The sequence below is a fragment of the Pinus tabuliformis genome, chromosome 5_2 (assembly GCF_031772625.1).
Source record: "Pinus tabuliformis cultivar Carrire ecotype Pingquan chromosome 5_2, CPIR1, whole genome shotgun sequence".
NCBI lineage: Eukaryota > Viridiplantae > Streptophyta > Pinopsida > Pinales > Pinaceae > Pinus > Pinus tabuliformis.
This window is the reverse complement of record NC_142306.1, coordinates 154,288,466-154,360,554: the sequence shown is the minus strand read 5'-3', so window position 1 is coordinate 154,360,554 and position 72,089 is coordinate 154,288,466. Positions and strand designations below refer to the sequence as shown.

The window sequence follows — 72,089 nt, the reverse complement described above, 5'->3', positions numbered from 1 at the left end:
CACCCTAGTAGACATATGACTCAACAAATTGAAACATCCAAGTAATCTATCTAAAAATGCTTACCGAATATACAACCAACAGACCAGATGTCTACAGGTGTAGAGTAGTGAGTAGGCCCCAGAAGAACTTCAGGGGCCCTGTACCAAAGAGTGACAATCTACAGCACGATCCCACTAGTTTGTCAAAGGAGAAAGAACCTTGTCATGATAATGATAAGAAAGATTTCTCCACCCTCAACCCTTTTTTATTCCTTTGTAATATAGAAAGCTATGAAGGTAAGTTTTATGAAGAGGATATATAAAGTTACAAGCAATAACCCACTCAGCACTGTAACTCCCGAAATTGAATCCAAACTTGTTATTGCATTAAATTTTATGTTGTTTGATCGAGAGGTCTAACAAGCTCTGTAAAGGGTTGCTTCTGAAAGGCCAAGCAAAGGGTCAAACCTGGTCTTACGTCCCCACTCTAGAAAGAAAAGGGTTACAAATACGATGTGAATCCTCAGCCTATGACAGTAATCCTATATGTCCAAAAACCCTAAACCTCTTCCCTTATACCTGGAAGTTAAATGGTATACACTATGAAACCTAAACGACCAAAATCAGGAACGACCAAATTTCCTGCTAAACCCAGAAGCAAATGTGGACTATTCCCAAAATATGAATACAGAAAATGTGAGTCTGACATGCTCTGCAAAGGGTTGATCCTAAAAGGCCAAATCGTCCAACAAGAAGTTGAACACCCGAAACCTCTAACCTTAGTGCTAAAAATTAGATATTATTCACCAAGAAACCAGAACCAAACCGTCTCTAAAATCAGCGAGGACAAAATTTCTACAAAAACTAGTAGCAAATGTGGAAAATGCAGTTAAAGCACTCACCTCATGTGTATATTTCTTAATAGGAATTGTAAATGCTCTTCCGAGGCCAAGATCTAATATTTTTACTACACCTCTTTGCTTATCCACCAGGAGATTGTGAGGCTTCAGGTCCCTGCCATATTATAGGCTGCCTTTCAATATTGGAGCGTGAACAGAGAATGTTTTAATGACATCCTATTCCTCCTTGGATATCCTTTGCATTTATGGGAATTTTCTTGTGTAACCAAATTCCTCCATGATAGGTTTGCAATAGTAACAACCTTACACTCTTTATCATCATCAAAGAGTTTCCAAAACATGGGATAGGCAAGAGGATGGTAATACTGGATTTGAATAAGCGATTGAATGACATGAAAATCTTGGTCTTCACATCCTTCAATTTAAGTGCTTCGGATTTTGAGTTTAGATGTGCCCAAAGAGATTATTTTATGTTCGAACTCATGTAATTTGACAAATCTGGCCCTATTGACTTATCTTTTATTGTTTCAACTGCCTTTCGAGCTTCTGTACCATTCCATATAATTTATTAGTGCTTGCAGTAGCTTGGGTTAGGTTCCTAAAGACTATCTCCCATGTCTGCCTATGCCATTCAATTTTGTCTATCACATGCATTTTGTTCGTTTCCTTGGAACAATTCTTAGCTCAATTATTTTAGAACTATATATGACTACATATTTGATTATATTAAAATCAGATTTGTTGGATTTATTTACTTATTTATGGTTGAGAATTTATTTGCAGCTCTGTGTCTTATTATCTCAGTGTTTCAAGTTTTATTCAGCAAATTTAAATAATAATTACTTCAAAAATGAAGAAAATGACTTCAAAGAGTCCACTAGTTCCAATTGTAACTCTTTATGATCTTTGTGGAGTACATATGTTGTGTAGGCTTTAAGTTTAGTTCAGTTTTGAGGGTGCATGCATGGTCCGTTTTTCAAATAGCGTACATCCTTAGGCTGTCCAAGGTGCTTTTATGGGAGTTGTCTATTTCTGGATGAGAGCTTAGTTCTATAGGAGGCACCAGCAGATTTGCCTGATGTGTAGTTATCCATGGAGCTAGGGTGTACTAGGTGTTCTGAGTAGGGTTAGGGTTTGACACAGTGAAACCAAGTTCTTATTGCACGTGTTTAGAGACATTATTTTACCTTATTCTGTTATCTGAGAAAGGAAATGTAGGGTGCGCCACTGTGTTGGTTAGTGAGTTTTGGTTTTGAGCTATTGTTGTGTATTAACTTCTTTCGGTATTCAATAGAAGATGGATGTGTTTGAGATTTAAGATATTTTACAGAAGTATGTGCTTATAGGTAAGCTTACTTAGATCTAGGTTATTCTTTCAAAGTTGAAAAACTGCTTACAGTGGCCTGCTTTCTATGATCCTTGTTGACTACAATGAATAATTAGATCTGAAGCATATTGCTACTGTGACTTAATAAATACCATGAGACAATAATAATAAGCCCAAGACCATTGCACATTGACCATAAGAAGCTAATAAAGTCATATGTTTTTCTGTTGGTGACTTTCCAAGTGCTTTTCTAAGGTCTGGTATATGTTTTCTGATATCTGAAATATGCTTTTCGAGATCTTGTGTACTTGTTTCAGTAAGAAGAAATCAATTTGCTAAGGTTTAATATCCATAAGAAATCACTTATCAGTCTTGGGAGCATCATTTTGAAGCTAATGGTGAAGTATTAAGTGATTTATTTTGTGAAATATTATTCATCTTTGCAGTGGAAAAAGATGCCCCAAGACATAATATGAATTGACATAACAATTTCAAAAGGGGAATAAGTATCTAAGTTATCATTGTAGCATCTTTTGTGGACTGATATCATTTGTGCTTAGCTCGCAAATAAAACTGCTTTACAACCAACCAAGCTGTTGTTGGCTTTTCAATGTAGTGAATGCATAGAACCATAATGTTGTTAGCATTTCAAAGCAATAAAACAACCTAGGTTGTAAGCCAGAATGTTTCTGTGACAAGAAAAAGACACAATCCATCCAAAATCCACATCATAATGTGGTTACAACCAAAAACATATGACACCCTTATTCTTTATGGCCCTGAGAATCTTGAGTGCCAAAACTCCCCAAGTTACCTTCTTGAGCCAGGTAGGTTGGCCTACCTGTCAAGGGTTGATTAGGAAATGGTTGATTGCTGCCATATGATTGACTCCAATTTGCAGCTTCCAACCATGGAGGTATTGGGTACCCATACCTCACATTTGCACTACTGACCCCTGCATTAAGTGGAGGTGTGTAATGAGCATACATAGAATTGGCACCAACTCTGGTAGGAATAAGGCAAGTGGGTAAACCCTCAGTTTGATAGTGAGGCACTTGAATGTTTATGAGATCTTGGAATAATGGTGTATTATCTGCAATGGAGTCCAATGAGTTTGAAATAATCCTGGTTTCATTAGCTATTCTTGTATCATTGTCAACCATATTGATCATCCCTTGTTCCTTTTCAAGCATTTGTTGTGCCTTTCGTATTTCCTTTTCTTGTCTTGCCATTTGCTTTTGTTGGTCCTTAACTTGCCTTGCTTTATCTCTTTCAATCCTTTCATCTGCTCGATGTTGTGCTGCAACAATCCTTGCTGCCTTCTTCTCCTTGACTAGATCCTTCTTTTTCTGTTTTAATTCTTGCATTTCAAATTTCTTTTTTTCAAACTCAACTAACAGGTTTATATAGTCCTCTGAGGTGAGTAACTGTGAGCTTCGGCCCAGACGAAGACTACCCGGTGCACCTTTCTTTTTTTTCATTGATACTCTCTGTACTGGTAGCTTTAGGAACCGTCCAAGTGTCTTCTCCACCCCTCCCACCTGCATGTCATTTCTTGGTACTTCCCTTTCAGTATCTGTTGGAACTTATTGAACTATATCATTATCTTCATTATCTTCATTTGATGCCTCATTATGTCCTTCATCTTCTTCCATTGATCTATTGTCCACAAAAAAATGAACAATTTCACTATTCAATCCTGCTGGTTGTGAGGGCATGTTCATGCTTTCTTCATTGGTTGCTGAGACACTATGTGCATTCATATTGATCATTGCTTCTGCTAGCCATGAAGGTGGGGTTACTTGGCTTGGCAATGTCAATTGGTCATTGTCAACTGCATGTTCAACAATATCATTAACAATATCAGCAACAGGAATTTCATGTTCTTGAGTTGGTGGAACGATATCCATGTTACTGCGAATTTGTTCATTGTTATATTGTGTTTCACATACAGTTTCATCATCTTCAGCATATAAGTGTCCTTGAGACAAGGAAATCACATTACCAGCTGCAACAACATCATCTTGGTCATCTACTTCTTGCACTTCAACCCCTGTTTGGGCATTCCCTTCTTCCTGACCATCCACATGAAATGCTTGGCTACAACCAGTATCATGCATAAGAGCATCATAGTTTAGTGGCCAAATTGTTGTCCTCCTAAAGCCAGCCTTGATATTTGATGGTGTCAAAGCCCTTTTAAAAGCTTTACTTGCAAGCTCTGCTAGCTCAAACCTTTTCACCTCAACCCCTGGATTCTTTGTCATCCATGCAACGCGCTCCAACCTGAAATAGTTCTTGAAAGGGCCAAACACACTAACATCAAGGGGTTGCAATCTATGAGTGGTATGAGCTGGCAATGTCAACAGGTCGATGCCTAAATTGTTTGCTTCCTCAATTGTTTGTACAGCCATGTGGCTCCCATGGCCATCTAATATCAAAAGGTGTCTGTTATTAGGCGAGACGCCACCTGGTACCGATGCAGCAAAGTGAAAAAGCCAACTTAGAAACAGTTCTTTAGTCATCCATGCATGGGGATGTGCATCCATGCATGCACCTAGTTCACAGTTCTGTATATAGTTTTTCAGTTGATTTTTACCTTTGAATAGATAAAATCCTGGGATTGAAGTACCAATTGCATTGACACAACATAAAATAGTTATCCACTCCCTGCTCTTGGGCAAAATATTTGGCACATTTCGGCTCCCTCTCTTGGCAATTACCCGCATGCCACAATTCCTCCCTGCCTGTAAACCTGTTTCATCACAGTTCCATATATGGTCTGCTCCATAAGAATGTTTATCGTAAGCACTAGAAAGTGTGTCATAGAACTTTTGCACAACTGCAGGGCACAAATTTAATGCTCTGTCTCTGTCAAGGCCCTCAGCAATACGCAATACAAGTTCTGGATGCCTTTTTTTAAACCCAAACCACCATGATTTACCAGGAAACCCATCTTTGAATGGGTTTGGCCTCCCTTGACAGATTTTAGCAACTGTTGATTTGAGTTGTATCAACTCTAGCCCATGTCCTAGTTGGGCCATCTCTTTACACCATTCAGCCACCTCGGTCTCCTCCTCCTCAGTCATAACTGTAAGAGGCCCTCTACGTTTTGTATTAGTCAGTCCAGTTATCCAATAATGTATTGATGAGGGAGGAATACCATGTTTTTTTGCAGATGCCCGAACTGAGTATCCATGAAACTCTATGTCGTCAATTGTAACTAACATTTGTTCTTTTGTCCATCCTCTTATAGCACTGATCTTTTTAGTTGAGCTTGCCCGTTTGGATTGTTGTTAATAGTGGTTTTGTGGCTGATGGTGTGTTAACATCAGCTGTTGTCACATTGTCATCCTCAACAATGTTCCCTGGTGCATTGTTGGCATTGCCATCTGCTGGCTTGTCATTGTCAGATGATGTGCATCGCAGCTGCGCACCCCTTGTCACTCTCCTGCCACTTCTCCTTGTACGAGCAGAGTAACTTCCTTTTTCCATAGATGCAACAACTTGTAAAATTATTGCATGCATTTAGACATTAGAATATTTGTAAATTATGCTTTATTACTTCTGCAAAAATACTTTTCCTTTATTACAGGAAATTATCAACATGTATGTTACAGGAAATCGAATTGCATTACTTATGTTACAGGAAATCGAATTGCATTACTTCGTAGTCTCTCATTGCAAATTACTTCGTAGTCTCTCAATTGCCTGCCTGTTCATCAGTTTAGCAACTTTAATATGGATTCAAGTAGGATTCTATGATAGTTGTTTCAAATATCATTTTCCATTTTTTTTGTTGTTTGGCATTGCCAAAAATGTCTCAGTACTGCAACTTCTCTGTAGAGGTGGGGGAGACCAGAACGATATTGGAACCCTTGGGGATGGCTTGATACTCTGTCTATCCCATTAAGGGTTCAGTGGTGAAGTGGGATTTTGTTTTTGTAATGGAGATGAAATTGTTTTGTGTTTCTGATGTTGTTTCTTGTTGATGTGGCTTAGATTCATTTGAAATGTTGTTTTTTGCATGTATTAATAGCCTTACAATGGATCGGGGGTTTTGATACATAGCCTAAGTGTTTTTGCTTTAAACCCTTGTAAATCTATATGTGCTAGATTCCTTGAAGATTCCACTAGTTCCAATTGTAACTCTATGATCTTTGTGGAGTACATATGTTGTGTAGGCTGACAATGGCACCAAATGACCGACAATGTAACACTTGCTTATAAATTCTTATAACCCAAACCCAAAGTGATCCAAGAAATTTTGCAATTAAGCTATTTTTCCATGTATTCATCTGTTTTCATAATGAGAGTAAATGTTTCACTTTCATAGGGCAGTGTCAAAATTTTGCAAATTTCATTCCAAGTAAATCCATAGTTCATCAATTTAGCAACTTTTATATGGATTCAAGTAGGATTCTATGATAGTTGTTTCAAATATCATTTTCCATTTACTTTCAACAGCTTTATACAGCTAAACCAATGAGGTATGTAAACATGTATGAATTACGTCATTCTCCTTATACTTGTTAAAGATTAGGGAATACAGGTAATAAGAAGGGCTATTCAATATGTACTTACCCTATAGAGTAGAGTGTAATCATTACTAATGGTTGAATCAATGCCATAAGTAGAACCATGGAAATCAAAGTAATGAGGAAACAGAGCTTGTTACATTAGGATATGCATATACAGTGATTATAGTCTAACCATATGTATTGATTATGGAGAGAACGAAACTCTATATACCAATAAGAAAAAAGGTATTTATATAATAGGAATGACTAAGAGCGAGAACCCCAGGATATCATGTTGTATATTGATTAGCTTGTCACCTTTTGTTAATTTTAGGTATGCTCTATGCTAGAGCGATTTATTTAAATTTTCACAGTTAGCAATCACATCAGCATTACGATAAACTGCAGATAGAACATAAATATAATATGCAGAAGACAAGCCAAGACAAGAGGACACAAGATATGGCGCAAGCCAGGAACAAACCCCACAATGTGTGGGGAAACCCTTGATCAATTCTTCTTTTATCTTCAAAGTTCAGCAAAGAAAGAGAGAGAGAGAGAGAGTACATTTACAACAGAAGTCAACACTTTGACTTATCTAGATCTAGCATAGATCATTTCTCATAACGATGAGATCAGTTGAAGACATTCTGCTTCAACAAATACCTATCATCATGCTACATCTGGTTCTCTAGTTGCACCACTGCATACTGCACCATGCGGCTGTCCATGTCCATGATCTTATCCATCATAATGTTGCTCAAACTAATGTGCATCATCATCATGCTGCAACCCCTGCTAATGTATTATTGTACTGCCCATGCACATGATCTTATCATGTTGTTGCCCTTCATGTTTATGATCTTATAATGCTGCCTATGCCCATTACTGATCATGCTGCCCTTTACATCACCATGTAGTCTTATGTATGCAGCAATGAGTATATCAGCCTTTAGCTGCTTGCTATGGCTTGCAGCCTAGCAAAGCAGCTAGGCTGTAATTTCAGATTCCTTCCAGCAGACCCACAGTAATCTGATATTATGACAGCATATTATACCAAAACATAACCATGTTGTTACTTACAACTAGATGACTGTGCAAGGCTTCTTGCAGGACAGCAACCAACTGTTTTTCTTTAGGATACAGCCTACGTCGAACAGTGCTTCTCAACTATGGATTGAGGTCCTTAACAACTGCGTCCTAATGCATATTTAAATGTTGTTGTTTGGATGATAGTGGCACCCTTGTCTTGCTGACCAGCATTTGACTGTCCAGCATATATATAAGCCCAAGATTCCAGCGTATATGTAAGACCATGATTCCAGCGTATGTGTAAGACCATGATTCCAATTTCATATATGATTGCGATCCATATATAAATGTTGTTGCGTTCCATGAATGCAAGTTATATATAACTACGTTCATGTTCCATATATAACTGAGAGTTATATGATCCATATATAAAAGCAGCTAGGTTCCATATATATAAATGTGACAGCGTTCACATTACAACGTGTTCCTTCTGCCTTGACAACATTCCATCATGTGACTGTGTTCCATGTATACTGCCTTCATTACCTTGACAGCGTTCATAAATACATCACTGCCTTCATATGTACAGCCTTCATTACTTGACTGCGTTCATATGCGTGTTAGGGTTTACAACATCAATGTACCATAAATATATCAGCGTATACAGTTTATCAGTGTGTTAGGGTTCAGTTTGTAGATGAATACATCTCAGCGGATCCATGACTATGTTGGATAAAAATCTCCATGAACAGCATGTTAATTTCTCTCTGAACAGTGTGAGAGAACAGCATGTTAATTTCTTTCTGAACAGCGTGAGAGAACAGCGTGTTAATTTCTTTATGAAAAGCGTGTTAATTTCTTTATGAACAGCGTGTTAATTTCTTTGGACAGCATATTAATTTCTCCATGAAAAACAACGTTGAACTGTGTATAACTATGACTATGACTTGCATTCCATGAGTAGCGTATGTATCTCTGATTGAGCAGCGTATAACCAACAAGTATATATATGTGCCATCGCCTGTGGATATATATATGCCTTGCTGTGTTTTTGCCTGCATATATAATTATATTGGTATTGCGTATAAGAGTTGTGCTGTCGGATTCATTACAGCTTAGGGCATGCGTGCCTCGTATCCAACTCTGTCTGCTACTCATCCTCATATGCATGCGGCTTCCTGCGGTTAGGGCATCAACCTTGGGCAAGTGTATCTTTTGGTTCTCTCCTTCCAAAAACCCAGACGTGGAGAGGAGATCACCTCAAGAATACATGTCCAAAATGACTTCGAATCCTCACCAATTTATACTAAAAATGTAGAGTTTGAATAGACACGTCGGTTGGGCTTCTAGAGCCTACATAAGTGCTGGTCAGCTTGATAATAATTACATAAACAAGATAAATTCATATCTCCATAAATACTTATCGGAATCGGATGATCTTTGGATCAATCCTACACCTCTCGCCGAGAGGGATCCAATAATAATATCAGCTGCCATAAATAAGCCGACCCACATGGAGTTTGGCCCTAGTTGCCAATTTAACACTGCCTCTCAACTAGGGAAAACTCCATCCATTGATCCATAAGTCCGACTGTACTATCTCTGCCATCAGTGCCCTGCACTGTTCTGCCCAACTCTGCTCAGCTCTGCTGGCTCTGCTCTACTCTGCTCTACTCAGCTCTGCTGGCTCTGGTAGCCCTGCTTTGCTCAGCTCTGCTAGCTCTGCTCTGCTCAGCTCTGCTAGCTCTGCTCTGCTCAGCTCTGCTGGCTCTGGTAGCTCTGCTCTGCTCAGCTCTGCTAGCTCTGCTTTGCTCAGCTCTGCTGGCTCTGCTAGCTCTGCTCTGCTCAGCTCTGCTAGCTCTGCTCTGCTCAGCTCTGCTAGCTCTGCTCTGCTCAGCTCTGTTGGCTCTGGTAGCTCTGCTGAACTATGAAGAAGAAGAATTGATCGAGAATGAGTCATATCATTCTCCACTAACCCGAAGTTAGTCTCAGAGTGCGTACCACTAGTCCCAGACCAGTCTCAACCGACCCAAAGTCAGCGTCATAGTATGTACGACTCTCACTGGTCCCAGACCAGTACTGCACTAACACGAAGTCAGTCTCGGAGTATGTACCACTGGTCCCAGACCAGTCTCAGCCGACCCAAAGTCAGCATCATAGTATGTACAACTCCTACCACTGGTCCCAGACCAATATCATTGATCCCAGATCAATGGAGGACATCCTAGCGTAGGGAGTACGGTAGATACAACGATGCGTCCATCGGTACTACTATGGTCCCTAACTTCATTTCCCTGCTCATTGATCAGATGAGAGGTACTTCCCATGAGTCCCAGACTGCATGGGTAGGATGCCTCGACAGGAGAACTTAATCAATCCTGTCCTCACAGGAGAACACATCAATCCTGCTACAATCGCCATGGAGAACACATCAATCCAGGCTGCCATGGAGAACACATCAATCCAGGCCTCACAGGAGAACACATCAATCCTGCTACAATCGCCATGGAGAACACATCAATCCAGGCCTCACAGGAGAACACATCAATCCTGCTACACAAGAGAGCGAATCATCTTGTCCCACAAGAGAGCGAATCATCTTGTCCCACAAGAGAGCAAATCATCTTGTTTCAGTGTGCACCACCAGGGGAGGGTGAGTCACCCTGTGGTCGTATGTTGCTCCAATAGAACTGCAAGCCCCCCAAAGCTCCTAGAGCTCAATGTATGCAGCATGCAGGACCCTTTTACAAAGGTCTCTCAACGACTCCAAGTCGTTCGGGAAAATCACAAATTTGATCTTTCCTCAGGGCTCTGTCCTGTACATCATCTCAGTGTGATGGAGCCTCCTCGATCATCGACTTACCATATCCCAGATAAGGCAGTAATTGATGTCTATCTGCTGGAGCAATTGTCAAATACGGGATTCCTCAATAAACGAATCCCATCTCTGGTTGTCACAGAGAATCACAGTGGTATTCATCATGTGTACAAACAGCTCACTGAAGAGCTTCAGCAACCAGACTGCCTCACAGAAGGCCATACTATCATCAATGTATTCTGCCTTGGTGGTGCTTAGAGTCACCGACTTCTGCTTCCTGCTCATCCAGGATATCGAGGCAGATTCCAAACAGCACTGAGAAGTGCTCTAGTGATCCTCCATACTTCCTGCCCACTCATCATTCGAATAATCATGTGGTTTCATATTTCCGGCAGTGTATCTCAATTCATGAGAGATTGTGCCCTGAAGATATCTTAGAAGATTCTTGGCACCAATCTAGTGAGGCTCAACCAAATATGAGCTCACCATGCTAACTGCAACACAGATGTCCGGACGGAGGTTCTCCAAGAACATCAACGCGAATGAGTTTATGAAACTCAGAGGCATTTCCCAAATCTGGTCCGACATCATTACCATATAACTTCTGAAAGTTAAGATCCTTGAGGCAGTCACAAGCTTGCAGCTTATCTTCCCACATTCAGAATCCAACTCCCTCTGTCTCCTATAAATGAGAGGGTCTACACCTGTCAGACATAGGTGCCGGTACGAGAGGTTTATCATCCACAACCTTCGAGTGATGGTTTGGATCGGTTTCACTCCTAGTGAATCTCAGCTGCATTAGACAGCTATCAATCCTCTCATATTATGCCTGAGGTGTTTTTCTTCAAGCCATAGAGGGCTTTCTTCCACCTGTATACATGAGATTCCTTGATCATGATTCTCAAACTCCTCGGGTTGTTCCAAACCTGTGAACCTGCTGCATGAGGGGAATGGTACCCTTATAATATTTTCCTTTGGTACATTTCAGACATGTACCTTCATGCTTCCTTTTGAATTCAGGCATCCTAGACACCATCTGACTCACAGACCTCTAGAGCTGAGTCAATGGACATGGTCCCCAGTGGACTTCCTGCAACTTGATACAACCCTGAACTCAAAAACATCTTTAAAAGATCTATTTTCAAACACGTACCTTTCCATCGATAAGTGCCGCCCTGCAACCTTTGACTTCCATTTCTGAGATGGACATCAGGTTCGATCAGGTACATAAAAGAGATTTTGGGGTTCCTTGCTTTCATGGAAGAGTCGACCATTTCCTTGATGACCTGCATTACCAGTCATTCTTTTGATCATTGAAGATGTCCCAAGAATGATTGTTATCTTCATCAAGAGATGTGTCTCTGCCATTCGGACACTTATTCGCATAACGGCCGAACTTATTTCAACAAGGCATCCGCCTTTCCTTCCACCCTTAGATCCGAACTTCCTAATGAAGTGATCTTAAGATGGACCATCAAAATCTTCCGCTGCGCCATTCTGATAACATTCTTTGCTTTGAATTCACCCTAGGTGAATTATGAGGAACCCATTGATCCTTCTGTCTTGTCCCAACCGTCTTCGGTGATTGCTATTTCACTCTTGCTTGGGCATTGTCTTCACCTCAGCTCTGATACCATGTTAATTTTAGGTATGTTCTATGCTAGAGCAATTTATTTAAATTTTCACAGTTAGCAATCACATCAGCATTACGATAAACTGCAGATAGAACATAAATATAATATGCAGAAGACAAGCCAAGACAAGAGGACACAAGATATGGCGCAAGCCAGGGACAAACCCCACAATGTGTGGGGAAACCCTTGATCAATTTTTCTTTTATCTTCAAATTTCAACAAAGAAAGAGAGAGAGAGAGTACATTTACAACAGAAGTCAACACTTTGACTTATCTAGATCTAGCATAGATCATTTCTCATAACGATGAGATCAGTTGAAGACATTCTGCTTCAACTAATACCTATCATCATGCTGCATCTGGTTCTCTAGTTGCACCACTGCATACTGCACCATGCGGCTGTCCATGTCCATGATCTTATCCATCATAATGTTGCTCAAACTAATGTGCATCATCATCATGCTGCAACCCCTGCTAATGTATTATTGTACTGCCCATGCACATGATCTTATCATGTTGTTGCCCTTCATGTTTATGATCTTATAATGCTGCCTATGCCCATTACTGATCATGCTGCCCTTTACATCACCATGTAGTCTTATGTATGCAACAATGAGTATATCAGCCTTTAGCTGCTTGCTATGGCTTGCAGCTTAGCAAAGCAGCTAGGCTGTAATTTCATATTCCTTCCAACAGACCCATAGTAATCTGATATTATGACAGCATATTATACCAAAACATAACCATGTTGTTACTTACAACTAGATGACTGTGCAAGGCTTCTTGCAGGACAGCAACCAACTGTTTTTCTTCAGGATACAGCCTACGTCGAACAGTGCTTCTCAACTATGGATTGAGGTCTTTAACAACTGCGTCCTAATGCATATTTAAATGTTGTTGTTTGGATGATAGTGGCACCCTTGTCTTGCTGACCAGCATTTGACTGTCCAGCATATATATAAGCCCAAGATTCCAGCGTATATGTAAGACCATGATTCCAGCGTATGTGTAAGACCATGATTCCAATTTCATATATGATTGCGATCCATATATAAATGTCGTTGCGTTCCATGAATGCAAGTTATATATAACTGCGTTCCTGTTCCATATATAACTGAGAGTTATATGATCCATATATAAAAGCAGCTACGTTCCATATATATAAATGTGACAGCGTTCACATTACAACGTGTTCCTTCTGCCTTGACAACATTCCATCATGTGACTGCGTTCCATGTATATTGCCTTCATTACCTTGACAGTGTTCATAAATACATCACTGCCTTCATATGTACAACCTTCATTACTTGACTGCGTTCATATGCGTGTTAGGGTTTACAACATCAGTGTACCATAAATATATCAGCGTATACAGCGTATCAGTGTGTTAGGGTTCAGTTTGTAGATGAATACATCTCAGCGGATCCATGACTGTGTTGGATAAATATCTCCATGAACAGCGTGTTAATTTCTCTCTGAACAGTGTGAGAGAACAGCGTGTTAATTTCTTTCTGAACAGCGTGAGAGAACAGCGTGTTAATTTCTTTATGAACAGCGTGTTAATTTCTTTGGACAGCATATTAATTTCTCCATGAAAAACAACGTTGAACTGTGTATAACTATGACTATGACTTGCGTTCCATGAGTAGCGTATGTATCTCTGATTGAGCAGCGTATAACCAACAAGTATATATATGTGCCATCGCCTGTGGATATATATATGCCTTGCTGCGTTTTTGCCTGCATATATAATTATATTGGTATTGCGTATAAGAGTTGTGCTGTCGGATTCATTATAGATTAGGGCCTGCGTGCCTCGTATCCAACTCTGTCTGCTACTCATCCTCATATGCCTGCGGCTTCCTGCGGTTAGGGCATCAACCTTGGGCAAGTGTATCTTTTGGTTCTCTCCTTCCAAAAACCCAGACGTGGAGAGGAGATCACCTCAAGAATACATGTCCAAAATGACTTCGAATCCTCACCAATTTATACTAAAAATGTAGAGGTTGAATAGACACGTCGGTTGGGCTTCTAGAGCCTACATAAGTGATGGTCAGCTTGATAATAATTACATAAACAAAATAAATTCATATCTCCATAAATACTTATCGGAATCAGATGATCTTTGGATCAATCCTACACCTCTCGCTGAGAGGGATCCAATAAAAATATCAGCTGCCATAAATAAGCCGACCCACATGGAGTTTGGCCCTAGTTGCCAATTTAACACCTTTGTACCTTATCTAAGCTTATGACAAGCTATGGAATTAGAACACAGTAGTTACACATGACTCTTTCTAACCATGCTTGTTTACCTAATCACTTGCTTGTCTCATTCTCATTACACTCGGCATAAGTAATAGCACAGATATTTTATAAGTAACATCATCTAAAGGTTGACCTATCAGTACTAACCTAAGAAATACATGTATAGATATGATAAAGTACGTGTATCACAGGTTGGTTATCTCCCTAATAGACTGGACTCAGCTTTAATATAGATATAACATATGTAATTATATAGAGCTTTGTTCTAGCTCACTCATAGATAAGGGTGAACTAAAACCATGCTTAGATACTAATACGAGCTTTTTAGTGTATAGAGCTTACTAGTGATAAGATGAATGAGATCCATTGAATATGATACATACCTTTGTTCAATGTATTATGTTATATAGCTTATACAACTTAGCTTCATACTAGATCACGTATTGAGTAAGATACAAGAGTTTCATCAATTCCAGTACTCTGTCCATAATCATACTAGTATCCCTGTTCTAACTTATAAGTAATCTGTATAGGTATATCCCTAATTAACACTATCATAACATGTAAGAAACAAACCCTTAGTAATACATGTCCCTTATCACTAGTCTCAAGCTTCATTAGTATCACTAAACAGTTACTCAGCTTAAGCTATGATCAGAGCTTGTATCGTTTCATCATAGTTCATAAGGTAAGCATATCCATATTCAACATACAAAAAACAACACGTGTTAAGCATAAGATGTAATCAGAGCTATGACCAAGTTGGTTGATTAGATGGATACGACTGCATTCAATAGGTTCAATTCCTATAAGCTAAACAAGCTATGACTACAGTACTAACACGACATACGTAACCTCTGTGATATGTAAGCTGTAATCACTATGAAGCTGATGATCAAATAAGTGTTGCCATAATAAGCTAGAACACATACATGAACTCTGTATAAAAAAGGTTAACTGTAACCCTATGGACAGAACTGTAAGAACAACGACTTTCAAGCTATTTGTGAAACCATCCAGGTATCCTTCTAGCAGTTATGGCCAAACAGATCATGTAAAAAATCTGATAAATGAAAACAATGAAAACAGAACTGTAAGAAGAATGAGTTGTAATTCATATAACTAACTTGGATATATTGGCCACTGTTTTGTGATGTTGTCTTCAAGTTTGTTGAATAGTTTGAAAGCATAAGATGCAACTTCAACAGTGCGTGGACTTCTTTTATAGTTTTGGGGACTTGAATTTAATTGGTGGATATGGATGCACATGGATTGCAATGTCTTCATTTTGAATGTGTGGTATGGATTTAATTTGATGTGATCTAATGGTTGGGAATTGGTTATTTGTTGATCCATGTGCTTTGATCTGTTTTAATGAGAAATAGAGTGAGTTGGGTGTCATTTATTGCAGTTATTGGGTCTGAGTGTCATTTATTGAACAAGTGGGTTTAAATGTTATTGGGTTGGGTGTCATTTATTGAACATAGGGTGTTTAATTGTTGAACAACACAACAGTTATGGCTGACATACATTCCCTTTTGTTATTGTGCAGGTAGGCATATTTATTTGGGATGCAAAGCCGTAGTTCTAATGAGTGGGGGTTGAAGTGACTGCTGCTTTGTACTTCTGGAATAGACCATTTTGGAAGCCTTTATGGCTTTAGCTGTTTTCTACTTGGGTCAATATGGTTTGCAGTATTAAGTAGTAAAATACTATTTATGGACAGTTGTGGGCCCAATCAATGTATGGGGAAATTTTGGACATAAATTAATAATTATTTATATTTAATGTTATTTATTTTTGTTTAAATTTTGGTTTCAAAAGTCTCAATTTATGGTGGTTTGGTAGGACCAATACTATATCAATCACTGGTCCCTGCACAACATTAGGAATCTCTCCCCTATATGATTAAATTGATAATATTTACCAAAAATTACTAGTTTTAATAGTAAATTACATGTTTTTACTAAATATTCACCTACATTTTATATGTATGATTTTTCAAACCAAAATAGACATCTAGCATACCATACATAAGTATAATGTTTAAATTCTTAAAAAATACTCTGCAATTAATATGTGGATACCATACATAAGTATAATGTTTAAATTCTTAAAAAATACTCTGCAATTAATATGTGGATTTCTAATTGTTGCACAGATCAAAAGTTCAAAACAATTACCAAAAACAAAGTTAAAACATCAATGATACATTCATTATACACTTAATATTTGAATTCTTAAAAAAATATTGTACAATTTAACTGGGTTTCTAATTATTGCACAAATCAAAGGTTCACAACACATTGCTAAAACAAAATTAAAACATCACTAACGCTTCCATCAGACACGTAAGGCACATTTTATACTTGTAATAATAATCTTACGACTAAACAATCTATATAGTCTTTTAAGAACATGACCATCTTTAATATGTGGGTTTATACTTGTTGCATATATCAAAGGTTCAAAACCTATGCCAAAACAAATTTAAAGCATCATTAATATTTCCATCCTACACGTGGGGCCAAAACAGATTCAAAGCATCATTAATGCTTCCATCATACACTTAGGTACATTTAATGTTTGTGACATTAATCTTACAAATTTGAAATGTTTATATAATAAATTTACATTATTTTTTTTAAATACAAAACACAGGGTTATAAATAATGTAAATGTTTTTTTTAATAATAGTTTACTTACAAGTATATTTTACACTTGTGGCTGTAATCTTACAAAACTGAGATGTTTAAATAATAAATTTACTTCCAAACAAATAAATTTTTGTTTTAATATAAAAATCAAGATTGTAGATAATGCAGTTTTTCTTTTTAAATAATAATTTACTTACAATTAATTTTTCATGTTACCACTTGGTACAAATATAAGAGATCAAACTAAATAATAATTGATGGCAGTGTGCGTAGACACCACAGAGATCACCCTGCAACCGTGCATTTAAGATGGTATACGCTGGAAAATATACCAGCATATATGCCCATTTATATATAGATAAGCAGATATGGTAACATATACCTCATCCTATAATGCACTTCTGCAGGGAGTTTATTGCTTACCACCAGAGCACAAAACCTTAATGGTAGTGGGCTGTAGTCAGCTGGATTTCAAATGGCTTTAAACACTTTGACAATAAATAGTGGTCCTATTTGACAATAAATAGTGGTCCTAAGCCCTCAGGGATAGCTTAATTGGTCGAGTTCTCGTTGCTAAGTACCTTATTAATTGGGAGGTCACGGGGTCAAATCTTCTCGATGCCCTTGGGGTTAGGCCCGACCAAATAAGTCTACGAGTAGATCCGTTCAGATGGATCTAAGCGGATTTCAGTGACCGTGAACCACAGTTGGAAAAATAGATAGTGCTCCTTAAAAAAGACTGGAACAATAATAATTATAAATTAAATGCTTTATTTGCTGATGAAGCAACAAATTATCTTATTGATATATTACGCATCATAAACTAATATAATTGTTGAACAAAATGCATGGCTTAATGCAGGGTAGACCTCATTTATGCATTATAGATCTTACATTTATGCATCGTTACATATGGTAATTTTATTATCCATTAAGAAAAAATTAGAACGATAAGAGGATGAAATATATCTATGGAACTCAATTTCAGCAATTAAATTTAGCAAACTGTGAGGAGAATTTGTCTTCTCTGAATAAGAAACCGTTGCCACAACCATCCGATTAAACGCTTGTTTTATCTTTGCAGAGAAACATTATAAATTGAGCTGCTGAAACCTGTTTTTCCGAAGAAGGAATAATAGAATATTATGCAAAAGTAAAATAAAGGAGCATTCCTTCATGTTCCACAGAAATATTAAATATTTGTAGAGAATAAATTATATCGCCCAACCAACATATCATTCAATGTTTGTACACTAGATTATAGATTCCACAACTTTTTTGTACGGGCATACCGTTAAAAATCTCAAACCATACCAGTTCTGATTAGGAAACAAAAGCATTATCTACAATGTAACAAATGCAACCTGCACTTGTACAGTCACCAGTTACAAGTCTGAGAGATTTATATTTTGAGGTTAGAGTCAAATCAAGAATTAACTTTGCAAAGATAATATGCCAGAACACTAATTGAACATTCCATTTGTAAGTCATGATAAACCACAACAATCTTATCTACAGGATTCAAAATTTAAATTCCCAATTATGGTTCATTGGGCACAACTAGCCCTATACCCAGCCTAAACTCCTCCCATACAAATCATTCCAAGCAAATGTTGGTTGGTATCTCCATTAATATAGACAAGTAAAATTTCCAGCAGACTGACACACCTTGGTGAGGCTCATAGCATATAAATTCTCTAACGCAGCGTCAAAGTGGTACCATCATTATAGTGCACAAAGAGTTACATGGTTACAGCCAGCCTCGAGCAATGGCATCTAAAGAGGTTCCATCCGATCAACCATACAAACTTTTAAAACCCTTAACAGGTTCCATCCACTCAACCATACAAACTTTTAAAACCCTTAACAGGTCAGCAGAAAATCAAATATCCTCTCATAGGCAAATACCATGGATTTCATTGACCATGGCTAAAATTCATCCCAAAGACAACAGAGTTCATCGCGAACAGTGATTACTAACAGTGAATGGATAAACACTACTAGTTGATTCAAGACAACTGCACTCAAATAGTTTAACGTTCCCCAATAGTTACCGTTATGCCCACATGTACACCCCTTAAAATCAACATTTTAGTTCATGAAATGCATTAATTCATCTTAGCCAGTCATAAAACAACCAATTTTATTACTACAGCACGCATGTAAAGTTTCAAAGACACATTAATCTCCAGAAAAGGTAACAAATTATCACCAGTAGACCTGGTTTGGAAAAATGGCTAAAGATTAGGCAAATTAAAGTAGACAAAAATATAACCAAAATATGCTCCCTGGCAGCAGAAAAGGAATAGCGGTGGCAAATTAAACTGCTCCCAGACAACTTCGGGGGGCTCCAAGCAGGACCAAGGTCGCCACAAAAAAAGAGAGGTGAACTTACTTGACTCAAACTCTGCTCAAGTGCACATTGCAGAGCAATGAGGAAAATTGGGTGCAAATAAATGTGCATAGTCTTACGAGGTGCCAAAACAGCCTCTTCGTCAATATTTTATTTAAGTTTGCGAAACTCAGGGTTCAAATGCACATCTGTACTTATTACCTGCCTGCATTTTAAAGAGGAGCCGAACTTGGTCCAAATTTGCATCCAAACAGTCCAAATGAGTTTGGTGGATCTCTGTTGACCATGCAGACCCCAAAACACCTCCATGACTATTGTCTCGTCCCAAGAATGTGACTGACGACACGACCTTAAACTTTCATACTCTGAGGTTATTATTCGTTTGTAAAATACACACTCTAGATTAGAATACCACAATTCTATGCTGAGGTCACTGATATTCATTGAAATCACCCCATTTTTCTACCGACTAGAACGTTATCCTGTAAGAAACGGGCGTATCACTTGGAAGTGCAATTTTTTTTTGAAGTAACCAAAACTGAACTCATCAAGACATCATTTTCTCAACTGACAAAAGCAAGATGCAAACCACTTGACCGTCTCTGGTAAAAGTTATGGAGTATTACATAATTGTAAGAATCGCAAGGGAGAAAAGATATTCCAGAAACATGCAACGGCTATAATTCTGCACTATATATTTCAGGTTCGTATGGCTTGAGGCAATGACCCAGATGCAAAGCAGGCAAATGACTATACAAATTTACATCAGGACTGATACCAAACAGTGACTACAGAAACTCAAGCAGACCTATCCTGATGATTATCCAGACTTATCCAGATGATTATCCCATGCATGAGACATGACTAGCTTGCTAAAGAGAAGTAAATGGTATAGGACCTAATATCGGAAAATGATAATGGGAAACTGTGTTGATATTTTCCCTTCTCTAAAAGAAGAGGAACTTTTAGAACAGTCATATTAAATATGTTTTTATTCTAATTTGTCAGCAATTAGCTCAAGAGCAATTTAGAGAATATCTCTTCTCTGCATACTAAAATAGATCTTAAAAATTGCATTAAACCTTTGTTTTGCCTTTTCTCTGATGTACTGAACTTTCACAAGCTGCAAACAACTCAGTACTTAACTTTCCAAGTTTTCAGATAAGCAAAACAAAGGACCACATTTATTTTCCATAATATGGATTAGAAGACTATACAAAATGGTTTGAACCAAAATGTCTCAAGTCTGCACATTGAGATTATGGACTGTCAAAACAATATCCTAGTCTAAGACTATTTAGAATCTTACTTATAGCAGACCCAAGGGTTAGCTCAATTGGTTGAGTTCCCATCGTTAAAAGCACCTTGCTAATTGGAGGTCACGGGGTCAATTCTCCTCGACACTCCTGGGGTTAGGCTCAGCTAATGAGCCGGCGGGATGTGATCCCTTCAGGTGGATCTGCTCCGATAATTTCCGTGGCCGTAGCGGCCACCAATCATCTTACCTATAGAGGTAATCTCCAATTCGGAAGAACAAAAAGAGATAACTCAAACATTTCTCAAAGTAGCATATTCATTACAATCATAACCCAGTCTAAGACTATTTAGAATCTTACCTCTAGAGGTAATCTCCAATTAGGAAGAACAAAAAGAGATAACTGAAACATTTCTCAAAGTAGCATATTCATTACAATCATAATAATTAAACATTAGGTAGACCAAAAAGAGATAATTGAAACATTTATCAAAATAACACATTATTTACAATCATGACACATTCCCCTGCATCTCTTAAATCTAAAATTACAGAGAAAAATCACCAGCATTCTACACAATTTCAATCCACCTTTTCTAGATTTTGGAATTGGATTTACTCACTCATGCTGGAGAATCTCAAGAAGAATCTCACTCCAGGAGTCAATGGGCCCAGGCAGACACCAGTGTAAGCAGTCATTCTGGACCTTTGCGTGACTGTTGTTTGCAAATGGATAATAATATCTATAGGGACCTGGATGTCCATCAGGCCTCAGCAATAAAGCCTGGGAAGTATCCAAAAGCTTCAATTTCAGTCCCTTTGCAAAGCCCTCTTTGGCTGCTTTCTCAAATTCTTCCAGCTCAACTTTGCGCATTTCTGCATCTAACAATGGCATGCTAAACTGATCCTTCTGGAATGGAACAGTATGGTTACAAGTACCGCCGCTGAACCATTCCCCATTTTCAAAGTGGTCAGATGTAAAAGTTCTGAAGAATGTTAAACCCTTGTAGTTTGGAGAGGTAGTAATGAACTTGAATGCCAATCTAAGGGCTTTTCTATAAACAAAAGGTATTCCTAGCTCTGTAAAATTCATTCCTGGACAATAGTGGCAACCCACAACTTTGTTCTTCTCGAGAGAGATAGATGACTTATAGAACCATTCACCTCCAGATAAGACTATAAAATCAAATTCATGCAACTGATTCTTCCAGCTTTCGTCAATGGTATCAAGGTACAGTTTGATTTGATCCTTTGGCAAACCATTGACCTCATCTTCCGATTTCTTTATGAGGTATGGAGACCATAAAACTGCAAGAGTAAAGTTGTAAGAAGGGAAATACCAGCGCCTGAACATATATGTTTCATCATGGTACGCATCCATAGGGTCTTCTACCTGCAAAGGATGCATGATGGATTACAATCTCTACCACAAACAATAAAATGAAAAGAGTTCACTTCCATTTGGGTTTTGATGCATCTTCCTCGTTGCCAATGATCATGTTTTTTCTTTTAGGATGGACACCAACCTAGACAGATAAGATAATTAAGTCATACCCTTATAGGATTCTTAACAAATCTAAATTTGACACAAAAAAAGTCTTTGTATAAGACATCAGGAATTCAAAAATGTAATTCCTGTATAGCGTAAAGATGGAAAATTAAGAACCAGGAAAACTGTTGAGGTGGAAACTCTGGTCATAGTTTAAAAAGGATCAAAGCAGCATTTTAAAACTTGGCTGACTCTGTCACAGACTTGACCAAGTTGACCATCAAGGGGCATGACTCAACCTACAAACCAGATTGGTGACCAGTTTGGTGCTGAACCACCTGGTTAGATGTAAAACTACAAACCAGCCAATTCAGTACAACGGTAGGCCAATTTGGGCAAGTCCATACCTACTTGGCTGACTCAACACCACTTTGGTGACCTACAAGCTGTGGCACAGTCAAAGGAAAAAGGCAAATTGTTAAAAAAATTATACCTAAAACCTAGATTTTATTACTCTAAACCATAAAATCACATTATATAGACTCCCACCCTCTCTATTTGCCTCACACCTCTCTCATAGAGAAATTGTGAGCATTTGGAGTTTTTGTAGTGGCGCTGATTCCTGAATAGTCCTTGAAGAATTTGACAAGTCCAAGGACGTTGGGCCAGAGGATAGTCACTTAGCTCATGCTGAGAATCCCATTCCCAACAGTGGTGATGAGTTTGATGGTTGATCATGTTGATCAATGACATGAAATTGACCAGTAGCTTGTAGTATGTTTTGGACTCTGGAGGCCATTTAGAGCCCTGTTGACTATCTATTTTTTTCATATATGTATTGCACTCGTTGCCATTTTGATATATTCACCCTCACATGGTATATACATGAGCATACTTTGCATAGTTTGTCTTTAATGGTTTTAAAATCTTTAAAATATATTGTTCCATTAAAATTTAATATTTTGCATTTTTTATTAGATCGAGACATAAAATTCAAACCAGTCTGATTTCGAGCCGAGTCGGAGTTGACCAGTTTTAAAACATTAGACCAAAGGCTAACAATGCTTTAAAAAATATTTATAATATATATAGAAATGAGAGAGAAAACTACCCAATTAAAGTTCACCAACGTCAATTCTTTTAACAAACTCAATTGTGAGAATTGAATTTATTCAACCAGTTGGTTAAGTTTTACCCCAAAAACATTCTATACAATTCATATCCCAAGATTGATCTAAAATAAATATGAAAACAAGACAATGATTGTAAGTCTCGTACCTAAGTGATGTTTGGGAATTAATGAAATTAGGAAAATAATAAAATATAATGCAAGTGTTAAAAATTAAATGAGAAAAACAGTCTTCGTTGTAGTTTAGTTGGTTAGGGTAATTGGCTCCTACCCAACTCAAGTTCAAGTCCCATCAACAGAATTTAAACTAGTGTTATCAAAACCAGACCACACTAGACTGAACCAGCCCGTCCAACCATTTTTTAGCAAAAACCAGTCCAAACCAAACTGGAAAAGGTTGGTTCAGTACCGAACCAGCTGGTTCTTATACGGCTGATTTGGTACCAAACTGACCTTTTTTTACTGAACCGACCGGTTTTGTACAATGTGACTAAGAACCCTTGGAACGCAATTTTTTTAAAGCAATAATTTATGAGTGGAGCAGCCTAATTACTAATGCTATGTAATTAATATTAATGTTAAATTCTTAAAGTAAAAGTAACTAACTTAGGATGTTTGAGAGTGGTTCTAACCTCATTGGCCTCATTGGATTTCATATAGAGAAAGTAGAATTTTAGATCCCACTCAAAATCCAACAAAGTTAACAGTCTTCGGGCTTTTAGGATCGGGAGGATTGCAACGTTGCCATTGGATTATGTCATGTATGAGGGTATGGAACTAGCATTTAATGAAGAGCACCAAGCCCTCTATGTACCTCGATGTTGGTGGCATTGATTGTTGAACTCCTCTATCATGACCCTAGTAAAAATGTACCCATCACTTAAACAAAATCTTGATTTGACATGTTAAGTTTTTTTTATATTATTTTAATGCTTAGAGGGTGATATTGATGATGAGGATCCCAATATAGGCAACGATTTTGATAATATGTAGGTATTTGTTGTAGCATAAATTTTTTGGACTCTGAAGCCTTTTTGTTGATGTATTTTTGGTTTAGAGATGGATTGCACTAGGTACTATTTTGGTTATGTACACCCTTGCTATGTAGATGAAAGATTTTGCATATTTGTGTATAATGGTTTGGATTCATATAGATGCACATGAATATATATGTTTTTTTTTCAAAATTTGTATATTTATGTATTTTTTGGTCAACTGGTTTTTTGATACGATTTTTTTCCAATTCTAGTTTGGTTCACATTTTTGGGGCTCTACCAATTCAAAGAACAATATGATTCTAATAACATTGATTTAGACTATTGGGGTAGCAAATGCAGCTAGGGGGTGGTCATTATGGACCCTAAAGGGACAACTAAGCATATTGTGCTTGGGGACTTGGTATCATTTCCAACAATAGAACAAAAGCTTATGCTTTGTGGCAAGGACTTAAAATATCAAAAGGCATAATTGTGCAATTGATAATAGAGATCGAGATTCCAACACCATCATCAATCACATGGTCCATAGCTCAAAGCTGAAAAACTATTCTTTGTTATGAAACCAGCTCACAAAAAGATAGAAAAGAAAGATCAACGCCTTAGAAATCAGGCTCTTTGAGGGGGCAACCTCCTTTACATTACACAAATGAACAATTCTTGGATGATACAAATGACCAAAACCTCCTTTCTATATATAGGAGTCTAAGGGGTCACAATATAATCAAAGCCGACATAACAATAATAATATAAGGGCACAACAATAACAATAGTGGGCTTCTATGGGGCACAATAATAACAATATGGGGACAATAGGGCACAACAATAACAATAAGGGCTACAATGACAATAGTAATGGGAGAATCACTAGTATTATAGGGACCTAACATGCCCCTCCCCTTCAAAAAAGTGTTGTCCTCAACGCTTGAGTAGTTCTGGATGCTTCTGTATAAAATTCTCATCCTCCCATGTGGAATCTTCAACGGGTAAGTTCTTCCACTTGACAAGATACTCCGAAATTGATCGATTTTGCAGCTGTCGAGTTCTTGTTTCTGTGACTACTTCAGGTTCCAATATGATTTTTCCTTCCTCATCAAGTTCTGGCAATATTGTTTGAACTGGGAGCTTGTCACCAATAACCTTCTTTAAGCATGAAACATGGAAAACTGGGTGCACTCGGGAAGCTGCAGGAAGCTCCAATTTGTATGCCATAGTACCAATCTTTTGCAACACCTTGTACGGACCATAATACTTTGGTGATAATTTATTATTCTTCTTAGCTTGCTTGAGGGACATTTGTTTATATGGTTGTAGCCGTAGAAATACCCAATCACCTATATCAAAACTTCTTTCGCTGCAATGTTGATCTACCTGTTGTTTCATTCTATTTTGTGCCAAAGTTAGGTTATCCTTTAAGAGTTGGAGAACTTGTTGTTGATGCTCGATGTGATCTTCCACTGCTTGAACCTTAGAATTTTTTCTTAAATATGATGTGATAGATGATGGGTGATATCCATAAAGTGCCATAAATGGGGTCATTTTTGTTGCAATATGGAAGGATGTTAAAATTGGCAACTAGGGCCAAACTCCATGTGGGTCATCTTATTTATGACAGCTGATATTTTTATTGGATCACTCTCATTGAGAGGTGTAGGATTGCTCTAAAGATCATCCGATTCCGATCAGTATTTATGAAGTTATGAATTTATTTATGTTATGGACAAATTGTTAAGTTGACCAGCATCTTACGTAGGCTCAGAAGCCCAATAGACGTGTCTATTCATCATCTACGTTTTTAGTATAAATAAGTGTGGACTTGAAGTCATTTACACACACACTCTTCATGTGATCTCCTCCTCACCACGTCTTGGGTTTTTGGTGAAGGAGAGACACACAAGAAGATACATTGGATGATGCCCTAGCTTATACGTGGATGATGCCCTAGCAATATACGCACAAACATTCATACGATATAAGGGAAGGAACACAGCGTGGATGGAAATACTAGTATATACGCAGCAATATATATACGCTGTCATGCACAGCATGGCCACGCAGTCATATACGCAATATATATATATATATATATATATATATATATATATACGTTGTCAGCCGCAGTAATGGAAGGAACACAGCGTGGATGGAACATAGTCATATACGCAATATATATACGCTGTCATACCTTACCACGCAGTCATATACGCAATATACATACGCTGTCCAGAAGCCCTAACACGCAGTCAAGTAATGAACACAATCAAGGGAGCACTCATACGTTGTCCAGAAACCCTAACACAGTCAATGGAATAGTTATGAATGCAATCACGAGAGCACTCATACGTTGTCCAGAAGACCTATTCACACAGCCATAAAAGCACAGAACTCATGCATGAAAATATTCGAATGGATCTGAGATTTCACAGAAGAGGAATCGTTGTAATGAGACCGCAGACATGGAGCCGCAGTCAAAGCTTGAAGCTGCAGGAAGGAGCAACAGAACTTGTCTAAGGGCATCACGTATTACTGTCTTGCTATGACTCTATGATGAGATAAGGATTCGATGAGGAAATTCTTGGCACATGTAATCAACGTATTCCTGTGGAAAAGAAGAGCTATGAAATCCTACAGCATGACGTATGGGCAGCATGATGTATGAGATCATGGGCAGCATAATAAGCAACATGATGTATGAGATCATGGGCAACATAATGATGCATGATGATATGAGCATGAGCAGCATGATGATGAATGTCATGAGCATGGGCAGTTTGATGATGAATAAGACCATGGAAGATGCAGCATGAAGATGAGAACAGCTCAGTCATCAAGGTTCAACACATGTGACAGTACAACAAGGTGTCACACGGTAATGTAAATAGACGAGATGCAGCACTATGATAGGTGAACGAGTCACCTTAGAGAATCAATTGAAGCAATATGTCTTCAACTGATCTCTTGCCGATACCAAAAGTCAAAGTGTTGACTTCTATTGTAATTGTACTATCTCTCTCACTTCTCTGTTGAACTTTGAAGAACATAAAAGAAGAATTGATCAAGGGTTTCCCCACATTGGGGTTTGTCCCTGGCTAGTGCCACATCGTGTGTTCTCTTGTCTTGGCTTGTCTTCAGCGATTTATATTTATGTTCTATCTATAGTTTACTTTAATGCTGATATGATTCCTAACTGTGAAAATTTAAATAAATTGCTCTCGTATAGAACATACCTAAAATTAACAAAGGAAGTGTTATACCACCATTCAACCAAAGGCAACCATTTGACCCATTGTGTTTGTTTATAAGATACAAAGCAACGAAGATATCCTTCCAAACATTTGTTTACTATCTTAGTTTGCCCATCAGATTGAGGATGATAAGATGAGCTATGAGCTAAATGAATACCAAGACAAGAAAATAATTTTGTCCAAAAATTTCCAGCGAAAATGGGATCTTGTCACTTACAATAATCTTTGGGTTTCCATGTAGCTTTTGAATTGTTTCCATAAATGCAATTGAAACTGTGCTAGCTTTAAATGGATGAGATAATGCACAAAAGTGTGCATACTCGGTAAGTCTATCAACTACCACCATGATGACACTCTTTCCTTTTGGACTTGGGTAAACCTGTGATAAAATCCATTGAAACCTCCTCCCAACGTTGACTTGGAATGGATAAAGGTTGTAATAGACCCGAGGTCTTAATTGTTTCAACTTTATTTTGTTAGCAAACCAAACATTGTGCCACAAACTTTTGAATATCATATTTAAGGTCATCCCAAAAAAATTCCTTCTTAACCCTGTGGTAAGTTTTTAAAAATCTCGAGTGCCCTCCTAAGGGAGAGGCGTGCAATTCCATAAGAATCTTTTGTTTGAGTTGGGAATTTTGACATAGGTATAAGAGATCTTTGTATCATAACGAATCATTTTTCCAGCTAAATGTATCAATGTACTGGGATCTTGTTGTAGCCTTTGAATGAGTGCCCACACTTCTTTGTCATTCTTCCATTCATCCCTTGCTTCATTTATCCAATCTGGTTGGATAATAGAAATGGCACAAAGCAATGCATCCTCATCCTTTCTTGAGAGTGCATCTGCCACAACATTTTGCTATCTTTTTTTGTATATGATTTCAAAGTCATAACCCAACATCTTTGTGACCCATTTTTGCTGCTCTTTTGAAGATAATATTTGTTCTAAAAAGTATTTAAGACTATCATGATCCGTTTTTACCTTGAAGTGTCTTCCCATTAGGTAGGGTCACCATTTCTTAAGTGCATGTAGTATTGCCAACATTTTCTTCTCATAAATAGCTTTGTGTAAATACTTTCATTTGATTGGATGACTTTCGAAAGCAATGGGTCTTTCTTCTTGCATTAAAACAACACCAATTCCATTTCCTGAGGCATCACATTCCACAATAAAGGTTTTTGTGAAGTCTGGCGTAGCTAAGACCGGTGCTTGGTACATTGCCTCTTTAAGATGTTCAAAGGCCTTCGTTGCTTCTAGAGTCCATAAAAATGCATCTTTCTTCAATAATGTTGTTAGAGGTGCTGCTATTCTCCCATAGTTCTTAAAAAATTTGCGATAATACCCTGTCAACCCGAGAAATCCTCGCAGATGCTTTATGGATGTGGGGATTTTCCATTCCTTAATGGCTTTAATTTTGCTAGGGTTTACCTTAACACCTTCATGAGATACAATATGGCCCAAATATTCCACCTCTTGTACTTCAAATAAACATTTGGAGCTTTTTGCATATAATTGTTTCTCCTCCAATAGTTTGAGCACCCTGTCAACATGTTGAACATGATCTTTCCAAGACTTGCTATAGATTAGTATATCATCAAAAAATACTAACACAAATTTTCTAAGGGTTTGAAAATGGAATTCATCAAACCTTGAAATGTAGAAGGTGCATTGGTAAGGCCAAAAGGCATGACCAAAAATTCATAATGACCCTCATGAGTTCTAAATGCTGTTTTTGGAATGTCTTCAGTCTTCATTCTGATTTGATGATATCCTGAACGAAGATCCAACTTGGTGAAGTAAATTGATCCATGCAATTCATCCAATAGTTCATCAATGACAGAAATGGGAAATTTATCTATAATAGTGAGCTTGTTAAGCTCCCTATAATCCGGACACATGCGCCATGATCCATCCTTCTTGTGCACCAATACTACTGAAACAGAGAAAGAACTTTGACTAGGTTGAATTATACCATTCCTCTAGCATTTCTGCAACCATACATTCAATTTCACTCTTTTGGGCATAGGGATATCTGTAAGGCCTGATGTTTGGAGGAACACTTCCAGGAACCAAATGAATAGCATGATCATGTCACGAATAGGTGGGAGACCTTTGGGAGTCTCAAATACCTTGGAATGATTGTCCAAGACTTTTTGGAGATTTGGAGAAATAAATGATTTCGATGCAAGAACCTCTAGCGAACATAATTGTGCAATTACGCCTCGTTGTTCTTTCTTTAGAAGCTTTGTCATTCCATTAACACTGATTATCTTTCCTGGTTTCCCTGCGATACCTCTTAATTCAACTTCCTTTCCTTCCAGAAAAAATTTCATGAAAGTTTCTTGAAAATTAAAAGCTATTGTACCCAAGGATTGTAGCCATTGGACTCCTAGTACAACATCAGCACCACCCATTGGAATGGAAAGCATTGGGCTATTCAATACATATTCTCCCATGGATAGCTTGATATTATGGCACTTTCCAGAGTAGTTTATGGTTCCTCCACTTGCAACCATCACTTGACACTCTTGTGCTGGATATAGGAAGCAATTCAATTCCTTAGCTATCTTACAATGAATAAAATTATGGGTACTGCCTGAATCGATCAACACTATTACCTTTTTCTTCTTGATATGTCCTTCTATCTTCATAGTTTGAGCAGTGGTAATTCCCGCCAATGCATTACAAGATATGTTCGGATTCATTTCTTCTTTCTCTAGGGTTTGTTCATGGTGTATATCCTCTTCTTTTGACGTTTCTTGTTCCTTTTCTTCCTCCTCTTCACAATCTATGTAAAATAATTTCTTCTCAGCACACTTATGACCTTTAGTGTATTTGTTATCACAATTGTAACAAAGCCCTTTTGCTCTTTTTTCTTCCAATTGTTGGGGTGTCAACCTTGTAGGTTGTGGAAGGCTAGGGGAAACAACACTTCCATCCTTATAGTTGTGAGTGGTAGGCTTCTTTGTTGCCATAATTTTGCTTTCCATTTTTCTTGCCAACCTGAATGCCTTCTCTAATGAGTCAGGTTCCCAAAGGCGAACCTCATGTTGGATGTTATCCTTTAAAGTCCCTATGAACACATCAATCCTATGCTCCTCTAGAATATCTTTTACCTTTATATTCAATTTTTGGAAGTTCTCAATGTGCTCCATCATTGAACCCTTTTGTTTGAGGTTTATCAATTGGCTAAAAAAAGTGTTGATTTTTGTATCCTCATAATGTGCTATCATTTCTTCCGTAAAAATTGCCCAAGTGACAATTTGTTTACGAGAGCAAAGCCATTGATACCATACAAAATGATTTGGTTCCAAATATAAAGTTGCAATGCGTACCTTTTGTGTGTTTTGCACATTATGGAGATCGAAAAATTGCTCCATTTGTAGTATCCATGTTGCGGGATCCTTGCCATCAAACTTCCTCATATCGATCTTTGGAACATGGTGGGTCTTCAATCCAACGTTAGAGTCTATGAAATCATGATTAACATTTCTTTTTTTCTCATCATGAGTTTCCTTTACTACCCTTTCACCATTAGTAAGCATTTCTTGTAGCAACTTAGTCAAATCTATCTTCAAATCTTCCATGTTGCCTTTCAGTTTTTCTTCTATACCATCCATCTTAGCGTCCATGCCATTCATCTTAGCTTCCATGCCATCCATCTTAGCTTCCACGCCATCCATCTTAACTTGCACACCATTCATATTAGCTTCCACGCCATTCATCTTAGCTTCCACACCTTTCTTTAAACCATCAATCTTAGCTTCTGTTACCTTTTGTGAGAGTGAAATTTGTTGCACTTGGTCTCGTAATTTTGATATATCATGTTGCATTTCTTCCTCTTCTTCATGAGTCATGCTAGAGCTTTCAGGTTGCTTACTAAGTGTTTCCATTTTCTTTCTTCGAAGCATCAATTAATGATAATTATGCTTCACTATGTCTTTGAACTTCAAACTAATTTTTCAACCCAAACTTACGCAAAAAATTTAAAAGACTACACACATTTTTTCGCTTTGTAGAATCTTGATATTGACTATGTTGTATCTCTATAATTGTGGATCTCCAAGGTCTGAAATTTCTTCCTGCAGTAGCCCTCTAAATCCTCTTTCCAATGCCACCAGTCTGATCAAAATTGGATTTTCCAAGAAAGAGTTATGCCCAATCTCCTAAGATGACCTGATTATATAATTTTTCAGTAGAGATAACTTGTACGACGTGCCACGTGTCACTATTTCGACCTTTGAATCTGAAACATATACACAAAAAACTACAGTCCGTCCTCTTTCTGTAACTTCTTACGAAATTTCAATCTGATGCTCATAGAGAAAGTTATGACGATTTTCCCAAGGTCACCTGTTTGGAATGTAATTCGGGAGTCTACAAAAACCCTAACTTCCTCAGATCATATCTCTGAAAATATAGCAAGACAATATCTGAAATTCGGACCCGAGGTTCAGAACAACTTCGGCTAAATGGTTTTTTTTTAGCTTCTGAAACGTCGCAAAAAAAAAAGTTATAGCGAAAATGCCACGATGACCTGTTTGGAGCAGCGAAACCCTAGAATCCAAAGCTCTGATACCAAATGTTATGAAACTAGCTCACAAAAAAATAGAAAATAAAGATCAACGCCTTAGAAATCAGCTTCTTCGAGGGGGCAACCTCCTTTACATCACACAAATGAACAATTCTTGGTTGATACAAATGACCAAGACCTCCTTTCTATATATAGGAGTCTAAGGGGTTATAATATAATCAAAGCCGACATAACAATAATAAAATAAAGGCACAACAATAACAATAGTGGGTTTCTATGGGGCACAATAGTAACAATATGGGGACAATAGGGCACAACAATAACAATAAGGGCTACAATGACAATAGTAATGGGGGAATCACTAGTATTATAGGGACCTAACATTCTTTGGCATCAATACTAGGTCGAAGTAAACAAAACGTGTCTTCCTTTTCCTCCAATTTTAAGTTTTTACCATGTCTTGTGAGAAAACAATGAAGAACCAAACCAATGGGCTAAATAAGGCTCAAGTTTATAAGAGGGGGAGTTAGTGATCAATGGCACGTCAGATTAACAAGTCATTCCTTAAATTAATGAATAGTACCAAGACATGTTTAATGACCTCATTTTGTCACATGGCAAGACACTTTAGACTAGGTAGAGGTCTAAACTAGGGGAGCTTCCTTATGGTTAACTAAATTCAACATGTTAGTATGGAGTGGGAGCAAGACAAAACTTAGCAACCTAAAAAAGGAAAACGGTATTTATGATTTTGTATTTTTTTTGGGTAGTGGATGAAAGGGAATATCAATGCCTTATCATGTTTGGGCTATGGGTTCATGCATGCAACTTCAAAGCGTTGTTCTAATGAAGAAATAAGGGCTATAAGAAGCCAAGATGACATGTCCTATAGCAACCCTAATTTGATTACTAGACTCACAAATTTGGTGGAAAGGGTCTATCTAAGATCCACAACCCAAGGCAATCATAAGGGTGGCCCCTATCAAAGATTATCTATAGATTCAATGGTTTAATTAGGCCAACTACATTATGTTTTCATCTTGAAGGTAAGCAACACAAAAGAGATATGAGAGAATAGGGAAGAATCCAATTACCCTAGTCCTTTCCAACGTAGCAATCATGCTCTTCTATGGCCCTTGATTTGCCCAAGCATCCACAAACTTGAAAAATATAGCTTCCAATGGTGAGCCTAGAACAATGTTTTTGCGTTGGCATAGATGAGGTGTCTTCTCGTGTAGTTTAAGCAAGGACAAGGTGGAGGAGAAAAAACAACGCGCAATAGCTAACTAGGGAATCACTTTGGTGATGTGTAGTTTGGTTCTAGTGAAGGGGAGCGAGTTGTGCACATAAGGTAAGTACAATTAAGTGGACTGAGGAGAAGAGTGGAGTGAGGTGGACATGCACACAAGTGGGGGTGAAGAGGACTAGAGAAAGGATGCTTGGGAGGACTGAATGATGAAGAATGCCATGCACACTGAACAAGAAAGTCTTAAGTGGATTAAAGCAAACTAAAGGAGGAAAACTAGTGCACATTAGTACCTTTTGCATGGTAGCTTGAGTTAGACTGAAGTTGTGGAAGATGAGGTCAGTTAAGTGAAGATTCTCCCTAAACAAAACAAGGACAACTAGAAGATGCCATTTGCACTAGTTGAGTGAGACTATAAATGGCTGGAGATAAATTGATGTAGAATGCCTCTCACTTCAGTTCACTAAGGAGACACCTTAATCAACTAACACTAACACCCAGTTGACTCGTCCCAATGCCACCTCACACTCTTGTCCATGCATGCAACCACTGACAACTCAAGAGATCACCTACTTGACCCATGCATTTTGCCACATCACTTCCATGTCATTTGTACATATAGACCACGCCATTTGTCCAAGCTAAATGCTCCCAAGTGTTAATTCTTAATACTGCCACATGTCAATCATATAAGGACACTGCTAGAAATAGAAAATTGTCCACATGTCCTTAAGAACATACTCAAGTCAACTTTCAGTGAGGAGTCCAAATACGCCATCGGGATCACCATGCAAAATAAGCTAAAAGTAGAAATGCCTCACATGTTGATGAAAAGACCGTCATTCGACTCAATTTTCAATGAAGGGTCCCAATGTGTGACCAAATTTGACATGCAAAACCTACTAAAAATAGATCTTGTCTCGCATATCACCCTAAAGTAGCTTATTGAAATCACGAGCTCGCTAGGATCTCAAATAGACCATCGCAAATGACATGCAATACTCTGAACTAAAGTTGTCACCTAAAAAGTAGGAAAATATGTGCAAGAATTATGGTTGAATAACCATAGCATCACTAAATCCATACTACAACTGATCTCCATGGAAACCACCCCTAGAGCAGGCAAAGTTGTATATAAATATATCTTTGAACCTCTAGCCTAATGAAATGTGTTGGTCATTAACCCTCCTGATTTGCAAGGAAGCAAATCTAGGAGTTAACAACTTTGTTTTAAAAATCGGCCAAGCCCACTGAGCCATACCCTTCGCTGGTCTAGCTCGGCAGAAAAACCGGTCTAGTAGCCATTTTGTTACCGAACCGGCCGAGTCGGTCACCGATTCGGTAACAAACCGGCCAACTCGGCCGAGCCCGAGTTAAACCGGCCGATTCGGCCAATGACGCCCAAACACGACCAACGTTTCCTTTTGGGGGGGAAACGGACCCTAAACTTGATTATAATTTGGTTTTAGGTTATCTTGAAGGCCATTTACCTCTCCCAAGCCTATAAAAGCTACCCAACCCCCTCACATTTCCTCACAGTTATCTCATTGCATTTGTGTGAGAATTTGTGAGGAGTTTGTGAAGAGTTGTGGAGTTTGTTTTTGGAGCAGCAGTGAGGAGTCTTGGGCAATCATTGGAGCAGCAGTGAGGAGCTTCTTGGGCAGCCATTGGAGCAGCATCGAAGAGTTGGTTTGTTGGAGCAACATTGAGGAGGCAGTTTGTGCCTAAAGATTTTTTTTTCACTTCTAAAATCTATTTTTGCTTGTTTTCTTTTGTTCAAAATTCGAAATTGAAGTCTTTTTTGTAAAAGAAATGAACATTGAAGCATTGTTTTTTTTTTCATTTTCAGATTTTTTCTTTTCATTTCCAAGTCCAAATATCAGAAAATGGCTCCTAGAATGAAAGATGTTGCTTGGGCATATGCTGAAATGATTGATAATCAAATGCATTGCAAATTTTGTCATAGAAAAATTAAGGGGGGTGGAGGGGGCATTCATAGGCTGAAACAACACTTGGTTGGTGTTAGAGGCCAAATTACTCCATGTGAAGCACCATCAGCACAAATTGGGGAGATTAGGAAGGAGTTGCTAGATAATTTTGAGAAGTTTGAGCAAGAAAAAGTTAGGGAAAAATAAACAAAGGCTGAAATTGGGAGGAAGAGGAGTATACAACAAATGATGGTTGTCAACCCCAATTTTGATTATGAGGGCTCTTCATCTATCCCTTGCACTGATGCATCCAACCCCTTTCGCTATGTTCCTCCCTCTTTGGAGTCTATTCAAGAAAAGGGTAAGGATAAAATGAAAAAAAGGGTGATATCAAAAGTTAATTCACACCCTCCTCTCCCTCTAATAGTGCACATGTTCCTCAAGCTAATATAAGTCATATGCAACCCACTTTAGATGACCATTAGAAGAAATAATTGAGAGAGATTGCTTGTGATTACATAGCTAGATGGTGGTATGATGTTGATATCCCCTTCAATGCTTCTTGTTCACCATATTATAAACCTATGTTTGATGCCATATTTGTTACTGGAAAGGGCTTCAAAGACCCTACTATGCATGAGTTAAAGGGATCTCTTTTGCAAAAAGAAGTTTCCTCCATTGATCAATATTTGAAATATTTCAAAAGCTCATGGGAAAAAACAGGATGTACCATCATGTCAAATGGATGGACTGATCAAAGGAATTGTACCATCATAAACTTTCTTATCTTTTGCCCACAGGAAACCATGTTTCTAAAATCAGTTGATGCATCTAATAGGGTGAAAGATGTAGACTTGTTGTTTTAGCTTTTGGATGAGGTTGTTGAAGAGGTGGGGGTGGCTAATGTTGTTCAAATAGTCACAAATAATGTCTCTAACTATGTTCTTGCTGGTAAAATGTTAGAGAAAAAAACACAAAACCATCTTTTGGACCCCATGTGTTGCACATTGCATAGACCTCATGCTTGAGGATATTGGCAAAATAGATTGGGTCAAGAACACTGTAAAGCATGCCAAAAGCATAACAAAATATATCTACAATCACTCATGGATTTTGAGCTTGATGAGGAAACACACAAAGGGAAGGGATATTATTAGGCCTACCATCACTAGATTTGCAACTCATTTTTTGACATTACAATGTATGCCTTCCCAACATAGAAACTTGCAAAAGGGTGTTTTCCAGTGAGGAATGGAATGAATGTCAATAGTCTCACAAACAGGATGGCAAAGATGTGAGAAAGAAAGTTAATGAAGAAATATTTTGGAAAAAGGCAGCAGAGATTGTGAAGGTTGTTGAGCCACTAGTTAAGGTGTTGTGGTTGGTGGATTGGGAAAGATTGGCTATGGGCTTCATTTATGAGGCTATGGATCAAGCAAAGGAGCAAATAAAAGCAGTATACAAGGATAGAGTGGCTAAGTATGGGCCCATTTGGGAAGTCATTGATCAAAGATGGAACAATCAACTCCATCGCCCTATACATGCAGCTAGTTTTTTATTCTGAACCCAAGGTATCATTATAAAGCTCTTGAGGCAAAAGCTTTGACTGGGGAGGTTAGAGATGGATTGATTGACTGCATTGACTGCGGGGTCCCTACAGAGAGTGATCAGCTAGAGATACACCGACAGATCACTTGTTTCAGTAGAGCCACAGGTACTTTTGGCAAGAACCTAACAAGGATTGCAAGGGAAGCAGATGAGCAAGGTAAACAAAAAATTCAATTTTCAAATTCTTATTTTGTTAAATTCTTTATAATTTGAAAGTTGGATATGATTTGTTGAGCTAACTCATTACACTACTATGTTTTTTGCAGCACAATGGTGGGAGGCTTTTGGTAGCCATTGCCCTCAATTGCAAAAGTTTGCAATCCATATTTTGAGTCAAACTTGAAGTGCTACTAGGTGTGAGCGCAATTGGTCTATCTTTGAGAGGATTCACACGAAGAAGAGAAACCGTTTGGAACAAAAACGGTTAAATGATCTAGTCTATGTCCAATACAACCTCCGACTAAGATGCAACCAATTGTTGAACAAAAGACTTGATACAGATCCCGTTGTGTTGGAAGATATTGACCCAGCATCAAATTGGGTAGTGGAGAGTCATCCAGGAGAGTTTGACTCTGATGAGGATATTGGTCTTGATTTGGATTTAGAGATGGGGGCATTAGTTGAACATAATGTTCAATTGAATGCAGATCCACCTATACCAGGCCCAGTCCCAAGTCCTCTAGTTGCAGGCACTTCCTTTACTCAGCCATGACGAAAGCGCATATCTCGTCTATCTCAGCGTGTAGTTGATGCACCTGGTAATGCTACTACTTCTATAGTTGCAGTTGGAGATGGTGATGAGGAAGAGGAGCCATGGGTTTCCCTGTCTGACTCTGATTCGGAGTTTGAGCCAAATGATGTTGGCTTCTCTAGCAGTAGCTAGTAGTACTAGTGACTAGTGATGTTTTACAGTTTAATTTTGTTGTAGAGGCCATTTAGAGCCTCCTTGGTTATGTGTTTTGTTTTGATCTCTATATCATGTATGTATTGTAATTGGACAGTGCACTAGGTGCCATTTTGATATAATGGATATATTCATGAGCCTACTTTGATCATATGTTGTCTTCGCTCTATATCCTAATGCTTTGTGTTTGGAAACATTAATGAAAATCTTTAAAATTATGTTTTTTCATAAATAAATAAATATTTAATGTATTTTTTACAACAACTGAGTCATTGAAATCAAACCAGCCGAGTTGATAACAAGTCGGAGCCAACCCTTGGTCAATTCCGAACCCGAGACGGAGTTTTAAAACATTGGTCAACAATGGCAACTCAAGGGGACGGGATCCCCCTAAGAGATGTCGAGAACCTAGTGATCTTTGCAAACTACATCCATGAACAACATCCAATAATAATCAATCCGTAGACAAAAACCTATGCCTATATACTGAAGATTATGATCCGAACAGTAATCTCTAATCCAATGTGCCTATCCAATGGGAAATGAAGTCAATAAGTATGTAGCCCCAATTGATCGACTAAAAAGGGGGTATCATCCATACAAATGTGCCCATCCTAAACCGCAACCTGTTACCACATAACTTGTATGCTACTCCTAGTTGATGATGCGTTGAAGTCTATACATGAGAGGCAAATACCTAGTCAAATACCAATGAGAAAAGTATCTTCCAAGCATGAAGGAACACACCAATGAGGCTAATGGGCCCTAATGTAAGAGCACAACTCACCCACTATGAAAGATGCACTGCACTTGAAAAACTAGCAAAGATCATCCCATCAAGGCCCAATGCTAATTTACCTTGTCAAATATGAGGTGATTGTCGATAAGGCTAACGACCACCAAGGTGCTCAACTTCTAGATCACCCCCCAAATGATGTGCCAAAGTCAATGAGGGGTAACCTACTGAAAGAAATGAGATAATGAATTTCTTTTTTCCAACACAAAGTGATCATCAGGAAGTATAACAAATATGGCACCATGTCCCTCGTGCTATGAACGGAACAAATGACCAAGTATAATGACTCAATGTGGACTAAAGAGACAAAACAACAACATGATTCAAGACTCATCCTATTGTGTCTCCAACACTGCCCACAAACACAACACTCAAGGATAAGCAATAAGTGGCCCTCACCCAGGCTCAACCTAAGCATGAGTTGAAGGAAAGACCATGTGAACAAATGACATGACACTTAGAGTTTAACTCTCAACAGAATGATGGACATCAAGACCATTGACAGAAGTGACCTATGCCTATATAATGAAAATTATGATCCGAACACTAATCTCTAATCCAATATGCCTATCCAATGGGCAATGAAGTCAACAAGTATGTAGCCCCAATTGATCGACTGGAAAGGGGGTCTCATCCATACATATGTGCCCATCCTAAATCGCAACATGTTACCATATAACTTGTATGCTACCCCTAGTTGATGATGTGCTGAAGACTGAAGTCAATAAATGGGAGGAAAATACCTAGTCAAAAGCCAATGAGAAAAGTATCTTCCAAGCACGAAGGAACCCACCAATGAGGCTAATGGGCATTAAGGTACGAGCACAACTCACCCACTATGAAAGATGCACTACATTTGAACAGCTAGCAAAGATCATCCCATCAAGGCCCAATGCTAATTTACCTTGTCAACTGGGAGGTGATTGTAGATGAGGCTAACGAACACCATGGTGCTCAACTTCTAGATCACCCCCCAAATGATGTGCCAAAATGAGGGGTAAACGCAAAGTGATCATCGGGAAGTATGACAAATATGGCACCATGTCCCTCAAGCTATGAAGGGAACAAATGACCAAGTATAATGACTCAATGTGGATTGAAGAGACAAAACAACATGATTCAAGGCTCATCCTATTGTGTCTCCAACACTACCCACCAATCAAACACAAAACTCAAAGGATAAGCAAAAAGTGGCCCTCACCTAGGCTCAGCCTAAGCATGTGTTGAAGGAAAGACCACGTGAACAAATGACATGACACTTAGAGTTTAACTCTCAAGTTTCAACAAAATGATGAACATCAAGATCATTGACAGAAGTGACCAAAAGAAAGACATACCAGTGCCACAAGAGGTTTTTATTGTGCAAGAAAACCAAACTCATGCTGATATAAACATGAAAAATCAGCAAACAATTAACTAGGACTGAATAGCAGCTAAAGCAAGGAAAATTCTACAAATGAAAGACTCTACTTGCTGTCTTATGAACGCAAAAATCAGCAATGCGAAAATCATGAAAATGGCACTAGAGAAATAAGCAATAAATCCTACTACTCCCAAAACCCAATAACTTTTGCTCATTCTTTTTTGTTTGGGGGGGGGGGGGGTATAGAAATCAGAGCCCAAAGCTCTTATTTTTAAAGTTTCTCAAAGTTGCCATGATCAATCAACATACTCAAATTACCAATGTAACCATGCAGCCAAGTGATCAGTTAGATGGGAAAGATCAACATAGTCAACCCTTCAGTGCAACCAATCATGAAGTCTCATAAGCCGGAAAGATGCATTCATGTGTTTGCTGCTCAAGAAACTAATAAAGACAGTCGAATGAAACTTGAAACATAGTAACTCAACAGTGATCAACAAGCAAGTGTAAGAGCCAAGACCAATCAAATTTGCCTATTGAAACACCTCAATCATCCTGAACTCAACTGGATCATGAGTAACCCTGATATCCAAACAATGATCAAACAAAGGATCTTCTTGAAAAATAGAATCTGAATGGAAGATGAGTGGCAGATTGTGAGAAAGAGCATCTTCCAGTTGAACTAAAGATTGGTCTTGTTGTAATGGCATCTGATTGGAGTGTTCTTAAAGCATTGTGAGGATAGGCACTAACAAGGTCTCTTGATGATCCATTTCTTCATGGCCAAATTGCTCTTCTTGTTATATGTTATCATCATTAAATAAAGAATCCAAGAAAACCACTACTAAACTTGGCTCTTCATATTCATCTTCATGGAACTCTGCATATGACTGCAATTCGACAACTACCATTTCACGATCATCCAAGCATGAGTCACTTTATCCCTATTTATCACTGGAAGCTTGATGAGATACAAGGTTTCCATCATCATGTTCTTCTACAACAACAAGACATTTTTATACTCTTTGGGCAGCCAAGAAAGCTTTCCATAAATTTGTTGGTTTTTGACTCCAAAAAAGAGGACGAAACTCTAGATCAAAAGCAAAAGCATAGTCCACCATAACGTCTCTTGGTCAAAATGAAAGGGGGAATCTCATAATATGTATTAATGAATCTGACATGAAACTCAAGAAGAGTTTCATCTTCTTTCTTCTTAATACAAGAAAACTCCAAAATTGTATCATACACCCATTGTATGTATTCAACATCCATGATCAACCATGATCTTTCTGCAATGAAATCACCAATGGACGTTTTTAGGTGGTGATCCACCCTTGTGTTCCGTGTTGAAATATGTAACTAGGTTCGGTCTTCATAATGGCATATGTAATTGTGATTTTATGTATTTAATGAAAAGAGAAAAATAAATTTAATATTTGTGTTCTTGAGGCATGGGTTTCATTCTCAAGGGAAATTTATTTTTAGATCCAGCACCCATTGAGTGCTTCTAGGTTTGTCATAAAGTCAATTGAGTCATTGTCATGTATTGAAGACCCATTTGGGCATGTTACATATTGTAAGGAAAAATTTATTGAGTCAAAATAGAGTCAAAAAACCCTCCAATACCTCGTCATGGCACAAAGATCAAGTTGGCCTACATGAAGGAACAAGTTGGCCTCAAGATAGTAATTCGTACCCCTCACAAGCCTATAAATAAGAAAGGATTCGACCTCATTTGCACTCTCACTCAAGCAAGTTCGATCTCCTCAAGATAGAAGTTGGAAAAGGACGAAAAAGAAGAAGAAGATCAAGGTCAAAGTTTTTGGGCCTCTCTCTCTCTCTCTCTTTCGTTAGGGTTTCTACCATTTCTGGGCTAGACGAAATTCTAAAGCTACATCAAAATTGTGAAGCTGCAAGGTCAAAGTTATGAAGCTGCAAGGTCGAAGCTGTGAAGCTGCCTCTAGATCGAAGTTGTGAAGCTGCTAGGTCGAAGCTGCATCAAGGTCGAAGTTGTGAAGCTGCTAGGTCGAAGTTATTGAAGCTGCTAGGTCGAAGTTGCAGAAATTGTTGTTGGGGTCAAAGTTGCTGGAGAAGTTGCTGGAAGGTCGAAGTTTGTTGCTGGAAGCTGTGTAAGGAAATTTCATCAAGAAGGAAGGATGACTTGGTCTTGGTCAAGGGTCATAGGTCTTGGAATTCGTCAATTGAAGTTCTATAAGAAGAGAAGGATTTTGGTGGGTTTTCCTCTCAGTTGGAGAGGTTTTGGCCCTGGATGATCGCCTATATCTTGTGTCCTATTGTCTCATTGTTCTTTATAATTTGGTAGTTGTTTGATGATAGAGAACACTAATAATAATAAATAAAAGAAGAAGTTAATCAAGTAAAGTAAAAATACATCACAAGCAGTTATCAAAGTAAGAGAAATCACCTAAACTTGTTGCCCCCTAGATTTCTCAACATTCCAGAATATATTTTTAGTTCATTAAGGCCCAAGACAATTCCTTGTGTATAATAAAATCACAGGGATTTCCTCTTTTCAACTAGTATATTTCAACCCTACCTACCATGTAGTCGCAAGGTAAGTAAAATAAAATATAGCAATATAAGAAAAAACTCACCGATGATGTTAGAACAATAAAATATTGACAGCGATCCTCAACAACAATGCCAATTTGTTAGCATACAAATTTACCTCTTTTGAAGGTGAAAAACTTGGTAGATATGTAATATAAAATCTCAATGCAACACCTAGAAGAATTTGCCCTATTGTGTCACATGAAAACTCCTCTTTGTTCAGGCTAATGCTTTCCAACCACAAGGGTGTGTCCTAGCCTTAGATGCAATGTTTTCCCTATAAATCTAAAAAACAAACACAAAAAACAAGCATGAAACAATTCCCTTTGGCCACAGAGTTGTTGATCAAAGGAAACTATTGCATGCTTGTTTCATGTGTTTGTTTTGCAAATATACAAGCCAAAAATATTGCAAAAATATTGCATGTGAGGCTATCAACATCCCCCTATGGTTGGCAAGCACCAGCCCAAAGGGAGAGCAGAGTTTGCATGTGACACAATAAGAAAAAATCTTCTAGATATTGCACTAATATTTTCTATTACAGATCTAGCAAGTTTTTCTCTTTCTGAAGTGGTAAATTTTTGGCAGCTTAAAAGCCTAAGGTTTTGGTAACCCATGGATTTACCCATGGCATTTGATGTAATAAAGCCTATGTAATGGCTTGATCACTCCAATGTAAGACGCCTTTTTGGCAAAGACTAATAGATCTATAAGAGTTGATTTTCTCGATTTAGGATTTCTAGGCTAATCATGTTATCTTGTTGCTATGTGTTTTATTATTGTTGGTTATTTATTGGTTATTAATTGTTTTCTCTTGCATTTTATTTCTAACAAATGGTATCAAAGTAGGTTGATCCACTATTGTTAAGGACTTAGGGTTTTTGAGTAACCAAATTTGAAGATTTGAGTGGATATTTATTAGCATGTTAAATTCCCTGGATTTATCCCTCTCAAGCATAGAAAGAATGTAGACTCAACTTGAGGAATGAACCACTTGGATAGGTATGAGGGTGGTAGGTGTACTTGTATGCTAGCTTGATGTTGTTAGAGATATTGGATATTTGATTAAGATGAGCCGCCACAAAAATCAAATGTTGATTTGTTGTGAAGAAATCCGAGTTGTAGTTGATTTTCCAAAGGTACGCAAGGTTTTGCAAAGCCACTATAGGAACATAATACAAGAGAAATAGCAGGAACAAGGCAAGAGAATAGTAGGCTAGTAGCATTTGTAAGTGCCAATAAAAGAAGCAATGGACATGTTGAACGCATTCCCATGGAGTTCTAGCAACACTAAATCCAAAGTTTTATAATGGAGTTGAAAATTTTAATTGCATGTAAATGGGCATACAACTAGAAGCCCTGGTTAACCATGTGCACCCCTATCATTACCCAAGTCAAGTTTAAAGGGGGAAATGTTAGGTTAAACTTGACTCAGTGATAAAGTCATTTGATATGGTAATTAATTGGTTTACCGATGGAGGTTTATGGGCACAAGGTTTTGATAACCCATGGTTTTTCCCACGGTATTCAATGTAATATTGCTTATTTAATGGCTTGATGACTCCGTTGTAAGACGTTTTTTTGGCCAAGATTAATAAATCTATTAGAAGTTGGCTAAGAAATCGGATTCGTCCTCCCCCCCCCGTGTCCCGAATCCCATGTGTCGAACATGATTTGTGAGGGACACGTGTCTAATTCGTGGGTCGAGTTTGTCCGACCATGTGGGATTTGCTAGGCCCGCGAATCTTATTCGCCTAGCAGCGTGTCCCTCTAGAAATGTGTGTCGTGGCTCCTTAAAATCCTAATTTGGGTCACTTTCTCTTCATTGTTGTGTCTCTCTCTTACTACGGGTGTGTGGGAGCGAGTAGCAAAGGGTTTAGGAGCATTTTGGAGGTGATTCAAGCAACCGGTAAGTGCAATTTGCTTCCAACCTTCGTCTTATTTACAGGCAAAGGGAGTAGTGGTTGAAGGGAAAGACAAAGATGTGGGATGTGTTTCCTGATGATATGGGTTTGGACAGCAGTGTTGAGTTGATATTGGCCAAGGTGGATCTTAATAAGCTAGTGCTAGAGCCTGTCACTTTTGATGATAGTGATACTCTTGTGGGGTCATCCTCCACACCAGCAGATGCAAAAATTACATTGGATACAGAGGATGAGGATGCAAGCAGTGGTGACCATGACAATGATGTTGATTTTGATGATGAGGATTGACGAGCTACCTACTACCTTGTAGTTGTTTTGTATTTGCTATTTCTATTTGCCATTGGCATTGCTAGTTAGGAGTCCTCATGACTCAGTACCTATGTAACACATTTTGATTTTGATGACTCAATGAGAAAACTATAGTTTCTTTTCTTTCTCCTATTGGATCATTGATGAGTCTGTCACAATTGTATTTGTGCATAATGTTACAACTTACAAATTTACAATGTAGAATCTAGATGTATGTCTGAATTTATATCACCATGAGAATTTGTGTAATATGAAATCATTGAAATATATATATATAGAGAGAGAGAGATAACGTGTCTTGTTCTGGGGGGTCTATGTGCCTTGTGTCGGACACTGGAATTTGTGTGTCCTGCATGTCCCGTGTGCCCATGTCAGGGAACTTAGGAAGTTGGTTTTCCTAGTTTAAGGTTTCCAGTATAATCATGATGTCTCGTTGTTATGTGTTTTATTATTGTTGGTTATTAATTATGTTCTCTTGCATTTTATTTCTAAAAAATCTAAGGCACCTTCTATTTACTTTTCCCTTGACAAGGTCTTTGAGGGCACTAATTCAAAGCTACTCTACTATGGAATTTTTCTTGAAGCACCTCAAGACCACTTTTTCCCCTAACACACCTTATCTCCTACGCCATCCCACTCAAGGCATCGCCTTTGTCCCTTGCCCATCACATCCCACCCAATACATACCCTTGGTCTCCTAACTATACTACCCCACTTAAGACATCCCCTTGGTTGCCTACCTATCGACCTTGCTCAACGCACCTCCAATAGCATCCTATCTATCCTGCCCCACTTGTAGTACTTTACCCTATAAGCTATTTCCCATCCCACCTACGTGGATTACCTTTCAATGATTTTTCATGTTGACCCCCTATATCTCCAATTTCTCCCTAAAAAGTTTGGGCACAACCTGAACCTCCTCCAAATATGCTAAGCCTCGGTCTTCTATTTTTATTTCCTTTGTCTCTTAACTCATGTTTCGTCTTGTCTCTTATGGCCTTCCTTTGTCATATTTTATTGCACTTCCTCTTATCTCGCTTTCTTTCCACTTGTCACTTAGTCTTCTCTTCCCCTCTCCCATATCGCCTACCACGTGTCATTTATTGCCTATCCCCTACTTTGATGGTTGAGTTTTGTTGGAATATTACCTCAAGCTAGGGCCCAATCTAAGGTAGTCTACTTCCTAAATGGGACTAATCACCACACCTGCTTCTCCTTTGCTAGCCTGTTGCATGAAGTTATAACCTAAGTTGGCCCATCCTTCAATCTAAAATTATTGTGATCCTCCCTCATCTTCTACCATCATTGGCTCTCATTTGACTACTAGCACTATGTCTTAGTCATCCTTTTTCACCTAGCCACCCTCAATCCCCTTGGTGGAAGATGTATTTCACCCTTACTCCCCACAAGGAAAGTTTCCCTTTGATCTTCACCCTTTCTCCCATCGAAGGACACTACCCTTCACCCTCACCTCTTAGGGAAAGTTGCTTTTCACCCTTCCTACCCTAAAGGCAAATTGCCTTTTGTCTACTTTCCTTCCCTCCACCACATTAAGTTTATTTCCTTCATTGCCCCAATCAAGGCAAGTCTTTTAATTTGTTGTTGTTTTTCTTACAAGTACACACCAAGAAAACTTGTCGATTAGGAGCTTATGGTATGTTGAGATCATGTTATCCATTGGAGGTAAATGCAGTTGGATAATCCAAGTCGAATAAAACCCAAAGTGGTCATCTTAGGCCTTTTGTTGTTAGCACCAAAGTCACATGACTTGTGTTCATGTTGGAATTAGACCACAATATAATTTGGAAAATGCCCTTTAGGAAAGCAACCAATTTCTCCATGTATGCCACATAAGCATCAAGAAAAGGCATGGTGATCTATGAGTAAGCTATCTCCAATGTGTACATCCATCACAGTACAACCAAGGGTAATCAACACATCATGCAACACGCATCACATGAAGCATGCCCAAGCATGGTGTAAACAACAACAGCTAGCAAATATAATGGTGAGTTGTGTTATTCGCAATGATTACATACTTAGCTTCATTGCACAACAATCCCCTCTTTTGAGGCATCTTCATGTGCTAACTTTGTCATACGAGCACCTCCCTGTTTTCACTTACATAATTGTGATTGTTATCGCTAAAGTAAAGGCTTTGAAATACAATTCTACAAACTTCAAGCAACATCATATAGCACTTTATCTCATCCATAAATACTGGTGAAGATAAGAGTTCAAACTTAAATTGTCTGGTAATGGTTGATTATGTGTCTCTAGTTAACCATTCCAACAAATATGCCTTTCCACATGGTTTCATTTATAGGGTAAATTGTTTGACCCGCATCTTTGTCATCTAATTATTTAGAAAGTTAGATTGACAATTGTCAACGTCATAATCTTCTTCACTTGCATTGACATCTCAAACAACTACTCCATTAGGTTCATCTATTGACTGATTGGATCCATCTTATTGGCTAGTGCAATCCCTTGTTAGTGTCAACTTGCGAATTTATCTAGTTGTCAACAACTTGTACTCACAATGCCTTTATCAATCATTTATCTAGGTGCAAGAACTAGTAGTTCCCTTTATCTTCTCACAGTAGTTGCACTTTTGTTGTATCCTCTTCAATTCGTCAGTTGAATTGCTTGTCAATTTGCTTGGGTTGGCTAACCTTTTCATGTCAATATAGACAACCAGTAACTTGTCCTTTTGCTTTTGAATCAATGTGTGACTTAACTTGTACTATATGGGTTTGGCTTCTTTCTCCAATTATTCTTGGCTTCATTAGCCATTACCTTACTATAAGTATCTTTCAATGTCCATACTTTGAACAAGTTGAGCTCTCATTAAACAGATATTTAAAGTACACCTAAGTATTTCAATAGAACATACTCTTCACATTCGAGAACCTTCACACTAAAAATGTACTACACTCTTGCAAGGGAAGCCAAAGTCACAACAAATGTCTAATTGGGTGTTAACTAGAGTATGACAAATGATGCCAATCAAGCAAGGGGTAGTTGGGGCACAATGCAAGAGCTATCAAAAATAATTGGAAGTGCCCCCTTTGTACATTACTCATACTAGGCAAATGGTAATTGAGATTGATGAAGAGATATGACCATTATAATGATTATCAACACAATGATCAACAATACCATATAATCTATGTATAAGGACAAAATAGGGCAACCAAAGGTAACCGAGGCATAGTAGGGACATGGGGCTCATACTCAATGCAAAAGGTGTACAACAATTAGTGTTTAAATGGTAATAATGCAAGCCACAAATAACTTAGCAACATCAGGATCTTTGCTCAAGTCGATGAACATAATAACAAAACTAAAAATTAAGGTTAATATGTAATGTGACTCAATTGATAATATGTATCATGAATAATAATGCAATACCTAAAAATATTAAACATTCCCAACTACTCAAAGATGCAAGGCCTTGTTAATTTTCTTTGATCATATAATATTTATTCAAGTGACCCAAGGTTATAATGTTGGGGTCAATAAAATAGCAAATTAATTTGTATTATTAGGAGATGGAAAAGTATCAATTACTAATTATGATGGGTGTTCATTGCTAGATGATCAAACTTAATTGCTTATGCCATCTAAGGCTTTGAGCACTCATAACAAGACACGGGCAATAAATTGACTTGTTTGGAAGATCATAGCCACCATAAAGAATGATGGCCTTCATCCAAGATGCCTTCCATGTATCACACTCAATGAAATATCTTCAAGCACCTTTAACTTTGATAAGGGATGACCCTGTGTCAACATGTATTTGCTAATCTTACCTTAAGCTCTTTTCTCTTTTCTTTTTATCTTGCTAGTTTCTATTAGAAGTCTTCCTTTGACTCTACAAGAATAAAGGGCCACTTCCCACCAACAATGCCTTTGTCAACATTCTCTAAGCTAGCTTTGATTTTGGCCCATTTTTGCTTGGTGTTTGAAAAATCTTCTTCTACCTCAACACTTACGCCTTCAAAAATATCATCAATGCATTTAGACCTCCTTTGGGAGGATGTCTAGAACCTCAAGACTCGAGAGTTGTGGAAGATTTATGGGTCTATTTGGATACTATTATAGAGAGTACTAAAAGGGAATTGAATAAGTTGAAAGGAAACTCGACATTGAACATGATTGACTTGGCTAAAACTCAAAAATTGATGAAAATGCAACAACTCTCAACATCCACCACGATGTGCTAACAGATTGAATCAAGCATGAAATAGATGGACAAGAGGATGGAAACAGTGGAGCAGAATGTTGAAACAATTGTTGGATCCTCCCAAGACCACAATTTCAAAACCAATACTGGTCACTTGGCAAGTACAAGCCCACCATTGGTTTGGGGCAAAACAACATTTAACCTTTAATCTAAAACTCAAGTGAGGGAAAAAGCAAGTTGGCTAGAAGTTTCTCAGCATTTTGGTTTCATTTTTGCATGAAGTTATAATTGTGGAAGCTCTCAAGGAGGTGTTTCCACAAAGATTTCATTTATGTTTTAAGTCTTTAACATAATGTATGTCCAATATGTATATTAAATTCGGTCAATGGCAATAGACTTTCCACAAATACTCTAGACTTCTCCTTGTATTCCAAGTTGTAGTGTCACTTACGAAGTGGAATTTTGGAGTAGATGTTAGTTTCTAGTAGAATCGAAGTGATCTAACCTTGAAAAATGGCGGAGAGGCCAAGGCACATGGGTTCTAAAGAACCCAGAAGCCATTTGGTGAAATTCCACCCGAATTGTATTTTATTAAAACAATTAATAATTTTAATGGGGTTCCTAAGTCTAAACTTAGGAAAAATAAAATATTAATGGGTATTAATCAAAATATGGGGGAGAATGATCTAGAAGGCAGATCAAGTCATGTTTTAATCTTAGTCGTTGATTAGAGACGTAATCTCGATCGTTGAAGACTCAACGGGAAAAGTATAAAATGGAGGCTTGGGGTTCATTTGGAAACACACAGAGAGATTGAGGAAATCAATTTTCTGAGGTGAGAAGTTCTCAAGAGGAAAATCAATTGGGGAGATCTTGCAGCTGAGGGGCAGAGAGAATCCAGGAGAAGGACTTTCCGGAAAATACAAAACAGAGAGGCGGAGAGAGCTTGCAGAGAGGCAATGTAGTAGCCGGGAGAGCTGACGCAGAAAAGTTGCCTGTCACGCAGAATCCAGAACTGTCGGAACAACCGAAACTACCAAGAACAACCGGAATAGCCGAGAAAGCTAACGTAGAGGCAGCACAGTAGCCGGGAGCGCTAACGCAGAAAAGTTGCCTGTAACGCAGAATCCAGAACTGTCGGAACAGCGGAAACTGTCGGGAACTGCCGAAACAGCTGGGAGAGCTGACACAGAGCCAACGCAGAAATAGTCGGGGTTAGCCAGTCTTGTGCCGGATCAGTCGGAATTCTGCAGGGTGAAGTGAGGTAAAACTCACTCAGATTTTCCGCCAATATTTTCTCTGTAAAGGATTGCTAGATGAGCACCCTAGATTTGTATTTAGATATTACTCCTGCATAATAATAAACCCTCAAAGTTGCTGCACTAGTTTTCCTGCATTGGGTTTTTCCGAGGACTATAGCGTCCAAAAATAAGTGTCCTATGTATCTTGTTCTTTGCTCTGTTTTCTGCTTCATGAGATCAAATATTTAATTAGTGTAGGTTGCAGAAGTAATTTGCTTCAGTATTCAAGAGAATAACTTGATGACTGTAATTTAAAAATCAAGTAGGTGAAGTAGATTCAGATTCGCTGCAGTAAGGGTTCCTTCAGTAGTAGGAATTTTCACAGTAGATACTTGTTAAACTAAGGCTCTTAGTCTATTTAGCACCATCCAAAATACATTCCTCTTCAATTTATAAAAAAGAAAGACCATGTTTTGCACTTATAGAATTTAGAAGTAATTGCTTTAAAATTAGAGTAAGCTATATTTTGTTCACTAAAAAACAAAATTCTTTTGGCAAAACCGATGAACACAATTGACCTTATGGACATGGTTAGGGCTTCTACAATTTATTAATTGCACGAAATCAAAATGAAAAAAAAATTGTTTAAGTCCATAAATACAAAAAAAAAGAAATTTAAAGAAAGACTGTCAATTACCAGAATGTAAAATATATATATATATAGCTAAGTCATCTGACACACGCCCTCGTGTCTCAAATCCTTCATGTCGAACAAGACACGATGAAGACACGTGCCTAACACGAGTTTGACTCGTGTCTAAGATGAGGGGCACGAGTTTGAATCGTTTCAGGCACGTGCCAAAATCGTGTCCAGATTCTATGACACCTGTCCTTGAAAAAGAGGCCCTGCATATTGCTAAAAGTCGATTTTGGGCCAATTTCCCTCATTATTTATTGTTTTGGAATTGTAGGAGTGTGTGAGCAACCAGCAAAGGAGGAAGACGAGTTTTGGAGGAGATTCAAGGTGTCGATAAGTTGATTTCCCTTCCAATCCTTTTTAGTTTTGTTACAGTAGTCTACAACTCATTTTTGTTTACATTCACAGCCTTACAGCAATCCATTTTTCTTTATATTCACAACAATCATGGCTCAATCAAGGGCAACAGGAAAGGGGCAAAAGAAGGGGAGGAATTACCCTATTGATAATGCCCATCAAGGTCTACCAGTATTCCATCTGTTGGAAGTGAGGTTGCAACAATGGCTTTGAATGTTGAGAGAAACATCATTTTAGCAAGACAACAAGCTCAAGAATTGAAATATCCCTTGTGGAAGTATGCTACAAGACATCAAGGGCTAGGGAGCAAGTTAAAGGGAGGAGGCAATGTTCTTTGGACATGCAACTTTTGCAACCATCAATTCAAGAGCACCTATTTCTGTGTGAAAGGGCATTTGTTGGGCACATCTTGTGGAATTGGAGCATGTGTAGGAGTGAGTGCATCTAAGAGGAAAGAACTAGAAAGAGAGGCCAATGTTGGTGTGGCAATGGTGGCTGCAACATCTAAGAAAAACAAGAATGAGGATCCCCTTGCATTCTTGAGGAAAAGCAATTATCCATTTGGGAGTTCTAGTGGGGGTGCAGGTCAAGCAACAAAAAAGAGGGCACTTGGTCCAATGGACAAGATATTTCAACAAGAGAGGTGAGAAGAGATTGATCTTATCGTTGGCTTTTTTTTCTATCTCAACTTCATATCATTTAATGTTGCACTATCCCCCTGATGGGGGCGGACCCCAAGATGAGTAGGTGGCTAGGGGGTCATGCCCGTCACCCCAGAAATGAAAGGAGTCTTAATGGCAAGGGTGGTGTAGCCACTCCCTCGCATGCATAAGAATGCAGCTAAAATTTAATCCTTGTACAACGCATTCAATTCAGGAGATGTTGAGCGAGGGAGGAGGGAGGTCAAGTTTATGGCAGTCACCCAAGTTGGAAAAGGCTTATTTTTCTATCACAAGAGGGATTGAAGGAAAGAAGCTTGCAAAGGAACTGGAATCTCTGGAGGGAAACTATTGCAAGGAATATTGTTAAATTTGGCAACTAGGGCCAAACTTCACATTGGACAGCTCATATTAGGCAGCTCTTTTTTTTTTGGATTCCTCTCTCTAAGAGGTGTAGGATTGATCTAAAGATCATACCATTCTGACATGTACAAATGGAATTATGAATTTATTTTGATTATGGGCAAATTGTCAAGGTCAGCCAGTGAACTCATGTAGGCTCAGAAGCCCAACAGTCACGTCTATTCATCCTCAACGTTTGCATATAAATACATGGTGCCTCCTCCTCATTTGGACACTTCACTCACTCACAATCTTCTCTCTCCTTCATTTGTTTGGGTAGGAAATTCAGAGGTTGCTCTCCACACGTGCGAAGAAAAGGAAGGGTTTTTTGTTCCAGTCATTGACCAAAGTTGACCGAAATTGCAGAGGTTGTTTTTTACTTGTGTTGACCTATTTTAGTGCGGTTTTGGGTGGAGGATTTCTATTTGAGCAGGCCACAAATTTGGCCATGAAATCCAAGGTAGTTTGACCTCTGTTTGACCAGCGTTGACTATGCTAGGGCTGGCTACTATGTTGACTTTTGTTGACCAAGTTTGACTAGACTTTTTCGGACTGTTTTTGGGTTGTTTGGACTTCTTGTTGGAGGCCGAAGTTGACTAGGTTTGACCAAGCTGAATTGAGGAAGAATTCTGCCCTGTTGACCAGCGTTGACTTTCTGGTTAGGGCTTTCTATTTCTGCTATTTGACTGATCAGATTTTCACTGTAATTGGGCAAGTGAATATTATACATTGTACTCTCTCTCTCGACTAAACTTTTGAAGAATTATAAGAAGAATTGATCAAGGGTTCCCCCACATTGGGGTTTGTCCCTAGCTAGTGCCATATCTTGTGTCCTCTTGTCTTGAATTATCTTCTACTGTTATTGTTTATGTTCTATCTACATTTTACTATCATGATGATGTGATTGCTAAATTGGATATTGGTATTGGGCTAATAAAGAAATTTAAGTACAATTGCTCTTAGCATAGAACATACCATTGTTATCCTAAAATTAACATGGTATCAGAGTTGAGGTGAAGACAAAGCCCAAGCAAGAGTGAGAAGAGCAATCATTGATCAAATGGCCTCCACATCCTACTTCAAGTTTGATGATAAGCTTCATGATAAGTCTGATTATCATGCATGGAAGATGTCTCTTGATTTGACATTAAAAGAGCAAGATGTGATGGATTATGTGCAGGGAAAGATTTCGAAACCTCCTTCTAATGCACTAGTCGCTGCTAAGACCAAGTACAAGGACGGTGAAGTCAAAGCCAAGAAGATCATCAGGGATTCTATTCATAAGCATTTAGTTGCTTACACTTCCGATTTGCACACATAGACGGAGATATATGACAAGTTGGTTGGCGTGTTTAAATCTAGCAATGCAAATCAAATTCTTTTCCTCAAGAACAAGCTGAAGGATATAAAGAGAGGAAGAAATGAAGATATTCAATCCTACTTCATGAGGATTACTGAGATCAAAAATGATCTTCTTTCGATTAGAGAAGCTATTGCTGATAGGAAGCTTACCCTCATTGCCCTTGGAGGACTCCCTCGTGAATGGCACGTGTTCAACACTATTATTCTTAACAACGACAGGATTCCAGGTTTTGAAGAATTGCTTACTAGATGCTCTCCAGAAGAAACAAGAATGATGGAACTAGATATGCCTTCAAATAGGAATGATCCTACTGCATTCTCCGCTCATGCTAAAAAAAAAGAACAATGCAGGTTCAAAGAAGCAATGTCAAGGAAGGTCGGGTTTCAAAAATGGAAGGAAGGGAAGATGCTTCATTTGCAACAAGTTTGGTCGCTATGCTAGGGAGTGTCCTAATAGAAGGGATACACCTCGTGATGATGACAACCACAACAACAACATTTTAGGGGCAACATCAATCAAAGGAATGGCAAATTCAACAACCAAGGAAAAAGGAATGCTCCCGCTTCTCATCAAGGAAATGGTCGCCCTCCCAAGAGATCAAGAAACACCAGGTATGATGAATCTAATGTTGTTGATAGCAAGCAAAAAGAATTATATCTTATATTTGCCCTTTCTACTGCATCTCCTCCGGACACTTTGGGAAATTGGTTGATTGATTATGGTGCCTCAAGGCATTTCACCAAGTATAAGGAAGCTCTTTCAAATCTGATTGAAAGGGATACAAATTTAGAAATTATCCTTGGAGACAATGCCACCTATCCCGTGAAGGGAGTTGGGAATGTTACTCTTCAATTGAATCAAGGTAATATCATTCATCTACAAGAAGTACTATATGTACCCGATCTAAAGAAGAACCTAGTATCTATCTCGGTGATGGAGGACAAAGGATTCAAGGTGGCATTCATCGATGGAAAGGTACGTGTGTGGAATAAAAATTTCAAAGATGCATTTACACTTGGCTTCAAGGTTGATAGCCTATTTCAAGTTGGAGGAAACCCATTGGGAGCTATGTCTTGCAACACATCACTTCAATCCGAATTATGGCACTGGAGGTTTGCTCATCTACATTATAAGGCTCTACCCGATGTGAGGAAGATGGTGACAGGTATGACCAAATTTAAAGTAGAACATGAAGGTGTTTGTCAGGGGTGTGTCGAAGGAAAGCATACAAGGGGACTATTCTCCTCAAGTGATAGCAAGACTACTAACATATTGCAATTGGTTCATTCTGATCTATCTAGTGCAATGCCCGTGAACTAATCGGGAGGATATTTATATTATGCTATCTTTATGGATGACTTCTCTCGCAAGACTTGGATATATTTCTTGAAGAAGAAGGACAAAGTATTCTCATGGTTCCGTTCTTTCAAAGCTTTGGTCGAAAATCAAACCGGGAAGAAGATCAAAATATTGAGGACCGATAATGGAACCGAATACGAATCAAATGAGTTCAAAGATTATTGTAGAGAACTTGGCATTAAGAAGGAGACTACTACTGCATATACTCCTGAGCAAAATGGTTTTGCTGAAAGGAAGAACTGTTCTATCGTAGAAGCCACTTGTGCCATGCTTCATGATCAAAGCCTTCCGAAGTTATTATGGGCCGAAGATGCAAACACCGCCGTGTATGTTCAAAATAGATGCCCTCGTCAAGTGTTGGACTCCAAAGCTCCCGAAGAAGTTTTCACCGGTAAGAAACCTGATGTTTCTCATTTTAGAATTTTTGGTAGCCCTGTATCTTTTCATGTGTCGAAAGAAAAGAGAAGCAAATTGGATGCTTTTGGGAAGAAAGGAACATTTGTGGGCTACAGTGAAACTTCTAAGCTAAGTCACCTGACAAGAGGATTCGAGATTCGTAGGATACGGGGATTCGAGAGTCGGATTCGAACACGTTGACCCCCCGGAACAGGACATGTAGGATTCGTTATATATTATTTATTAAAATATATATATATTAAAAATTAGATATTTCTTACACAAATTCTCATTAATGATACAAATTTATTTTTTATTTGCCATCCTTCATGTCTTTTTACCAAATTTATGTTTAATTTGACATCCTACATATCTTTTTACATTCGGTTAAAATCGTTGTCAAACAAATAGATAATGATACTGGGAAATCACTATATTTTCTCTTAGAATTATATTTTAGTTAACCATCTTCAAAATTCCAAATTCCATGATGACATCATTTTTTCTGAAGATTATCTTTACTAAATTTGCCTAAATACTATTGTTGAACTCAACACGCAATTGAAAATGCATATATTTGTGAACTTATCGACCAAACTTGTTCCAAAACATTTTCTCATGTACAAGAGGCATAGAGTTTAGGCACACATTCATTTTCAAATAACATATAAATGGGGCTCTCTAATGTAACGAGCATAAAATGTGAGATGGATAAAACATGGTAATTTATCACAAAATTTCCAAGCTGATGACCCAGAGATACCAGATTAATAAAGATTTATTAACAAATGTTCCCCAATGTGCGAACTCATCTAGATTCTACCATTGAAAACCTGTACTGTGCAACTGTATCTCAATAAACAGCAATTGTCACCATTATATCAATATGCAGTAACAGTCACCATTAAAACACACTGAAATCTGAAGGTGAAATTTACATATTCTCTAAATAGCAATTGTGACCATTATCTCAATAGGTAGTAATAGTCACCATTAAAACCACACCTTGAAATTTAAGAATTCTCTAAATGGAAATGTCACTATTATCTCAATGCAGTTATAGTAGCCATTAAAACCACACCTAAAGAATGCAAACTGAGTTGGTAAAAACTCTCTGCAACAACCCACACAAGAATGTACTCAAAAAATTGGTAAAAGCTTCAGACCTTTAGCGACACTTTGGAAAAAGAAATCCATGGGATAGTTATGCCTCAGATATGAATACCCCCATCTGTCATAAAAAACCCCACACGAGAATGAACTCAAAAAATTGGTAAAAGCTCCAGACCATTGGGATTCGAATCCCAAAATCGGGACACGTTGTGTCCTAACAGGACATGACCGGGATTCGATCGTGTCCCGTTAGGACACGACGTGTCCCATTTTGGGATTCGAATCTCCAACGAATCGTGTCTGATTCGTGGGATTCGGACACGTCAGGTAGTTTGAGCGAATCCGGTTTCATAGCTTCTAAGGCATATAGAATCTATGTGCTTGGTCAAAGAGAAGTGGAGATAAGTCATGATGTCACTTTCGATGAGGATGTTGCCCTTGGGAAGATTAGTAACCTTCCTCTTCCAAGGAAGGACAAAGGAGCAGATTCCGAAACGCAGGGAGAACAGTAGGATGAGCAAATGCTCGGTGCTAAAGGACCAATGGATCCCATTGATCCACCCCCTCATGAGCCCTCCTCCTAAAAAAGGAGACCCTCATGGCTTAGGGGAGACTCTCGAAGATGTCAAGGGACATGTTGCACCTAGAGGGACATTTCGTGAAAGCAAGAAGCCGAATAGGTACCAAGGGTACTTAATTGCAATGAGCACCATTGTTCAATCTGAGCCTTGCACATTCGAAGAAGCTGCCAAACACCAGGTTTGGAAGGATGCAATGAACGAAGAGTATGACTCAATTACGAAGAATGATGTCTGGGATGAGGTTCCTATACCCAAGGACAAATACGTTGTCACCTCGAAATTGCTCTTCAAGATCAAGCGTGGCGCTGATGGAAACGCTGAAAAGTTCAAGGCCAGATTCGTTGCTTGAGGCTTCTCTCAAAAGGAAGGTGTAGATTATGATGAGATATTTGCACTAGTTGTTTGCTACACCACCATCCATTCGATTATAGCCCTTGTTGCCTCGCAAGGATGGAATCTCCACCAGATCGATGTCAAGACTGCCTTCTTGTATGGTTCACTTAAGGAAAAAGTCTATGTAGAACAACCTAAGGGGTTCGAAGTTCAAGATCGCCAAACACATGTATGCAAGTTGAAGAAAACCCTTTATGGGTTGAAGCAAGCACCCCAGGCTTGGTATGAGAGGATAGATAGCTATCTAAGGAAGCTGGGATTTACAAGAAGTGAAGCTGATCCGAACCTTTACTTTAAGGTTGAGAATGATAGACCTATCATCTTGGTACTCTATGGATGATCTCTTTCTGACAGGTGCAGACCCTCTTATTCATCAATGTAAGAGGGAGTTGGCTTCCAAATTCGAGATGAAGGACCTAGGATTGATGCATTACTTACTAGGGTTGGAGGTCTGCCAAAAGTCGGGTGAGATCTTCCTTTCTCAAGGAAAATATATTGTGAAGATACTTGAAAGTTTTGGGATGGTGGACTGCAAATCAGTGACTACTCTGATGGAACTTAACTTCAAGAAGTTATGCAGAAACGCTGCTAGGCCCGATTTGGGAAATCCTTCTGAGTATCATCAACTCGTGGGGGCCCTGATGTTCTTGGTGAACTCTCGTCCGAACATATGTTTTGCAGTGAATACATTGAGTCAGTTTATGGTCAAGCCTCATCACATACATTGGATTGCTGCCAAGAATCTCTTGAGATATCTTCGGGGCACAATCACTTATGGACTGAGATACACTGTCGGGAATGTGAGGCTCCATGGTTACTCTGATGCAAACTGGGCTAGCAGTGTGGTGGATCGTAAAAGAACATATGGATGTTGCTTCTCTCTAGGTTCTGCTTCGATATCATGGATGAGCAGAAAGCATAAATCGGTTGCCTTAAGCACCGCTGAGGCTGAATACATTGCTGCTAGTTTGGCCTCCTGTGAAGCTGTTTGATTGAGGAAGCTCTTTAGTGAGTTGTTTGGGCATGTGCTGGATACCACCATGTTCTTCTGCAACAACCAAAGTGGGATTCGTCTTTCGGAGAATCTCGTGTTTCATGACCGCTCCAAGCATATTGATATCAGGTACCACTTTATCTGGGATATGGTACAACGGGGAGCAATAAGGCTTCAACACATTGGGACTGATGATCAAGTCGCTGATATTCTTACGAAGCCCCTGGGGAAGGTCAAATTCTTGACCTTCCATGAATGACTTGGAGCCGTGGAGAGACCCTCTTATGAGGGTCCCATATGAGATGGATGTTGAGCTTTGGGAGCTCTGGGGGGCTTGAGGTACATCTTGGAGAGATGAGCGACCATAGGGTTGGTGGTTCACCTTCCCCTAATGGTGCACGATGTACAGGGTGAGTGGTTCACCTTACCCTGTGATACCCCATGGTGACATATGCATAGGTTGTGTGGTTCACCTTCTCCTATGGCATATGAGCAAGATGAGTGGTTCACCTTCTCCTGCCGGCACATCCTACCCATGCAGTCTAGGACTCATTGGAAGTACCTCTCATCTGGCCAATGAGTAGGGAAACGAGGATAGGGACCAGCTCGGATGTTGATATTGATCTGGGATCAATGGAAACTGACTTAGGGTCGGTTAAGAGTGGTATGACACGCTCTCTATTATTCGAGACTGACTTCATTTCTTCTTTCTTCATAGTTCAACAAAGTAGAGCAAAGACAGTGATGGTACAAATTGTCAGAGAGTTTGGCAAGTGAAGTTCTCCCTAGTTGAGAGGGAGTGTTAAATTTGGCAACTAGGGCCAAACTTCACATTAGACAGCTCATATGAGGCAGCTCATATTTTTATTGGATTCCTCTCTCCGAGAGGTGTAGGATTGATCTAAAGATCATCCCATTCTAACATGTACAAATGGAATTATGAATTTATTTTGATTATGGACAAATTGTCAAGGTCGGCCAGCAAACTCATGTAGGCTCAGAAGCCCAACAGTCACGTCTATTCATCCTCAACGTTTGCATATAAATACATGGTGCCTCCTCCTCATTTGGACACTTCACTCACTCACAATCTTCTCTCTCCTTCATTTGTTTGGGTACGAAATTCAGAGGCTGCTCTCCACACGTGCAAAGAAAAGGAAGGGTTTTTTGTTCCAGCCATTGACCAGAGTTGACCGAAATTGCAGAGGTTGTTTTTTACTTCCGTTGACCAAGCGTTGACCTATTTTGGTGCGGTTTTGGGTGGAGGATTTCTGTTTGAGCAGGCCACAGTTCTGGGCACGAAATCTAAGGCAATTTGACCTCTGTTTGACCAACGTTGACTGTGCTAGGGCTGGCTGTTGCGTTGACTTTTGTTGACCAGGTTTGACTGGACTTTTTCACATTGTTTTTGGGTTGTTTGGACTTGTTTTTGGAGGCCGAAGTTGACTAGGTTTGACCAAGATGAATTGAGGAAGAATTCTGCCCTGTTTGACCAGCACTGACTTTCTAGTTAGCGCTTTTTGTTTCTACTATTTGACTGATCAAAGTTTCATTGTAATTGGGCAAGTGAATATTATACATTGTACTCCCTCTCTCTGCTGAACTTTTGAAGAATTATAAGAAGAACTGATCAAGGGTTTCCCCACATTAGGGTTTGTCCCCGGCTGGTGCCATATCTTGTGTCCTCTTGTCTTGGATTGTCTTCTACTGTTATTGTTTATGTTCTATCTGCATTTTACTATCATGATGATGTGATTGCTAAACTGGACATTGATATTGGGCTAGTAAAGAAATTGAAGTAAAATTGCTCTTAGCATACGACATACCATTGTTATCCTAAAATTAACAAATACCAAGGGCACTAGTTTGAAGATTGTGTGGAGGGTTGACTGGAGGAACCCGTTGGAGAAGTGGCCAAGCAACGCAGAGAAAAGGGAACAAGGAGGATTTCCTAGTTAGACCGAGTCTGCAATCCGGGGCGTGGCCAAATTGAAACAACACAAGGCGCCTCACCTAGATCAAGAAGAAAGGGAGCTCCATCAACACTGTAGGGTACCCCTAAACTTTCAAATTTTTCCTTTGAACTATGTCTAATATTTGCTTTGGAAAAGTTTCATTGGCCTGAGTCCTTATCATCTGTAAGATAATTTGAATGTATATGCAATGCATGAGCCAAAACCATTGATTATTCCCCTAGTTGTCTAGCCCTGGGACGTGGGTCATCCTTTTTTGCTACTATATTGGCTCCCTTTGTCTTCCGTGGGTTCCTTCTATTTTGTTGCATTGGTTTCAGATTTCATATTTGTGGAAAGTTAGACGTCAAGGTGGGCGAGGCCCTGTAGTTTGTGTCCAACCTAGGTGGCCGCTGATACACGGATCCACACCAAGGCCCATGGAAACTGGGAACAAAGCATCCCTGAAATGGTTGTTTCTATTTTTGTACCTTAACCTAAGTCAGTTGTCTCTTAAAGGGTCTACAATTAGGAGTACGAAATTTCAGAGGGTTGATGATTGCACCCTCTCTGCCCAAAGGTCCAAGAGCCTTATTTTTGGGTGTTATTATAAAAGGGTGAGTATGGAAAGATAGAGAATGCGTAGTAGGCATTGGGGTGGGGGTTGTGGACCTCAAGGCCACGATAGAGCCCATTAGCAAGATCAGAAAGTTGCTAAAAGCTACCATGCAATGGTCCCTCCAGATACCCAAAATGAAATACGAAACTTGGAGACTCGTGGTGTCAATGAGCGTCAGGTCTTTTCAAATTCATAGATCATGGATGAGATAGCCACGTGGATTCCTAACCCATGGAACACCCGGGGACAAAGGAAGCATTATTTTGGAGCAATAACACTCTATTGGAAAATGAAGACTCTATTGGGTAAGATTCTAATGGAAAAGCAGGTTGATTTCTCATACTCGGGATATTCTTATCAACAGGTGGGACAAGAATTGCACACCTTTGCATTGCTTGAATCACTCATTGAATCCAAAATACTACAACATTGAGTGGCTCAATGGTGGACCTTCACACAAATCCCCTCCTCACATGGATGGTGAGATTTCACAAGGGAGGAAGGATGCATTGAGACGGATATTTCAGGATAGAGCATCCCTTGATGAGGTGGAGGATGCCTTTGCAAAGTTTTCCACTATGACTGGGAGATTTGCAGGTTGTGATATGATTAGAGAAAGGGGGCCTAATAAGCTCTGTACTTGGTGGGAAACTCATGGGCAACATGCCCTCCTCTACAACAATTAGCCATGAGGCTCCTCTCTCAGGTTACTTCATCGTCTTGTTGCGAGAGGAATTGGAGCACATATGGGAATCTGTATAGTTTGAAGAAGAGTAGGCATGAGTAGTTCAGGGCAAAGATAATGGTGTATGTGCACACCAACCTTCATCTTATTTACAGACAGAGGGAGAAGTGGTTGAAGGGAAAGACAAAGATGTGGGATGTGTTTCCCAATGATATGGGTTTGGACAACAGTATTGAGTTGGCATTGGCTAACTTGAATCTTAATGAAGCTAATGCTAGAGCCTCTCACTTTTGATGATGGTGATATTCTTGAGGGGTCATCCTTCACACCAGCAGATGCAGAGATTACATTGGATACATAGGAGGAGGATGTAGAAGAGAGCAATGGTGGTAGTGATGCTAATTTTGATGTTGATGAGCTATAGCCTATGAGATTCTTCCATCCTAATCTACAGTTCTAGTATCTACCCTGTTTAATACTTGCTATTTGCCTGTTTAATACTTGCTATTTGCCATGGGCATTCCCACATATAGTATCTGTGACTCAATGAGTCAGGACTCAGTATCTATGTAATACATTTTGATTTTGATGACTTAATGAGAAAACTGCAATTTATGGTTAATTTCTTGTGTTTGTCAATTTATTGTCATTGATGTAGTAGTAAGTACTAGTTGTATAATTGATGAATCATGATTGTATGCATAATGTATGATTGAATTTGTATCATCATCATGTACATGTTTTAGTTTCTAAATTGAATGAGAATCTGCATAATATCTATTAATTTCTTTTAAATATATATAACATGTCCTCCATGTCATGTTTTGGGGGGTCGTTGTGTCACATGTTGGATACTCATATTTTTGTGTCCTCCATGTCCCGTGTCAGGTGACTTATATATATATATGAAATAATTAGTGCAGTATGTATGCAATGTGTAAGTAACCCTTATGAATCAAAATGAAAAAAAGTTGAAGTCCGTAATATAAATTAAAAAAGTTTAAAAAGACTATCACTATGTAAAATGATATATATATATATATATATATATATATATATATATATATAAAGAGAGATAGAGAGAGATCTATCTTAACCACAAATATTTTAAGCACGGAGAGTTTGTGCATTGGTTCTTTTATGATCCTTCTTGATGCTTAGTCGATCTGGAGTTAAAATGACTCAATGCCGGTAATAATTAAATTTCTGCCTTTTTCTCATAAAAAAATATAAGCAAACAAATGAAAACAAGATGTAGTAACTAGTAACCTATTTCTTTTACTGGACAAGAGATAAACAGTGGGAAAACATGATAGATAATATGTGTCTTAATGAGCCCACTAACTGTCCAACCTTTTTCCCTAGGAACTGACTTTGTTTTCCAGTCTCTCGTAGCCAAATAGGAAAAATTTTAGCTTTCTGACTTGTTTACACTTCTGTCAGTTGCCAATGGAGAGTTGACATTGCCATTGTTATCTCTCATTGGAGTTGTCCCATCATAGCAATAAGGGTCCCGTCAGAACTAGTATGTACATCTAAGTATCCCTACGTCTTGGGTATGCATCCAACTGCCTTCTGTCCAACTTCTTGGTGTCAAGTGTCCTATTGAACCATATTATTTCAACCTTGACCTCAACTTTGAATGTAGTAGTAACATTTATTATTATCCAATTTTAGGAGTTGAGTCATAGAGTGTAAGTTCTAACTATACTAAATACTAGTTTTACTAGTATTGCTTTGTCCAATGCAACAATATTCCGAGAAATTCTTGGGGTTTTTTGCTTCAATCTGCCAGAAATGTTGGTAGATCAAACTTCTCCTCCATAAATGCTTGTAGGTCTACAAAATTCAGCTGCACTGTCAAATGTATCCTTTAAGATTTTGGCTTCTCTGTTGAGGTTCTAAATTTTGCTCAGTCATTACTATTGTTTCTACTTACCCTTTATACTTTTATGACAAACAGGATCAGTATTGATGTGTCCATCTCTAGTAGAGGAATGCAGGTTCCTTCTCCAATCTATTTATTAATTTTGCAATGCTAAACAATTCTCGATTTCTGCAACCTGCTTTGAAAAATTGATCTATGTAGGAGTCATGTTTATGTTCCGGTGCGTGTATACTAAATACTTGCATCTACTATGAAGTTTGATAAACGGCATATGCAAAAAATTGCAAAGAAAAGGTTCTGCAAATGGATATTAACATACTAAAAACACTTGCATCTACCTACAAAGTTTGATAGATAGCATATGCAAAGAGTCGCAAAGGGACAGCTCTGCAAATAGATATTAATACAATGAAAAGGTCAATGTTGCAGGGATGCTCTATTATTTAACCACATGCCCCTTCATGAGGGGCATCCTCAGCAGTTCCATGTTGAATAATGGATAGTTATCAGATGCATGAAAGGAGACTACTTTTGGTGGTGAGAATGTACTGGCTCACTTATACATATGGGTCTTGTATCGTTGCATATTGCATATAGGAATATAATTACTAACATTCGGGAGTGGAGGTTTTGAACTTTTACTCAGTTGGGGTTTTCCTCCACTATAAGCTCGGCACTTCATTACTGTGGTGTTGGTTCTCTTGCGCATTTATTGCGAGTTGATTTAGGCAGTGTCATTTTGCAAGTTCCTGACTGTTAAAATCTCGCCTTTTTCAATCAGTGGATTCTTAAACTCGCTAAAGTTCCAAGTTGGTATTGACAATAAGCCAATCTAGATCCTGATACATGAAGATGATTTAAGAGAAAAGGCTTATCGTGTGCCCACTAAAGCTGTTTACTTTTCTGTGACTACATTCACACAATAGAAATACGGCCATATTTCCTAATTTAGAGTCGGAATTTCTCAAATGTTTTTTTTTAACCTAGAAATCATTACTTTGTCCGTAGGAATTTAAATGAAAACAGAGTAAAACAAACCTGAGAGAGAAGGCAAACAAGCGACTGCACATTGTTGCGAGCAATGGAGTCTCCAATGAAGCCCCACACCTTATTCCTTACAATGTGCAAGAATCTGCTGGCGTTGAAGCGTGGAAGATGGCAGCCATCAGGCTTCCATTTCCAGTACAAATAGCCTGAATCTGGGCGTCCATTTTTCATACAGTTCTGGTGATCCGGTATATCCCTGCAAGTCTTGTTTGTATAAAAGGGACCAGCAGGTTCCGGTATCCAATCTCCCCTGAACAGATCACACTGTCCCCCTGCAGTGAAAAGCATAGCATAATTGCTTAATAAATGAATTATCTTGCACTTAACAAGTTACAAAACAGCTCGAAATCCGACAGTCTGGTTTTACCTGTGTTGAGAATCGCATCCCCTGCAGTTTCTGAGGCATGACTGGATGTAAGTTGAGTAGAATGGTTGTGGGGGAGAGGCTTACCAGTTGTTGTGGTGTAGACTGAAACAGAGGAATATGAGAAGTAGATATGAAGTATAATGGCAAATGGGAGAAATAGAGACATGAAGAATATCAATGCTTGCCTCCTCTGGCCTGCCCTGTGCTCTGAATATTCTAAATACCCATTCCCTCCACTACCAGACTTCATCATTGCTTTGCTTTGCTTCCCTCCCTGTTACAAGCGACGGTTCTTTCATTGCCCACTTCACAGGATGCAATTATTTGAAGGCCACCATGCCCACTCCAACAACCAGATGCGCTACGCTCCTCTCAAGGCTGTACTTTGATGTTGGGGTCGATCTTCGGGCCATCACGGGATAGTAATCATTATTATTATATTTAAAATGTTTAATATGAAAATAAAGGATCCAATTACTTGATGACGTGACAAAAATCTTTTTTGTTTAACTAGAATTGGACAATATTTTAAATTTAGATTTATTTGTCCATATAGAAACGGACAAAATTTTTCGACTTATTTCAAAATTTGTTTAACTCTATATTGATTTTAACTCAGGGCAAAATTGTATTCATATATTTAATAAAAATGGAGTTGTTTAAATATGTTTTTTTTTTTTTTTTTTTTTTTTTTTTTTTTTTTTTTCTTCAGTTGGTAAGTTAGTAGAAAAAGATTTTTATTAATATAAATATTGATGGTATATAATGGTTATATAATAGTAAAGATGGCCATGAAACAAAGTACATAATACATATAGAAAATGAAAAAACAAAAACATTGGAATCACGTAGCTTGGGTTGATCACCAGTGCGTCTTTTTTTTCCTTTCTTCTTTGCTACTTTGATCCAATCTTCTAGAAGTGTGGCTACCAAAGCTACCTTAACATGGAGGCATCCTTGTCAGAGTTCGAGGAGGTTGATTCATGAGTGCGCTTCATGGCACCCGTCGAACATTGTTACTGAGTTCTTCTCTTCTCGCTAACAAAACATGGATCTCCTGACCTCATTCACAAGGCTTTTGGAGATTTGAATTATGGGCCTTGTCCGATGGGAGCATGCCATCATCAAACTCATCATCTTCCTGATCTGAGGAAGAGGAATCCTCCTCTTCTCGAGGAGGCAAGTTGCATGGCTTCCATGCTTTAGATTTGGGCTTCTATTTGACTAGTTTTTTAGAACAAAAGTTTTGAAGATGACTTGTTTGATGACAAAGTCGACACTGAAAAGCATTGTTCTCGTAGTCCAGTTGTTGGGTCCAGTGAAAATCACCTATTTTTAAATTAATTTTGTCAGGCAAGCCTTTGTTGATGTCGAGTTCTACGCAAATCCTGCCATAGGTGAAGACTCCACACTGGCCTCGCGAGGGATCTACAGCCAGAAAACGACCCAAGGTGTTTCCAATACCCAAAAACACTGAAGAATGTCATAAATGGGTCAGCAAATTCGAGAGCATGACCCAAATGGGTAGCTTTGTGATCACAATTATGGAGGGGTCAAAATCTGGGAACCAAGGGGTCAGGAAGAGCCCAACTTTTCCCCAAAACCAAGGCCCTTGGAAAGAGCATTCTGATAATTCGCATCATTGTCAAAAATGATGATGAAGAAACCCTTGGAACAAAAGAGGACCCTGCATGCCTTGGTCCAAGTTGAATGGATCCATTGGTAAAGGTTTATTGTATGTGGCCATAGCCCATTGAAATGACAAATGAGACCATTGTCTGCCAACAAATCATAGATTCCATCTAGATATGGATGAGTGATTTCTACTAAAGGAACATCCTCAACTTTATCTACTATAAAAAGACTCGGAGAAACCTTGGTCTGAGTTGCCTTGCCTGAGGGCATGGGACGTTCCTGAGGCGACTCTACACTTTGGGGACCCTGATTTCGGACTACATCTTTGTAAGAGAAGGCTTGGGAAGAGGAAGGCTTTCCCAAAGCTCCCCCACACAGTCGAAGAGCTAAGAAAACTGTGACATCCCTGCATATATTATAAACAGAAAGAGGAAAGAGATATTCCATTTTCTTACCTTCGAAAAGAAGGTGTTGTAATCCAAAGGGTAGCCATGTTTTGAGTTCTAGCAATAGCTTGAGGCCTTTTACCAGATCCATAGATCTAACCCAGAAAAACATCGAATGCCCAAAATCAATTTGATCAAGATTTGAAAAGGCCTCATAGCTATGACAGGCTTAGCCTTCTCACTAGCGGCTTCCCCAACATTGATCTACTTCAAAAACCCCAGTAAACCTTTAGGGCAAGGCACTACATCTTCCAGGGTTTTAGGCAAAGGCTCTTGCTCAACAACCGCAACTTCTTCGTGATAGGGTTCTTGTTCACCAATTGCAGCTTCATCGTTACAAGGCTCTTGCTCAAGAGTCACGACTTCTCCATTATAAACAATGCTCCCATTCATGACTAAACCCTCATCGTTAACTTCATTACCTTCTCCCGCCATGGTTTCCGCATCTGCGCAATCTGGGGTCCCAGTTTCGGCGAAATTAACAGTAATATTTCCAACAGGGGGTGCATATTCGTCTTGATTTTCGCCCTTGATGGGGGCCAAACCCACGATTACAGTGGGTTCCTCTGGAATGGTGGTTTTCATAGGGTTGATGAATTGCAACATCATGGTTTTCGTTGGCTACATTATGTCCTTAATAATCCCTCAATCAATGTTGTAATAATTGTATTGTATAAGGCAAGTTGGAAACAAATCTTTTTTTTGTTTAAATAAGTTTTTGACTATATATATGAATTCAACACCCTAAAGAAAGAACTCTTGTGACATTCAGATTATAGAGAGTTTACAATCAAACTTATAATTCTAAAAAATCTCTACTAAATTCTAGACAACTTAAACAAAAAAATATATAATTAAAAAAACATCCAAAAACATAAAATATAAAAACTACGACTATAAAAAAACTTATCAAATTATTTATAATAAAAATAGAATAGCTCACTAAACTAATTATTTAACATTAAAATTTTTATAAAAAATAAATTAAATAAAAAATTATTAATAGATTGACTTACTAAACTAATTATTTAACATTAAATTTTTATAAAATTTAAACTACATAAAAAATTATTAATATATATGTTTATTGAAAATAGAATAACTCATAAAAGTGTATATTGTTTCTCTGGCTTATTCCCAATTATACGGAATCTCATATCATATTGCAATATAAAATTTACTCCAGGGTTAATTTTTCTAATAAAAATATTATTTTTAAATTTTAATTTAATTTTAAAATTATTTAAAAATAAATAAATTTATTGTATCATAAATACTGGTATATAAAATTTATTGTTTTGTTTATTTGTTACTGTGGTTTGTTATCAAGAAAACTAAATTAATAATAAGGGAGGTTGTTTATTGGTTTCTTAAAATTTTTGAGAAAATATATCATAATTTAGTTGTCAAACTAATGAGAGCGATAATTAGTTGTTATTCGCAAATATAAATTTACTTGTCACTTTTATTCAAGAAAAACCATGCCACCTAGAATTGCCCACTAATAATTTGTAAGAGAGTAAACTTTCACTCATGTCAAATACCTCTATGTATTAGATTATTAACCAATTTTCTTACATTTAAAAAACAAACTATATTATTTGTCAAAAACTCAAAAATATTTAGCTATCTCAAAAACTAATTATGATTATTACATAACCATCCATCTGATTGAAAAATAAATAAAATTAATTTATTAATTAATATATAAATAACATTTTTAACTCCAAAATTGATTTATAAAATTATGATATTGAATTTGTCACATTCACCATATTAAAAACAAAATGTTGTCGGTGTTCTCCGTGTGTGGCCACCCATTTTTTTATTGAATGGACAGCAGATCGTGATGTTTCCATGTGCCATTTAATAATAAGGAATGCTTTTGGGGAAAAGAAGGTTCGTATAATTATGGAGGTGATGAAATTCATAATGATACAACTTTATCTAGGATCACTAAAATATCATATCTAAGGAAAATAAAAGGAAGAAATGAGATTGCAATCTATCTTTATCACATCATAATCATATAGGTGGAAAGTACTATGTATTTCATATAAATTTTAGGTTTTTTTTTTTTCCTCTTCTAACTTTATAAAATTCATATTGAAATATTAAAATTAATTATAAATAAAACAATTTTTTTAAGTAAATTAAATATTATATTATTGTAAAGTAATATATATGATTACAAAAATTATGGGTCTTGATATGATTTAAAGAATCGGAGCAACTTTGTAATATGCAATGCAATTTTAATGAGTTAGAAGAGTTATGGATGGTTTGGTAAATAGTGAATTAAAAAAAGAAAGCACGGAGTATTCGAAGGAAATTCTCCAATATATGTATAGTTTAAAATAAATTATTTATAAATATTTTGCTATACAAAATCAAATTGGTCTTGTTTTTAAATTTTAAGAGTAATTAGAGTAGGTATTAATATAGAAATTTATATTGATAAAAAGATAAAATTATGATCTTGAAAATTAGAGATGAAAGATAGAACATAAAGATTATGTAGAAGAGGTAGTTAAGGCTTTAATAGGTTTGTCCTTTGAGATGCATCAAAGACAAGGACTCTCCTATGTTTTTTAACTAACTAGGTACAAAGAGTGATTAGAAGAGATGATTGCTTCTCCAAATGACTAAGACATTGGTGGAACTCTAGGTGGTATGTGTCAAGGACTTGGAAGGCATGAGCTACAAACAGTTGCATATGCCAGTAAAGCTTTAGAGTGAGATGAAATTTAGTGTCTTGAGTTTCGCTAGTGCCAAGATTCTAAACCATGATTTCCACCTCCTAATATGAGTAACAAGCCCATTTCTACTTGACTTCTTCACCCAAAATGTTGAGACGTTGCTTTATGTTAAGAGAACAAGAGTGATGAAAGGCTCTAGCTGCATTCCTAACTATCAGGTCCACTTTGGGTTGACGCATTGGAGCTTTTCCATGATACCCCAAGCGTGGAGCCATTACTGGCAAAGAACATAGAATTAACCAAAAATAGAAAATATGCAAAGAACAAAAATGATAGTTACCTAAAGCACGAGGAGAAACGATGAATAAGAGACCATCATGGAGGTTGTCTGAATGCTTTATTTGCTTGCAATAGAAGGGGAGCTACACAAAATCAATTTGCGGAGAATTCATGGTGCTACTCTCTTCCATCATGTTTGTAGAGCCCTGAGCCATCAACTAAACAAACTCCATCTATACCCATTGAAACTCCATTAATTCTCATACTATCTAGATATGTCATGGCATCAAGTCCTACATGGGAGGGAGGGGCTATAATGCAACATGTAGAATGGGGAGAAACTACCAATTTCTCACCACACATTGTGGATCTTATTGAGTTGACGTCCACCCAATATGGGGAATTGTAAAATAAAATATTAAATGTTAAAGCATTGGGAAACTTTGTGACATTTTAAAGTAGTTTTACATTTATAAAAATTATTTTTTGAAAAGAAAAAATAAATATATTAAAATTAAAACTGATATTGATTTTTTTTTCTTTATCTTTTATATTTAAAAATAAAATAATTTACTAAACCTAAAAAAATATATGAAAAAATTTACATTATAATGTTGGGCATTTAAAATATGGTGAACATTATTTGATTCATTAGTTAAAAAATAATGGTAAAAGTTTAAATTGTTAATAATGAATGTAAATCCATTTTAAAATCGATATTTATTAAACATATAGAGGGATCAAAATTATTAAGGCGTAATTATTTTTTTTAATTTAATTTTGTCATAAGTATTAATTCCTTTGTATTAAATAGCCAAAAAAATACATTTTAAGAAATTTCATCTCCCATCAAGGACCCTCAACTTTGGTAGTATCTTGAAGTTTGAGTTTGCAACACTTACAGTTCCATGGCGTGCACATTGCACTTCAGAAGCTTAGATGAAGGTCTAGGCGGTAAGCAGAAGAAGCAAAAATACTCATCCAACAATGAAATCCCCATGGAGATTGAGTAATTGTTGGCCAAGTTATTGGTCATTGTAGTCAAGGGCCAAGACAAGCTTGTCTTTGGAAAACCCTACTACGACGGTTTCATCGTTGGCAAAGTATCAGGCCACAAATGGACGCAGGCAAAGGCCAACCACGCTTTGACTCTTAAGGAATCACATGCAATGACTCAAACCCTAGCCCTCTCCCTTGTCGCCAATGCTTTTGTGTATGCTTGGTTCAAGTCGCCTCTACCGTTGGTGGGTTCTTTGACCCCGACTCATGGAGTTATGCAATCTAACCCTAATTCAATTCAATATTTTTCCCTCTTTGTGACAACCCTAGATGGCATATCTCTCTATATCATCATTAACAATGACTCCTCAGTGGCAGACATTACATTTTGGGTTGATAATGCTACAGGCATCCCTTACTCTAATTCCAATCTCTTTCACAACAATAGGTTGCTACAAGATGGCTCCCTTCTCCAAGATCTAAGCAGTGGCAAGGATGCTTCTCTCATGGTCTCCTCAAGCTTGCTTGGGGAAGCTAAAGGACAAACCCCTTCTCAACAATCTTTCTAGGCACCAAGCCACACAAGAAATCCAGCTTCTGGGGTTAAAGGTGCCTCCCAAAAGAAATATTTCAGTAAATAAATGAAGACAGGTGCCCTAGATCTGACACCAAAAGCCTTCCCTAGTCATTCCTTCATCATTGAACATTCAGAGGAAATTCCATATGCAAAGGTAACAGAAGATGTTGTTATTATGCATGCATATAAATTTGTTAAAAATTCAATAATCTATCACTTAAATGGGTTATGGGCCTTTTCTCCAGCTCTAAGAGACTTGTTAAACAAGACTCAGACCATAGATAACTCTCTCTTGCTATGTTCCAAAGGATACTTTGTTGTATACTTCAATAACCGGGAGGATCATCTAAAGGCCCTCGATTAGGGGACTTGGTTATGGGGGTGTTCATGCCTCTCTTTAGAACCT

General features: G+C 38.1%; 1 protein-coding gene across 1 annotated transcript; it reads right to left on the bottom strand.

Moving 5' to 3' along the window:
- Window positions 1–21,100: 21,100 nt before the first annotated feature.
- On the bottom strand, window positions 21,101–65,468 carry LOC149157983 (protein trichome birefringence-like 25). Its single transcript, XM_089436070.1, has 3 exons — window positions 65,049–65,468; window positions 64,673–64,953; window positions 21,101–22,093 (listed from the first exon to the last, which is right to left on the bottom strand). The coding sequence occupies exons 1-3, from the start codon at window positions 65,299–65,301 to the stop codon at window positions 21,320–21,322; spliced, it is 1,308 nt and encodes a 435-aa protein (XP_089292196.1). The 5' UTR covers window positions 65,302–65,468; the 3' UTR covers window positions 21,101–21,319.
- Window positions 65,469–72,089: the final 6,621 nt, after the last annotated feature.

Excerpts from the sequence above, each read along its gene's own strand:
- LOC149157983 (XM_089436070.1), bottom strand. The coding sequence starts at position 65,301 with ATGATGAAGTCTGGTAGTGGAGGGAATGGGTATTTAGAATATTCAGAG. Across the intron at positions 64,954-65,048 it reads GGATGCGATTCTCAACACAG|GGGGACAGTGTGATCTGTTC; the intron begins GTAAAACCAGAC and ends TTTTCACTGCAG. Across the intron at positions 22,094-64,672 it reads TTGTTTGCCTTCTCTCTCAG|GTAGAAGACCCTATGGATGC; the intron begins GTTTGTTTTACT and ends CATCCTTTGCAG.